Genomic DNA, 60,948 nt, shown 5'->3' with positions numbered 1-60,948 from the left:
TTTTTTTTTTAAAAAATCAAAATCCCTCCTCCCTTTTTTATGAATGTAGGAAAGCTTTGCAGTGTTATGGATTCTGTTCCATAAAAAGTCTTCAAAATCTATGATAGGCAGAATCCCAGTTCTGGTCTCAACCTTTTAAACTAACAATGTCTTTTGCTAGGATCACTCAGCAGCTGTGCAAGGCAGCTGCATGATCTCAGGAAAAGACACGGCTGCTTTAAAGTACTGCAACGAAGCGCTACGTTTGTGCTCCAGTGATAGGGCAGGGGTAGGCAACCTCGGCTCTTTTATGACTCATGGACTTCAACTCCCAGAATTCCTGAGTCAGCATAGTTGACTCAGGAATTCTCAGAGTTGAAGTCCATGAGTCATAAAAGAGCCAAGGTTGCCTACCCCTGTGATAGGGGAACCGCAAAGCAGACATTTTTCAGTAGACTCAGAAGGATTATAAATGATGTAAGATGTTTTCAGTTTAGCTACAAAACTCTAACAACTGTGACAATTTACCCCACAGACTTTGCCCTGAAAAGCACAAGCATAAAGTTCCTTAGCACCAGGGGCCTCTTTCTTCCCACCACTATCATAAAGGTTTGTGATTCACAAAATGCCTGTCATAGCAAATCTGGTCTATCAGAAAGCTTGCATTTAACAGAAGATTAAAGTTTTGATACTCAGACCTCCATATGATTAAGCTCTTGCTTCGTGTACATTCTTTACAGATTTTTCTGCCACAATTATCATTGGGTGAGTACATTCCTTCTTGCCTACCCTGACAAGGTAGTTGAAAAGGAAGGATCTTTCAATTCAGCTTCATAGCTGTAATTAACAGCTTTAAACCATGGTAGGTCTTCCTTTTCTAGTTCTCGTAATGCAAGTTGGAAACGGATGCTACCAGGATAGCAGACTGCAGATTCTAGGTAGTGAGTTTGTGGCTTTCCTGCTACATTTTACTTTAAAGTGCAAGCAGATTCCCCTGAATGATGGATTACACCCCCACCCACCCTAACATATTTCAATGTCTTCACTCACAATTAGATCCATCCTTTTCTTAAAGGTCTTGCTGTAGTCCTGGTAGAAGGAGAGGCACATATAAGGTAACTCAAAATGTTTCTAGGCACCAGATGCTTCCTAAAGAAGTGAAGCCTTCATAGCAGGAGATCTCAGGAACATGTCCATCATCATCACGAAGAGCAATTCTGCAGAATGTCCAACATCTGGAGAGCAATTTTATATCAAGGATGCTTCATCCATCCCTTCAAAGGGGGAAAAAACAAATCTAGAAGATGACCCAAAACAATATAGGCATATTTCTTGCCTAGAGGGTAGACTTCGCCAAGGGACTATCTGGAACCACCGAGTTGCCTATGCCTTCCAAAAGATTATCCCATTGGTCAAAATCTTCTTTGAGTTCTAGATGAAAAAAAAAATGAAAGAGTTATTGCATCAAGCAGCTATGGTGCCAAGTTCTAAAGACTAGTGTCGCATTATCGAGTGAAGTACAATAGGAGATAGAGCACCTTTTTCATTATGTGACCTATTTGGAATTTGAAGGCATCTTGTGATACTTTCATAGAAGAGTTACTGTACCATGCAAAGTAAGCACACCCACTTAGGAGAAAGCAAACTGTTGAAATGGTGATACCTCACTCAAGAGTAGTAACTCAAGAGCCTTGGTGGAGCAGTGGGCTAATGCCTCCTTAAGTAACACCAGCTGCCTGCAATTAGTGCAGGTTCGAGTCCCACCAGGCTCAAGGTTGACTCAGCCTTCCATCCTTCCGAGGTAGGTAAAATGAGGACCCAGATTGTTGGGGGCAATAAGCTGACTTTGTAATAATGCCGCTTGGGGGGGGGAAAGCCCTAATAAGCAGGCATATACATAGAATGAAGGCTATTGCTAAGCACATTGATTTGTGCTTCTTAGATTGTAAGCCGCCCTGAGTCTTCGGAGAAGGGCGGGATATAAATGGGATTAAAAAAAACAAAAACCTGTGAGAGGGATCTTGGAGTCTTAGTGGACAATCACTTAAATATGAGCCAGCAAGGTGCTGCAGCTGCAAAAACAACCAATGCAGTCTTAGGCTGCATTAACAGAGGGATAGAATCAAGATCGTGTGAAGTGTCAGTACCACTTTATAATGCCTTAATAAGACCACACTTGGAATACTGCATCCAGTTTTGGCCATCACAATATAAAAAAATGCTGAAACTTTAGAAAGAGTGCAGAGAAGACAAAGATGATTAGGGGACTGGAGGCTAAACCATATGAAGAATGGTTGCAGGAACTGGGTATGTTTAATTTCTAATTTAATAGAAAGAAGGACAAGGGGTGACATGATAGTAGTGTTCCAATATCTCAGGGGCTGCCACAAAGAAGAGGGAGTCAAACTATTCTCCAAAGCACCTGAAGGCAGGACAAGAAGCAACAGGAGTGAAGCAACCTAGAACTAAGCAGAAATTTCCTGATAGTTAGAACAATTAATCAGTGGAACGACTTGCCTCCAGAGGTTGCAGGTGGTCCAACACGGGAAGTTTTTATGAAGAGATTGGAGGGCTATTTAACTGAAATGGTGTAAGGTTTTGTGCAGAGGGTTGGACTAGAAGACCTCCAAGGTACTGTTATTCTGAAATTGACTCTTCTCAGTCCGCACCCACTAACCTAGTTTGATTTTACCTTTTATCTGATGGGTGTCTTGTTCTTTATAGGATGATATCTCTTTTAGAGGAAGAAACAACTTTCGTGATATTGACTTACGGAGATGCTTTTGTAGGAAAGCAAGAGTAGCCTGGTTGGTGATATTCAGACCTTCGTAGGGATCAGTGGTACCCCTTGTCTTGTAGACCCGATTGACAAGGTTCCCGGCAAAGAAAGTGAAATCTGTCTGACTCTGGTGGACGGTACCGCTAGGGGGGGAAAAAAAGTATATCAACATTAAAAGTGAATCACTGAGAAGAACAGGATCCAAAATAGATACCCTAGTCCAAAGACAGGACATCTCCCAGATTTAGCAATTTAAAAAGGTCATTTCAACGTCTGATGAGAAAGTCTAGGCAATTAAAGAACACACAGTAGGCAATTTAGACTTTCAAAAGATATTGTGAAGTCCTGTGGCTTGAAAGAGGACTTAACCATCTGAAATGCCCAACTTTTCTCTAATCTCAGCATGAAACTTCCAGGTTTGAAGTTAGTGTAGCTTCCAAGAGTTTGCCTTGGAGAGCAATGGAGGGATACTGCCTTATGTTCACTTCTGGGGCTTTGTGAAACGAAAACACCACAGCAGTAACAAACATCCCTTCTGCCATGCTAGGAGGAGAATTCTTTGGGAACGAGGGAGATTAGACAAAACACTGGTCTGATTGAGCAGAGCTTAAAGGGGGGAAAAAGAGAAGCAGTGTGTTTTTCTCGTTTTCACACAACCATCCATTGTCTTCAGATGAAGGAACACTACTGGGGATTTTTGGACAGGATTATTTAGCAAGGTGACAAAGATTTCCCCCCCCCCACTTCCTTCTTCTTCAAAAATCAGCCAAAAAAAGCTTTGCTAGTGCTATTTTAAGAAGCAGACCTGATGCTGCCTTTGCGTTCCTGGCTGAAATGAGCATCAAAACCATTCTACAAGAGTGTCATCTTTCAACACCAGCACGGGGAGGGGAAACTCCCCCTCCCCCCTACAAAAACCATCTGGTAATATCTCCCTTTCAAAGGCTCTCAGTTTTAAGGGGCTAGTTTTGCATTCATTTCACCTCCTGAGACAAATGGATTCTGATGTTGTGCTATGCCAAATCCCAAATTAATTTTATACGACTTATCAAAAAAGAGGCTATCTTACAAGGATGCCACCCTGTTTGCTTTGCTAATCCATGCTGTTCTTTGTTGTTTACCATCTTTTTCTTACAGATTCCCCCCTTTTATTCCCCTAAATGGTCCTTCCCTCTTTTCATTTCAGATCCCACCTCATTTTTAACCTCCCCCTCCCCCCCCAAATTCCTTGTGTTACATCTTCTTAGACTGCAAGCCTGCAGGGAGAGACTGTGTGTCTAATCTGTGAATGACACCTCCTCTGATTGTGCATTCTCCACTACTATGGCAAAGGTGTTGATCACGGTTGGAGACTGTGCAGACTCACAGGATTGTAATAATCTTGCTTTCACTGCTGGTGGTGCTGATTTTTTTCATCTTGGCCACGCTCTCTGCAGTCTGGAATGATTCTGTGTTGATAAACAGCACCGGCTTGGTCACTTTCGGATAAACAGAGTTCTCCAAAGGGAACATCCATGCGTCAAGGGCAACTGCGCACCTACAGGAGGAAAATAAGCGCACGGCACCTAGTGAAGCAGCAGACCAAAACCTTAGCTTCCCACATAGCAATAGCACTTAGACTTATATACTACTCCATAATGTTTTACAGCCCTCTCCTAGCAGTTTACAATGTAGCATATTGCCCCTAACAATCTGGGTCCTCATTTTACCGATCTTGGAAGGATAAGATAAGATAAGATAAGATAAGATAAGATAAGATAAGATAAGATAAGATAAGATAAGATAAGATAAGATAAGATAAGATAACCTTTATTGTCATTTTTTTACTGTGGCCACGTCACACATCAAAAATGAAATTTAGTGGAACACATACATGACAGACACCTAACCATACTAACCATGGACCCACACCCCTACATATACATAACAAATAAATATTAACTATTGTCCATCTTGAATACATAACGGAAGGAAGAAGCCTGAGAGTTCACAAGGTTAATGCTATATGGAATGAAACTATGGCTGAATCTGGATATTCTGCTGCGGATACCACGAAGCCCCCTCCTCCCAGAAGGTAACAAGGAAAATAGGTCGTGAAGAGGATGGCTAGCGTCCCAGATAATCTTACGGACCCTGCTCAAGCAACACTTCTGTGCTATGTCCTGGATGGAGGGAAGGGAACTGCCAATGGTCTTTTCGGCCATGCTCACCACTCTCTGCACCACTGAGTCAACCTGGAGCCAGTCAGGATTGAACTCCTGGCAGTGAGCTAGCCTGCAATACAGCATTCTAACCACTGTGCCACCACGGTGCCTTTGTTTGTCATTTGTTGTTAATAAGCTCTTTGAGGTTGAAATTTTGTTTTAAAAAATGAAGAAGAAATCCCTTTAAAGCAGTTTTGGAAGATACTCACCTAAATTGGGTTTCTTTGACCAGAGATAGCACGGCTGTCGCGCCTCCAAAAGAGTGACCCATAACAACGGCTTTGGTCAGATCCACATTGTCCTGCAAGAGATGGAGTGAGACACTTAAGGAAGCCAGCTGATTAATGCCATGGCTCAAGAATCTCCAAAGTGGGCAATGCTGGAAGACTCCGGGGATGGCGATGAAACGTGCCATTCTGCTACTGGGAACTGCAGCTCACAGGAAGCCCAGCCTGCTGTCCAATACAGGTAGTTCTCAACTTACGATAGGTTGCTTAGCAATTCTATGCCTGAAAAGGGGAATTAAAGCCCAGATCGGACGTTCCAATAGTCCCCCCCGCCCCCCAGTTATGTGACTGTATTCAGTGCTCAGCAACACAGCTGCATTATGGTATTTGCAGCATCCCACAGTTACGTGACTCTTTTACTGTGGTTTTGTCAAAAACCTAAACTTACTTCCTGTTTTCTGCAAATAGCATGCCCACAGTGAATCATTGGCTGACTTAACAACTGCTATGTTTGCTTAATGACTGCCGCAAAAAAGTCTTACAAAAAAACTGTACCTGCTCAATATAAAAAACCTGTTTTGTGACCGTTACGACTTAAGGCTGTAGTGAGCAGCCTCTATAATGGTTGTAACAAAATACTACCTGCAATGAGAAATGTTGGGAACTGTAGTTAGGGAAACCCCAGACTGGGGATCCATTTACAAGAACAAGGGGAGATCTAGCAGTCTATCAATAACAGGATCTCTCATTTTTATGGAAGAGAGAACTAAGGAGAAACTTCCTGACAGTGAAAACAATCAGTGGAACAACCTGCCTCCAGAAGCTGTGAATTCTCCAACACTGGAAGTTTTTAAGAAGAGACAGGACAGCCATTTGTCTGAAATGGTATAGGGTCTCCTGCCTGAGCAGGGGGTTGGATTAGATGACCTCCAAGGTCCCTTCCAACTTCATCATCATCATTATAATTATTGTTATTAGAGAGAACTATTATATTCCCAACTCATTTTAATCTTCCCACGGGAAAAATTCAGAGAATTATACTACAAGAATTCTGGAAGGCATCAGGCTAAAGCACATCTTCCACCTGTCAATATTGCCCTAATAATTATTCCTGATGGTTTATAGTAATGCACAATGTCTTTATGCCCATTTACATGCACACATACATAGGTATATACAGATTCCAAGCCAAGGTTCAAAATCCTGTCTCTAAAATTCTTTTATCTTCACTCTTTCTTTTAGAAATTATAGCTACCGAGGCATTGATAAAATCTCCATCAGTCAATTGCAAAAGGCAGCTTTACTTGGACCAGCTTACATTCTGCGACGATCCCTTTAACACCATCAAACAGCAATATTTGCCTATCCCAGGTCCTTGGGAAGGCTTCAACAGGTGAATAAAAGTGCCAAATCTAGTCTAAACATCTGGCTGACTATGCAAACAACAATAATAACGATACTGTGGAGTCCTTAGTGCTATCTGAGCTTGGTAGTTTCCTTGCAGACGTTTCATAACTAGGTAACAACATTGTTTACCTCATTGGGTAAGGTAACATCTGCAAGCAAACCACCAAACTCAGTTCAACCCTGAGCTACAGATATTCTCTTCTATCATCTTCATCATCATCATCATCATCACCGCCACCATCAATTTTGGTTCTGTTCTCATCTACTTTCCATGTGCACAAAATGGTGTCGCTTTCTATGAGATCATCAGGTCCTGCTCCCCCTGGTGGCTGACTGAAATCACAGGGATTCCTTTGGGAATGAGGCAGTTGCAACCTCTGGTTTGGATTTATAAACTGGGGGACTGTTGGGGAAACGGGAGGTAAGCCCCTAAAAAAAAACTTAAATCCTTCTTTGCCAAAAGCAAGGTGTCTCAAATACTCAGGAAAACACATTTCAGATACAAGACAGAAAAAGCATTGATACGATAGAACAGGAGTCCCCAACTCCTGGTCCGTGGACCAGTACCGGGCAACAGCATGCCAGCAAATGGGCCGCACAAACAAGCAAAGCCCCATCTGCGAGATGCAGGCAGCACACAAAACCATGCAGCCTTCAGTCCGTGGAAAAACCTCTGTCCACGGAACCGGTCTCTGGTGCCCAAAAGGTTGGGGACCTCTGCAATAAAAGATAAAGGCCACTCTTTTCAAGACAGCAAAGTCCATATTTTGGACAGAGAGGACCACTGGTTTGAAAGAGGGCCATCTACGTCAAAACTGAACAGCCTTCTCTCAACAGAGGGGGAGGGATATGATATCATCCATCTCCTGTCTACAACACAGTCCTTTCGGCAGTTCCCAGAAGGCTCCACACCCATTTGCATTATTCAGGTGATCTTGAGGACACAGATAAACCTCCAAATGGCCTCAACGACTCTCTAAAATAATGGAAATGATCAGCTGTCTGCAAGGAATATAAATCCTTCCATTCCCCATCATCCAGTCAGAGTTGAAGGAGCTTCTTGGATGAGAAGCGAAACATCTTCAAAGAAAAACAAGAAAAGTCCAGTTGCCTCTTGAAAAAGCACCTTTGGGACAACCATGACCTGGATGACAGAGAGTCTCCAATTCATTCATACAATCTTGATAGACGGTTTCCAAAATTCTTTCCCCTAAGAAAGACCTCTGCTGGGTTGACGGGGATGGGTGGGTGGGTGGGAGGTCCAACCGGCCCATTTGACAAAAATAGCATTGCACCCTGATGACACGAGTCCCACCTCTTTTCTACATTCATCTCAATACTGTGCCCATGTTCTAAAGGGGCAAAGCCTGTGGAGGGCAGCATATTTACCTTCAGTGCAGAGAGGTCAAAATCAGTGTGAAGGAGGTTTGCAACGGCCTTGCCACTGTTGATACTTTGGATCAGCTTGAGTCCCCGTTTGCACTCGTTTGCTCTTTGGTGGAGCTGCAATGAAAAAAAAATGTAGAATTGAATAGATGAATAGAATACAGCTGGAAGGGACCTTGGAGGTCTTCTATCTAGTCCAGCCCCTGGCTCAAGCAGGAGAACCCACACCATCTCAGACAGGTGATTGTCTAGTCTTTGCTTAAAAATCTCCAGTGATGGAGCGCCCACAATTTCTGGGGGTAAAGCTGTTCCACTGATTGATTGTCCTCACTGTCAGGAAGTTTCTCCTTAATTCCAGGTTGCTTCTCTCCTTGATCAGTTTCCAGCCATTGTTTCTCGTCCTTCCCTCTGGTGCTTTGGTGAAAAACCTGACCCCCTCTGCCTTGTGGCAGCCCCTCAGATACTGGAACACTGCTATCATGTCTCCCCTATTTCTTCTTTTCTTTAAACTAACCCAACCCAAGTCCTGCAGCTGTTCTTTGTGTATGTTTTAATCTCCAGGCCTTTGACCATCTTAGTTGCTCTTGTCTGAATTTTTCCCAACATCTTTTTGGTGATATGGTGACCAAAATTGGCTGCAGTATTCCAGGTGTGGCCTTACTAGGGCTTTGTAAAGCGGTACTAGTGCTTTGCATGATCCTGATTCTATGCCTCTGTTTATACAACCCAGGTTTGTGTTATTAGCTTTTTTGGTTGCATTACCCTTTTGCTCCTCAACGGTCTCTCTCACACACAGGGCTAAGCCCAACATTTCAGCAGGTTGCAGAGAGAGATCAGATTTACTGACCTTTGTGATATTCAAGGCCACCTTAAGGAGCTTATCTGGCTGAGATAATCAAGATGAAATACCTGCGGGTTCCGAAAGTGAAATTCCTTCTGATCTCTGGGTACCCTGCGGTAAGTGAGCCATTCTTCGTTCGTCTGAGCCTCAGATAGATCTGGTGCTTCCGGATCCGGTTTGCAAAAATACGTAGCGGAAGCTGATCGGTCTCTGTAAAGAGCAGATAGCTTGAGCATCAGTGTGGGCCAAAAACAGATGGGAAAGCAAAGAAGAAAAGGAATTCCTTCAGTTCCTCTACTTTTTCAAAACTCCTGCCTGAAGTCAAAACATTTTCAATGTGTGATTAAAATCTCTATTCGGTTTTCCTCCGGCTCTATGTGACAATACTTTCCTGGAAAAGGAGGGATGATCTAATCTTAGCTTCATGACACTGTAATTCTGAAATCAAAGAACAATTCAAGAAAGGATTTCTGGAACTTGCATCCAGGCCTGGTACCCATAGATAGGGTAATTAATTAAGTTACTGAAAATAAATGAGTTGAGCTTCAATACTGATTGCTCCCAACTCCCCTCTTCCTCATTTATTGATTTCATTTGATTTTTATTCTGCCTTTATTACTGTAAAAGTCGCTCAAGGCGGCGAACATACATCCTTCCTATTATGAAACTACAAGAACGATTTCTTGAAAATGATGGCCATTACTATCAAGAAGCAGAATTTTAGGATAGGGGTAGATGCATCAAAGGCATTTTTTTAAAAAAAAGCATGAATCTAATCTTAACATGTCTTCTCTAAACGGATTTAATCTCACCTGTGTTCAAGTGCCATCACCAAAAAGCCTCGAGAAGCCATCTCAATGCAGATGGCTGAGTACACGGTTCTGAAAATTGAAGGAGAAAGCAGATAATTAAAACTGAGGAATGTTACTTTTTAAAAATCATTTGGCTGAAACAAACACATCAGCAAAGATGAAGAAAAAACAACAACAATGGGGTAGTCGTGTCTGCAGCATCCGGTAACAAAAATCAAGATAGTAACTGTGATGGTAGAATTGAAGTACCACGTGGAGTTTAAGAGGGTTATTGTTCATTCAGCTCCAGGGTTCCAGATTTTTCTTGCAGATGTTTCCTGATTAGGTATCCTCCAGCACTGTCCTTCTCAAACTTGGCAGCTTTAAGATATATGTCCCAAAGGTGCTTTTTTTCAGGAGGCAACTAGGACTTTCTTGTTTTTCTTTGAAGACTTTTGACTTCTCATCCAAGAAGCTTCTTCAGGTCTGACTGCATGGTGGCGATGAGAAGCGAAACATCTTCAAAGAAAAACAAGAAAGTCAGAGCTGAAGAAGCTTCTTTGATGTTCTTTGCTGGAAACATCTGAACTGCAGTTCATATGGAATAAATAATAATAATGATGATGATGATGATGATGTGGTCTGAGTGGAAAGGGGGTGGCCGGAATTGAGCCCAGAGCGCCTTTACCTTGCATCAACCTTATTGAGTGGGAAGGCGCCTCTGCCACCGCTTCTGCCCGCCTTCCTCGCGCTCCAGGACGTGAATGAGGCAGGCGCCTCGTGCATAAAAGGCACTCCATGGGGCGCACGTGGCGGCTATAAAGAGCTGACCTTTCCTTCAAGCCGGAGGTATTTATTAAAACTTCTGGAGCACAACCCGGCCGGCGCCTCTTTCCCAGTCGGCAGTTTGGTCTGTGCACCTTTTCTGATTTGCATTGGTCGGTTCCTGCCAGCTGAAGCGACCCATGCTGAAACCAGCCGAAAGCTGGAATGGCTTTCTGCAGCCGACGGTGCTAAGCGGCTTCAAGGCTAGAGAAGAAGGTGTAAAGCAGCCTCGGCTGAAGCTCTTCCAGCTGCAGAGCTTCGGGCGGTTCCTGAGGAAACGCTCTTCTCCTCCTCACTCAAATTGGCTGCTAGCAGCTTGGGTGGCTCTGCTCTGTCCAAATATCTTCCAGTTTCGGTGGCCGAGACTTCCGATTTTGGCAACCGATGAGACAGGTGGAAGAAGCCGGGGCTACGGCTTTCCAGGCTGATTTCACTTTGCCCAGCAACCCTTAAAGGGTCGGAAAGTTGCCCTGGAGGGGCAATGAAGAAGGAGGAACACTTCAGGAGCTCGGATCAGACGGTGGTCGATCGAAGCGGACTGAAGAAATCCTCTGAAAGGACAGAGGAAAGGCTGCCAGGTGAGCCAAGGCAGCCCAAGTTGTCACCAGCCGGAACGAAAGCGAGGAGCCACGGCGCTCCGCCAAACAGCTGATTGTCAACAGCGTGCTGAAGCTGGGTGAGCCAGTGCTCTTTCCTTTTCCTTTTGGATTAAAAGATGTTGAGCCCCTGCTGGGGAAGAGCTAAAAAGTAAAGACCCCAGAAGGATTGAGATCTAAAGGCGGCGAGCAACTACAAAGGGGAAGATATTTAAGGAATATAAAAAAAAACTTTTAAAAATTGAACTCAGATTGATTCAAAGAAGGACTAACCATTTAATCTACAGAGGTGAAAATTTTCTAGATATAATCTCTAGGGTAAATAACCTATAAAGAATTTTAAAAGAAAAACTTTGTAAAAATTTTCTAAAATCTAGACATTGATAAATGAGTGTACGAGGCCATCTAGTGGCAAAAGAAGAAATTACAGTATTATTAAATACTAAAAGAATTTGGAAATATTTGACCTTGAACAACACCTGGTGTAAACAAAGTGCTTTGGCATGAGTCTACAATGGAAAAGATTTCTCATAACTATATTTGTTGACTCTGGATATAACTAAACAGGAACTATTTGGAGACAGTGAATGCTTTACATCTGAGACTCGACTGGAGGAGTGGATTTGGCCTAAAGTAGTTGGCTCCTTTTTACATTTTGGATTTTACTCTAAGACTGTTGGCTGAAAAATGAGTACATCAAACATTACCAGACTTATGAAGACTTCTTCTACATCCTGTTGAAACAGGGATCTATTGAAACAATGTTGCAGCGTGAGAAAATAAGCAGTGCCCAAAATGAAATACAGACTACACTAAAATTGTTTCAAGAGTCAATGCAAAGAAACCATGAAGAGACAAAAGGCAATTTTGAGAAATTAAGCGAAGAAATTCTGGATATAAAGGCACAATTTGAACTTTACAATGAAATGATTGGTAAAAATGAACAAAGAATTCAGAAAATGGAAAATAAATCAGATGATATTGATAAAAAAGTGGAAATACTATTGCAAGAAAATGAAAATTAGAACAAGCAAATCAAATTTTAGAAGGCACGGTCGCGATCTTGGAAATAGAGAAGGTGGAACACTACTTGAGATTTCAAAATATCCCTGAAGACAGAGAAGAAAACATAGCAGTTGTGATCATTGAGCTTCTGGCAGAAGCTTTGAAAGCAGACAAAGCAGTGATGCAAATGGAGATATTCTGAATGAATGCAAGCTATGCAAGGAAAAATAAGCTACCTAGAGAAGTACATGCAGATGATACCACTCTAATGGCAGAAAGTGAAGAAGAACTAAAGAGCCTCTTGTTGCGGGTGAAGAAGGAGAGTGCAAAAGTTGGCTTGAAACTTAACATTAAGAAAACCAAGATCATGGCATCCGGCCCTCTCAATTCCTGGCAAATAGATGGGGAAGAAATGGAGGTAGTGACAGATTTTATTTTCCTGGGCTCCAATTTCACCGCAGACGGGGACTGCAGCCAAGAAATTAAAGACACTTGCTCCTAGGGAGGAAATCCATGGCAAATCTAGACAGCACACTAAAAAGCAGAGACATCACCCTGCCAACAAAAGTGTGTATAGTCAAGGCTATGGTCTTCCCAGTTGCAATGTATGGCAGTGAAAGTTGGACCATAAGAAAGGCTGAGTGCCAAAGAATTGAGGCTTTTGAACTGTGGTGCTGGAGAAGACTCCTGTGAGTCCCTTGGACTGCAAGGCGATCAAACCGGTCAGTCCTAGAGGAGATCAACCCTGACTGCTCTTTAGAAGGCCAGATCCTGAAGTTGAAACTCAAATATTTTGGCCACCTAATGAGAAGGAAGGACTCACTGGAGAAGAGCCTAATGCTGGGAAAGGTTGAGGGCAATAGAAGAAGGGGATGACAGAGAATGAGGTGGTTGGATGGAGTCACTGAAGCAGTAGGCGTGAGCTTAAATGGACTCCAGAAGATGGTAGAGGATAGGAAGGCCTGGAGGAATGTAGTCCATAGGGTCGCGATGAGTCGGACACGACTTTGCAGCTAACAACAACAACAACAAGAGAAGTACATGTGAGGTCCATACAGCAAACAACAAGAGACAAAGAAAAGTGAAATATGAGCCATTACAATACAAAAATAAAGAAATTGTGGTCTTAAAGCAGATACCTAAGAGAGTAAGAGATACTCAAAGACATTACCACTTTTTAACTACAAAGCTGATTGCAAAAGGCATAAATTTTAGATGGTCATCATCATCATCTCAAATTCCATTTCTGTATTGAACAGTGTGTTCTCTAGATATACAAGTATTAGAGTATAAAAATCATTACATTCACAATAATCTTATCAGAATACAATCATATACTAGGTCCTAGGAAATAACAATCATATTATTAAAAATAGTATTTCCCACATTAATTGTATAACAATCAAAGTATTTCCTAATCAGTTATAAATCTTCCTCACATAATCCACATTTTCTCATATTTCCAATTTCCAACTGTTTTTAGCAGCTAAACGCCATTCCTGGCGTTTCTGAACGGGTTGGTTTTCCACCCACTAGTACAAACTCACCGAAAGGCTCCTAGTCCATGGGAGAATATGATCACTGGATACTTGTGGGAACTGGGTCGGAAAGGCGCATCCCAGCTTACAGGGATCTTACATGATCCTGTGAAAATAAAGAGCATATTTATTGATATACATAGGTAGTCCTTGACTTATGACTACAACTGAGCCCCAAATTTACATTGTTAAGTGAGAAACTTGTTAAGTAAGCTTTACCCCCATTTTATGACTTTTCTTGCCACATTTGTTAAGTGAATCACTTCAGTTGCTAAATTAGTAACACGGTTGTTAAGTGAATCTGGCTTCCCCCATTGACTTTGCTTGTCAAAAGGTCAACAAAGGTGATCACATGACCCTGGGGCACCGCAACTGTCATAAATATGAACCACTTGTCAAACATCCAAATGTAGATCACATGACCCTGGTGATGTTGCAACGGTCAAAAGTGTGAAAAATGGTCATAGGTCACTTTTTTCAGTGCCGTTGTAACTTTGAATGGTCACTCAATGAACTGTGGTGAGGACTACCTGTATATGCTATTTCTTCACTACCCATCTCTCTCGGCAAAAAGTTACCAAAGATATTATTCACTCTCATGGGTTGTAAAAGTATGACTTTATAACCCAGGCAGTTACTGAGAAATTTCAAACCCACTTCCCTCTCAAGATGATAAACGTGCTTGATTTTAGGAAGACATTGTTCTTTCAGTTTGAACCAGGCCTGGAAAATTAGAAAAATTAGAAAAAAAAAAGACTGTAGCTCAGTATGAACAAATTGAACCCTACAGTGAAAAGACAAAAGAGTTGTAGAACTTAAAACTGGAAACCAGAAATATTTTCCTATCGGTTACCAAATATACTGCATTAGAGATACGTGAACTACTTTGGCACACGTGTTCAGAAGAGAAACAAGAGGTATATACATATACAGATGCTCTCTAGATTTAAATAGTAAACGTGGTGCAGAATTAAGGTAATCAGACATGGTCCTCGACTTACAGCAGTTCATGTAGTGACCGTTAAAAGCTACAACAGCACTGGAAAAAAGGGACTTATGACCGTTTTTCACACTTATGACCGTTGCAGCATCCCCAGGGTCAGGTGTTGAAAATTCGGACGCTTGGCAACTGACTCATATTTATGACGGTTGCTGTGCCCCGGGGTGATGTGATCCCCTTTTGTGACTTTCTGACAAGCAAAGTCAGTGGGGAAGCTGGATTTACTTAATATCTGTGTTATTAACAACTGCAATGATTCACTTAACAATTGTGGCGAGGAAGGTCGTAAAATGGGGCAAACTCATTTAACAAATGTTTTACTTAGCAACAGAAATTTTGGGCCCAGTTGTGGTCGTAACTCGAGCACTACCTGTATTTAAAGCATTTTTTTTAAAAAAATCATCAAAAATCTGCCTTTGATTGCCTGATGATTTCTAAAAATATGCTTTAAATGGATGAATTGTTATTTGGGGGAAACATTACAATAATCATATATTAGCAATGAAAAGATATAAACGTGATTTATTATAATCTGATCTGATCTTTTGCAATCTGCTGCAGGTTCTACATTACAGGGCAGTGGATCACAGAATGTATTTGTGTTGCTCGAAGAAGTGTCCCAATCTCAGGATTGGTTAGACCAGTGTTCCTCAACCCATGGTGGCTTTAAGACCTGTGGACTTCAACATGCTAGCTGGGGAATTCTGGGAGTTGAAGTCCACAGATCTTAAAGCTGTTGTTGTTGTTAGTTGAGAAGTCGTGTCCGACCCATCGCGACCCTATGGACAATGCTCCTCCAGGCCTTCCCGTCCTCTACCATCTTCTGGAGTCCATTTAAGCTCACGCCTACTGCTTCAGTGACTCCATCCAGCCACCTCATTCTCTGTCGTCCCCTTCTTCTATTGCCCTCAATCTTTCCCTCAATCTTAAAGCTACCATTGTTGAAAACATTATTAGGCATAAGAACAGCTGTGGGGACCACAGACCTTTCACTGAGTAACTCACGAGCAGCAGTTATCTTACCAAATGTGACACTGAGAAGTGGAGCAAACCACTTCCTATTTAAGCACATGTAGTCAGCTAGTCCGGAGTAATATTCATAACGGGGAATCCAGGATGGCTCCTCAGCCTCACAATGAGGGACACAGGGATAGAAGAGGCGGAAGAAGAGGCCCTGTGGAAAAGAAGGGTGAAGTTAGCATAGACCCCCACTGTTGATTACCAAATTGCAGAAGAGTTTATTATTGCTACCTATATATAAGAATCTAGTTAATTAACAGTCACGGGGAGAGGGCTGGATTTGGGTATCTTGTGGCAACACAGTGATTCCAAACTGATGACACGTTTAACTCCACCTTCCAGCTGAGCCTGCTCTGTAGTCCATCTTCGGAAAGACATCAGCCCATCTCCCCTTCGGTCCCTTAGAATTACCTCTCAGAATATGCTTACCCCCTCACCTCCCTTATGCCTCTGAATTCCCCTTTTAAGGCCTCTTTTCTGTGAATTCCTTACCCCTACCCCACTGCAACTCCAATATTTTTGCAGATGAGCCCTGGCAGTATTGCCAGATGCAGTGTTTTCATTGCAGACAACAACACACGATAAATGTAGAAGTAAAATAGGCATACAGTCATGCTGGCCACATGACTATGGAGCAATCTTTGGACACTGCTGCCCCCTAGAGTTGGACATGACTGGACAGGGGAAACCTTTACCTTTAGAATAGGCAGCCATGGGGTAGATTACAGACCCTTGAAGTAATAATTAAAAGAGAAGAATCTGGGCTCAGGTCTAAAGTTTAGCCAGCTCAAGGTTTCTAGGATACTTCATTTGAGGAAATTCCAGTTTTCCAGCAGATAAGTGTCAGTCTCATTCATTGGATGGTTATATATCTTTTCATTCTTTCCATTCTGTTGGCCAGGCTTTACACAAGGAGTGGACTGACACACCTTCCCCCCCCCTCCCCCAGATGGTTCCTTCTGGAAAGCATAAAGAAGCTTTTCCAACTTCCTAGATTTCCTCATTTATATGCCAACGGATTTTTCATTAACTGAAGTGACTCAAATTCTCTCCATGATATCATTCATATTTGGCTTCCTCAGTACAGCGCTGACTGCAATTCCTGGAATTCTTCAGCTTGCAGAGGCACAACATATTTCATGGGTAACATCTAGATCAGGGGTAGGCAACCTCAGCTCTTTTACGACTCATGGACTTCAACTCCCAGAATTCCTGAGTCAGCATGGCTGACTCAGGAATTTTGGGAGTTGAAGTCCATGAGTCGTAAAAGAGGCGAGGTTGCCTACCCCTGATCTAGATTAAGAGGAAGGGATTGGCTCAAAGATCCCAAGGAAGCTTCTCAGGCTGATTGGGAATTAGAACTTGGAACTTCCCATTTCTAGTCCAAAGCCACAGGGCGTTTCTGTGGCTGAGCAGGGATTGGCACTTGGGTTTCTCCATTCCTAGTACAACCTTATTGATCAAAGGGCTGTCATGATGAACCATAATATAAAACATCTTTTCCAAAAAGGGAAACAACTCCTCACTCATACATATTCTTATCTTTCTTTCTGTAGATGTTTGGTGCTTCCCCGCTATTTTTATTTTCTAAGAAAGCCAATGGGCAAGTGTGGAAGCAAGGAAGCAAGGAAGCAAGGAAGCAAGCAAGCAAGCAAGCAAGGAAAGAAAGGAAGGAAGAAAGAAAGAAAGAAAGAAAGAAAGAAAGAAAGAAAGAAAGGAAAGAAAGAAAGAAAGAAAGAAAGAAAGAAAGAAAGAAAGAAAGAAAGAAAGAAAGAAAGGAAGGAGATGCCAACAGATGTTGGACCTTTGTTTTGCAAGGCAATCTCTACAGTACAATTTTAGCTACTTTGCTCATCCCCAATTTCTTATAGACAGACAAAAATCAGGACAAGCAAATGATGCACATATACACACAAAGATTTTAAAAATCTAAAGTTACTAGTGTTAGAAATATTATCTTGTACAATTGTGCAATCACTAAAAAGCAGAAGAAATAAAAGGGAAACACTGAGTCATTTCAGGGTTAGAATGTACCGACAAGCAAAAATTAAAAATAGTAAAAAAAAAAAAAAGAATGCAATTTCCAAAAAGTACAATATCGTTTAAACTGGGGGATTTGCAAACTGAAATAAATCAATATTGCTTGTAAGTGCTAATTAATGCAGGGGTTGAAGTTTGAACTATAAGGGAAGTAGTGGGATCAGGATGAAGCCCACATAGCCTCCGGCTTACAACCATGATTGGCACCATTAAGTTGCACTTAAAAGTTATGATTTTTTGGCCTCAGTTGTTAAGTGAATCACTGCAGTTGCTAAAGTGAGTCCCGCTTCCTGTATTGACTTTGCTTATTGGAAGCTGGTTGGCAAGGTAGCAAACAGAGATCACAGGTCGTAAATGCATGCCAGTTGTCAAGCACAAATTTTGATCACGTGACTGTGGGGATGGTGCAAGGAGGATCAATCCTGTCACTTTTTTCAGTGCCCTTGTAACTTCATATGGTTGCTAAACAAATGATTGTAAGGCAAGGACTTCCTCTATTTAAAAAAAAAGAAAGAAAAATAAACCCAAAGGATGCAATTCAAGAGTTATCCTTGACTCTCTTTATTTTATCTTGCTTTCTGTTTTGGTCGTAGAATATAAAAGAGCCTTGGTGGAGCAGTGGGCTAATGCCTCCTTAAGTAACTCCAGCTGCCTGCAATTAGTGCAGGTTCGCATCCCACCAGGCTCAAGGTAGACTCAGCCTTCCATCCTTCCGAGGTAGGTAAAATGAGGACCCAGATTGTTGGGGGCAATTAAGCTGACTTTGTAATAATGCCGCTTGGGGGGGCGAAAGCCCTAATAAGCAGGCATATACATAGAATGAAGGCTACTGCTAAGCTTGTAAGCCGCCCTGAGTCTTCGGAGAAGGGCGGGATATAAATGGAATTAAAAAAAAATATTTACAACATAAATTGCATTTGTTTCCTTCCCTTTGTTTGTAATTATTATTCACTCATAGCGATCACCCAAAGCCTATTACTGAGCTGAAACAAAATCTCCCTTTCTGACCTCGAGGATCACTAATTTAATTTATTTTGGGCATTAGCCACCAAAGACAAAAGACCAAACTGAGTAAAACACCCAACATGTGAGCACTTTTGGCATTCAGACTTTAGGACAGCCAATGCAATTTTACTGTGGAAGAGTTCTGATCCATAACATAATGCAGGGGGGGGTGTCTTCAAACTTGGCCCTTTTATGACTTTTGGACTTCAACTCCCAGAATTCCTCAGCCAGCAAGTTTGAAGAGACCCCACCCCCTGCTCTAGTACAGTGCTTTTCAATCTCATCTAGGGAATTCTGGGAACTGACGTCCACACCTTATAATGAGATTGAGAAATACTGTTCTAATAGCATTTGTCCTGAGAGTTTGTTCTAAAGACCTCTGAGATCACTTCCAGCTCTTCAATGCCACAAATATACAGCAGAATAGCTAAGTAAATAGTCACACCTAAGTACAGAAACTGGCTCAATCTGTCCTGCGAAGGAAGAGATGCCTGAACAGACATGTCCCTTTATTTAGGCCAGCAATATTTAAATCAAATCATCATTCATCTCTGAAGAACAGGAACACTAACACCCAACAACTGTTCCCAAAGGTGAGAGAGGAAGTGTGGATTTGACATCACGTAAGAAAAGTTTGAGATTTTTGTAGAACTAATGGTAGCAGCTGAAATGTGTAAAATTACACCCAGGTTGACAAAAGTGAGCAACCTCAACCTTGGCAACTTTAAGACCTGTAGAATTCAGCTCCCAGATTTCCCCAGACAGCATGCTGGCTAGCGAATTTTGGGAGTTAAAAGTTCACATATCTGACAGCTGCCATATTTGGGAAACACAGCGTTCAACAATAAATTGTTGCCGCTATGTTCACACAGCACACCAAGGCCTAAAGAAGTCATGACGGAATGGCTTGAGAAGAAGGGTTGCTTCAACAATCAACATTAGCTATTTGGTTTTAGTTTAGCCACCTAGCTGAATTAAATCAGTGTCCGATAAAGTGCATTTACTAAATGCAGTAGAACTGACTGGTTTTTAACTTGGAAAATTTGAACAGGCAATGTCATGTCTACTAATTGTGATGTCTACACATTACTTTGAGGACCAGAAATTCTTCCAGATCTGAATCTGTTAAGGACAATGGCTGAAGGATGCTTCCAAATTTCCACACTGCTTACTAAGAAAAGGGGACTGAGGACACATCACGAAGATAGGAAGCAGAGCGGTTGGGTGGATCTAATCTTAAGTACTAGCAATACCTTGACCTCTTGTCTATGTCAGTTTACACCAGGGGTCTTCAAACTTGGCCCTTTTATGACTTGTGGACTTCAACTTCCAGAATTCCTCAGCCAGGCACCTGGGTGAGGAATTCTGGGAGTTGAAGTCCACAAGTCATAAAAGGGCCAGGTTTGAAGACCCCTGGTTTACACCTTGTGTTTAGCTATGAGTTAACCATGGCTTATGGATAAACCCACACCGTAAGCTAAGATAGACCCCCCCAGGAGCCTGATTCACGCAGTGTTTAAGCCCAAACTAACTTTTTGCCTGGTGTGCAAATCGAAGGAGCGACTTTCCAGCCCGGTGATAATGTAGACCAGGGGTCTTCAAACTTGGCCCTTGGGAGTTGAAATCCACAAGTCATCAAAAGGCCCAGTCTGAAGACCCCTGATGTAGACCTTCGTAGAATTAGCCCTCCTTCCCACGTTCTTGTTGAGACCAGAGCCCGATCCCGCCCAGCGGCGCCCTTGCGCACCTACCTTGGGGGTCTGGCCCACCATCACGTCGGTGCAACCGACCGGATAGGCGCCCCTCCCGTGGGGCAAGCCGAGGGACTGGCTGACTCCCATCCTGGAAGCTTCGTCTCCCGCGGAAGTTCCGAGGCGGCCCGAAAAGGCAGCTTTCAGACGATCTCCCGAGGCTGGAAGCAAACAAAAAGGGCAGCGCGGTTTCGCTTCCTCCCCTCGGCCTCTTCCCGGCCATTGGCTGGCGGCCTAGCGAGGGAGGAGCCCGGAGGCACCGTAAGGAGGAAGTTCGGCAGCCGAGGGAGCTAAGGCGGCGGGACGAACGGGGCTGGTTTGCGGACTTTGGATGGCGTCCAGGGCGCGCAGCCAAAGGTTTTCGCGCTGCTTGCATGGGAGTTAGAATTCAGGACACCTGCACAAAGGCAGCTTGAGAAAAGAGCACCGTTGGGTTAAAGTTTACACTGAAGTTTCTCCTCCTTTCTCTCTTTTCTTTCTCTCTCCTTTCCTTTCTACCCTCTCCTTCCTTCCTTCCTAATTCAAGGCAGCAAACATTCCTAATGCTCGTTTTCCCCGTGTCATCGATCCGCTGAACACAATTCTTACAGTGCTGCCTAATGACTATGCATATTTAGCCCCTGCAGTGTGTAATAATATTATTTATCCTTATTATCTTCTTTAAAAGGTAAAGGTTCCCCTGCACATGCGTGCTAGTCGTTTCCGACTCTAGGGGCCGGTGCTCATCTCCGTTTCAAAGCCGAAGAGCCAGTGCTTGTCCGAGGACGTCTCCGTGGTCATGTGGCCGGCATGACTAGACGCCAAAGGCGCACGGAACGCTGTTACCTTCCCACCGGAGTGGTCCCTATTTTTCTACTTGCATTTTTACGTGCTTTCGAACTGCTAGGTTGGCAGAAGCTGGGACGAGTAACAGGCGCTCACTCTGTTACGCGGCACTTGGGATTCGACCCGCCAAACTGCCAACCATCTGATCGACAAGCTCAGTGTCCTAACCCACTGAGCCACCGCGTCCCTCATTATCTTCTTTACTCCCTTTTATTGGGATGATAATGGTGATGATTTTGTTGCTTTGCATGTACACTGAGTGCTTCTGTACTGGAGACAAATTCCTTGTATTGTCAAATCACACTTGGTCAAATAAAGTTCAATCCAGTTCCCTCCTCCTCCTCCTCTCTTCCCCACAACAACCCTGTGAGATGGTTCGGGTTGAGAGACAGGGACTAGCCAAAAGCTGGCTTCATGCCTAAGGCAGGACTAGTTACTCACAGTATCCTGATGATTGGCCCAAAGTTACTCAGCTGGTTTTGATGTGAAAGGCAGACTAGAACTCACCACCCCCTGGTTTATAGGCCAGCACCTTAAACAACTACACCAAACCCCAGCTTCACTCTACAGGCCCCTGACTACATATTGTGAGCCCTCTTTTACCATTAGGCTGCAGCAGATTCTTTCCCTGCCTTTGTGCATGTGTGCATGAGTCTGTAAACACGCATATCAGAGCCCTGCTATTTCCACTCCCTCTGCAAGGTAAAATGGAAAAAACAGGTTTCCTTTCCTGGTTTTGCTCATTTTAAAAGCATCTTTATGCGAAACAAACCTGTCATACTTTGATGGCTAAGCAAGGTATTTCAAAAGAGTGTAAAAGGCAGGTGAGCATAAATGAGCTGCAAAATTCCAGATGAGCACTAGATGGCAGCAAACCATTAGACAGGCCTTTCACTGCTGCCATCTACCCTTCATCCAGATTTTTTTAGCCCAGAACTGGAAGTCCTAATGAAGACATTTGCACAGGCCACACACAACACGAAGGGACGTTAAAAACATCCAAAATTCACTTCAATGTTGGATATTTTCAGACAGGTTCATACGGTTTCATTCAAGGCAGGAAAACAAGTAGTCTACATATAAATCCTAAATTGTCGTCAGTATTTTGGAATTCTCTGCTTGCCCTTGTTGAAGTGGACGAAAAAAAATAAATTGGTAGAATTAAATTGATGGTAATTCAATGGATCTTCGGGAGTCTTAAAAATGCCCTGTGCAGATCTAAGGCCTCAGTTTCCCAATAAAGCATTCCCTAGGAAAATGTTTTCTCGGGTTTTATTAGAGACAAATCCCCCTTTGTTTATTGCTGCTTTTTGTAAAGTACAAAGGTGATCAAGGGTGTTTCTCTAGATTCCTTCATTTACGATTTTTCCCCCTCCTTTTACCTTCAGTCACTGAGGCCATTTAAAAATAGACAGACCTAAAAGAAAGGTTTTAAAATAAATCAAAGGACCAATGTTTTTATTACTCAGTCAACATTCCAAGGCATTTTTATTCTCCAAGGCTTTTAATGGACTGATTGATGGCTACAGCTCTTATTTCTTCCTTTTTATAGAGATTTATGGCACTTTGGGCATAAAAGAAGCGTGGAACACTTTACATGTACAACATGTTACTAGCTATAATGGTTAACTTCTGAATGTGATCGGGAGTGGTGTCTGATTTAATTATATCCCCCTAAATGGCTTGATAGACTTTTCACACTGATGCTGGTAAACAATTTTCTTTAAAAAAATGGTATGAAAATGCTATAAATCAGGGGTCTGCAACCTTGACAAGATTAAGACTTGTGAACTTCAGCTCCTGCTGGCTGAGGAATTCGGAGAGCTGAAGTCCACAAGTCTTAAAGTTGTCAAGGTTGCAGACCCCTGCTATAAATACACATTAAGGACATTGATTACAATGTCCCTATTGAAAGGGTGAGTGAGAGACAGCTGTAATGCAGTTCTCTTTGTCTCAACCCAGAGTCAACATGTAGGGGAGATGGGCAAGCACAGACATTTAATGAATGAATGAATGAATGAATAAAAACAAGGTAGACTAAATTAAAAAATTGATGCCATATAGATCAGGATTACTTTTAGTATACATGTGACCTTAATGGAGCCTGCCCATTACAGTTGTACAGTGGTACTTTGTTCCTCAATTGTTTTGAAACTCATTGAATTTGGTAGTCAATGCATTTTAATGCAAAAAATATTGTCCCGATACTCATCGTTTGTTGGTACGCAACACACAAGCCAGAACTTGTCAATGTTGGCTTTTTTCCTTATAGGGAAAAAAAACGTTTGGAAAGCATCTGTTTTGGTAGCCATTGCACCTCCTGGAAGCAATTAAAGATCAGTACCAAAGTATCACTATATCTTGTGGCTGTTGTAAAATGTACACAGTGGTCGTTACGCAAACCCATTGTTCACTGTGATGTGGTTTTGCTGAAAACTGGAAGTGCTGGTTTTGGTAAAAGGGCAGTCACATGACCACGGAATGCTGCCAGTGGCTGTAAATGCAGCCATGTTGCCATGTGCTCAAGGTCCAGTCACATGACCACAGAGGGGGGTCCAATGATCGGAACTTGGAATGTGGTTTATAAGACTTTTTCAGATTGGTCGTAAGTCAAGTACCAGTAAGCTTTGCAACCTATACAGCTATAGAAACAGAATTTTGCCGGTCTCAGTCAATGAATCAGAATAAAGGTGGAAGGGACCTTGGAGGTCTTCTAGTCCAGCCCCCTGCTCAAGCAGGAGCCCCTATATCATTTCAGACAAGTGGCTGTCCAGTCTCTTCTTAAAAACACTGAGTGAAGAAGCACCCATAACATCTCAAGGTGTTCCACTGGTTAATTGTCCTCACTGTCAGGAAGCTTCTCCTCAATTCCAGGTTGCTTCTCTCCTTGATTATTTTCCATCCATTGTTTCTTGTCTTGCCTTCTGCGGTTTTGGAAAATAAACTGACCCCCCTCCTCCTCCTTGTGGCAGCCTCTCAAAACTGGAATGCTGCCATCTTGTCCCCCCTGGCCTTTCTTTTCTCTGGACTCACCATTCCCAAATCCTGCAACCGTTCTTCATGTGTTTTAGGCTCCAGACCTTTAATCATCTTAGTTGCTCTTCTCTGCACTTTTCCCAATGTCTCAACATCTTTTCTCAATGTAATTGAGGACCCAGATTGTTGGGGGCAATAAGCTGACTTTGTAATAATGCCGCTTGGGTGTGTGTGTGAAAGCCCTAACAAGCAGGCATATACATAGAATGAAGGCTACTGCTAAGCTTGTAAGCCGCCCTGAGTCTTTGGAGAAGGGCGGGATATAAATGGAATTAAAATAAAATAAAAATAAATAAAATAATTGCCCTTTGGAAGAGGGAGGGGCTTGACTGACACTTCCCCCCCCCCACATTCTTGGCCTGGTCTCAAGCCCCTCTTACCTGATGATTGCTTTAGTAGCGTCTCTTCATCCTGTCCTACAAGGCCATTTCCCTGCCTATGCCCTTTACAGTACACTTTCTGCAACTGGGAGAACTGGATCACTCTTCCCATTGGAGACTTACTGGATCTGTAAGTGATTGGGTTTATTGGTCCACTCAAACTTTAAGCAATCTGGTTCCATTTCAGCTTTTGTAGGAAATATGTGAGCTGGAATTCTGAAGCCTGACACCCCTGAAGGGAAATTTCCTATCTGTCTCTCCTGAGATTTCAGCTGAACTCATTTTGGCTAGCTAGTGTGTTAGAGGTTCAGGAAGGGATCTGAGCTAAATCAAAGGAATTAGTGAGGCCAGTTCAGAGTCTTACACAGAAGTAATTTCATTAAATTTTGATGTCTTTCATTCAAACGAAGGTGATTTAATTAAATTTGCTGCCTTTAAGGCAATAAAAATAATGATTTCACTGTATTAACTTTTCCTTCTAACCTTTTACAAATTACGGTTCGGGTGTAGCTTTTGGACAGTTAGGGCTTTGTATGTCATCCTGGAAATGTTAATTGCCTATCTCTACCTTATGGATTGAGCTATTAAAAAAGGAACAGCAATAATGCAGAAAACCTTAGCTCTCTGCTGCCCTCTGTTGGTCATGTAGAATTTTTTTCTTCTGTCCAGTTCTGATAGCCAATTTACGATTTTCAATGGAAAAGATTATCTGGCAAGGTTGCACTTCACTAAATTAAGCATTCTAGAATGGTCAGACCTAGTTAATACAAGGAGGGAACCAGGAAATCCTCAGGCTGAAGGCTAGACTAGGAAGTAAAAAAAACATGAAAGGTGATAACAGAAAACTGCTTTACTGCCCTAGAAGCAAATGTAAAATCTCGTCTTGGGAGTCACCAGGAATCTAAGAAGACTGTAGTTTGGTGTTTCTCAATCTTCACAACTGAACTAGCTGGAAAATTCTAGGTGTTGAAGTCTACCCATCTTAAAAGTTTTAGAAAATGAGAAACATTTCTGTAGTTAGTCTGTAATGTCTGGTTTTGATGTTTAAGACCAATGAGCTAAATTTGCACAGAACATTGGAAAAATGTACATCACTGTGGTTTGTTAGTGTAAAAAATGAGGTTTTTCTAGTTGGCAGCACAATGCGTTTGCTGGATTTCATGAATCTGACAAAATTTTCACAAACCTATATATTATAATAATTATGATATTAGTTTACCCCCATCTTGGTGGTATTTTTCCCATCTGCTGCATCTTCTGTTGTAGCCATGATGACATCAGCATTCCCTTTAAGGATCAACCAGGCTGTTGAATGCTGAGCAGATCCCATTGTGGTTTGAAATGCAGGAAACCAACGATTGTGGCTAATTTTACAAATAATAGTTCAAACTAAAATGCTAGTATTGTACTGTATTGACTTTCCCTGCCTGGAATTGTAACGAATTGCTGCATCTGAACTCTAGATATCCTTCTCTGCACCACGTTAATTTAGTGAAGTGAAGGCTAAATCCTCCTGCTGATGTGCAATCTGCAAAGATTGTTTTGTTCTCAATCTACAAAGAATAAAATATATAATTTTGTTCTCCTAACTAGTGAGGAACAATATCAGACTTCTGTGAGCAGATCTGAAGGTGATGATGGGACCAGATCAAAGCTGCATGGAAGTTAGGTCAATAACAAAATCATAGGGCTGAAGGGGACCTTGGAGGTCTTCTAGTTCAGCCAGACAAATAGGTGTCCAATCTTTTCTTGAAAACCTCCAGCAATGGAGCACCCACAATAAACAACAACAACAATAATAACAATGTTGGAAGGTCATCTAGTCCAACCCCCTGCTCAGGCAGGAAACCCTATACCATTTCAGACAAATGGCTGTCCAGTCTCTTCTTAAAAACTTCCAGTGTTGGAGCATTCACAGCTTCTGGAGGCAGGTTGTTCCACTGATTAATTGTTCTCACTGTCAGGAAATTCCTCCTTAGTTCTAGGCTGCTTCTCTTTGGCTTCTTGTCCTGCCCTCTGGTGCTGTGGAGAATAAATCACATCCTCTTCCCTGTAACAACCCTTCAAGTATTAGAAGACGGCTATCATGTCTGTCTCCCCTAAGCCTTCTCTTTGTTAGCCTAGACACACCTAGTTCCCTTAGCTGATCATTGTACACTTTAGCCTTTGTTGCTCTTCTCTGAGCTCTTTCTGGGGCCTCAGCATCTTAACAACAGCATTTTGCTAGCGCTCCCAAAAGAAGACCCTCGTTTTACAAGGAGACATGTATTTGGAACATAGAATATGAAAGGCATGAATAAAGAAAAACATGGAGTTGTTAGCGAGGACATATTGAATGGAACAAGTCAACTTAAGGAGACCAATAATGGTTGACTGGAGTGTAAAAGCTGAAAAAAAAATAGAGGAATCTCAAACTGGAACGGGAGTTGGACTGAATTAACAGGAGATCAGTTGATAAAGTTTCACAAAGCGAGTTCTTGGAGTATTGTCAACATCTAATTCAAGTAAAAAGAAACACATTCTACCCTTGGATCTCATTCAACGCACAACAGAATCAGATCTATTATATAATAGGAAACAGGTACAATCTAGTGAGTCAGAGCATTTCCAAGTGCAGATTGTGGAACAGATCATGAATTATTGGTGCCAAATATGCAAAACGTGGCAGCAAGATTTGATCTGAAGAAGATAAAGTAAGTACCTATAAATAATGTAAGGAATAGATTCCGTATGCTTATGCAAAAGCGACTTTGATGTGGCTGGGCGTGCGAGGGGTGTGGGTGGAAAGGAGGAGGCTTAATAGAAATCAAAGCAGAAAAAAATATTACCAACATTTCAAAAAAGAAAAGATCCAAGTGGCTATCAGAATAGCTGTCAGGATATATGAAGGAAGACAAAGCTTTGTACAACAAAAAGGATGAAGAAGTAACTGGATCCAGATTTACAACATCAAACAGGGAAGAACAAGGAAATATAGTCCAAGAATGTCAACAAACAGAAGGACAAGAAATGGAAAATAAGCTAAGAGAAACCACAGCAAAATTTATCATTAAGGAACACATAATTCAATCATAAGAGCTAACTGGGGTTAAAAGAAGATGGGAGAGCTATAATCAATCCTTTTGCAAAATATTATGCAACAATAAAAACACTTTCAAAGAGAGAATATATATTAGGAACTGACCCATAAAAAAGTGAAGTAGGATGGCCAATTGGCCAATGGTCAAATCTGAAACCAGCAGATGCAGATGAAAAGCACTGAAGTCTTTAAAGCTGTAGGAGATGAGGTGGTTAAAATGTTAACTGTTCTGTGTCGACAAATATGGAACAAATCTGTGTTTCCTAAATATTGGAAAAGATTCTTAACCACAATATAGTGATTAAGGCATCAGGCAATGAGTTCTAGGTCCTGCCTTGGGCGCAAGACAGCTGGGTGACCTTGGATCAGTCACTTTCTCCGAGCCCTAGGAAGGAGGCAATGGCAAGCCACTTCTGAAATCTTGCCAAGAAAACTTCAAGGACCCGTACAGGCAATCTCCGAGAATCGGACATGATTAAAAAGGGGGAAAAATGGGTACAACAGGAAACTTTACAAAAGAGGGAAGGAAAACATGCAAAGATTATAGGGAGTGTTTCTATGAGTTTCTGCTTCCCCCTTGTGTTACATTGTGTGTAGGTGTGGAATGTGAAATGCAAGATAGGCAACGTACATTCTACTCTGGGTCATGTAACCGGAGAAGGTGGGTGGGGCTCAAAATGGAGCTTTCAACAGAATTCTGAGAGAGTGATTGGCCTAAAGTCACCCATGCCTAAGGTAGGACTAGAACTCACTGTCTCCTGGTGATTGGCTGAAAGTTACTCAACCGACTTTCACGCCTAAGTCAGGACTAGAGCTCACGGTCTCCTGGTTACTAGCCTAGTGCCTTAACCACTAGATCAGGGGTAGGCAACCTTGGCTCTTTTATGAATCGTGGACTAAAACTCCCAGCATTCCTGAGTCAGCAAGGTTGCCTACCCCTGTACTAGACTAAGATAATCAGCAAGCAGAAGGTCCTATACATTAGGCATGCAGTTGAACAGATGGTGGAATATATAATGTCGATCAGTGTTGTTCTGGCTGGGGAATTTGGGGAGTTGAAATCTGCCCATCTATAGTTGCCAATTTTAAAAAAGATTGAACAGAACAGAACAGAACAGAACAGAAGCTGGAAGGGACCTTGGAGTTCTAGTCCAGCCCTCTGCTCAAGCAGGAGAACCTATACCAGGGGTAGGCAACCTCGGCTGTTTTATGACTCATGGACTACAACTCATTCCGCCGGGGCCTGAAGACCTGGCTCTTCGAGCTCTCGGGCCCAGGCTGAGGAGTAATTTATTTTAATCGGGGTTTTTTAATTGCACAGGGTTAGTTTAATCTTTTTTAAATTGGTTTTTAACTTTTGTATTGCTGGTCTTTTAACTCCCTGTAAACCGCCCTGAGTCCTCAGGGAAAGGGCGGTATATAAATGTAATAAAATAAATAAATAAATAAATAAATAAATAAATAAATAAATAACTAACTAACTCCCAGAATTCCTGAGTCAGCTTCAACTCCCAGAATTCCTGAGTCATAAAAGAGCCGAGGTTGCCTACCCCTGACCTATACTGTCCCAGAGAGGTGAATGTCCAGTCTCTTCTTGAAAATCTCCAGTGACGCAGCTCCCACGATTTCTGGTGGCAAGCTGTTCCACTGGTTGATTTTCCTCACTCTCAGGAAGTTTCTCCTTAATTCCAGGTTGTTTCTCTCTTTGATCAGTTTCCAACCATTGTTTCGTCTTTGCCTCTGGTGCTTTGGTGAACAAAAGCAGCCCCTCAGATACTGAAACGCTGCTATCATGTCTCCCCTATTTCTTCTTTTCTTTAGACTAGCCAAACCCAAGTCCCGCAGCCGTTCTTCGTATGTTTTAGTCTCCAGGCCTCTGATCATCTTAGTTTAAGTTTAAGTTTAAGTTTAAGTTTTATTTAATTTGTATACCGCCCTTCTCCCTAGGGACTCAGGGCGGTTCACAGGGCATATATAAATAACAATACAAAAGTTAAAAAAGATTAAATCAATGCCCAGTTAAAAACAATAATACAATTCTAAAACAGCAATTTAAAACCCAAATCCCCCGTCAGGCCAGAACCAGCTAATTCAAATAAATGGGTCTTCAGGCCATGACGGAAAGTTCGGAGGTCTGATGCCATCCAGAGCTCCACCGGCAGTTGATTCCATAATGCCGGAGCGCCCACAGAAAAGGCTCTCCCCCTGGGGGCCGCCAGTCGGCATTCCCTGACCGGAGGCACCCTGAGGAGGCCCTCTCTGTGGGAACGCACAGGGCGGAGGGGAGTTGACGCCGGCAGCAGGTGGTCCCCGAGGTAACCCGGACCCATGCCATGTAAGGACTTAAAGATCATAACCAAGACCTTGAACCTCACCCGGAAGACAACTGGTAACCAATGCAGCTCGCGGAGCAAAGGTGTAACATGGGAGTACCGGGAAACTCCCAAGACAACTCTCGCGGCCGCATTCTGTACCAGTTGGAGCCTCCGAGTGGTCTTCAAGGGAAGCCCCATGTAGAGAGCATTACAGTAGTCAAGGCGAGAGGTCACGAGCGCATGAGTGACCGTGCACAGGGCATCCCGGTCCAGATAGGGCCGCAACTGGCGCACCAGGCGAACCTGGGCGAAAGCCCCCCTAGTCACGGCCGCTATATGATCTTCCAGGGTGAGCCGTGAATCTAGGAGGACTCCCAAGTTGCGAGCCCTATCCACGGGGGGTAAGAGCTCACCCCCCATAGAAAGAGATGGAACATTTTGAATGTCCCGGGATGCCGGAATGCACAGCCACTCAGTCTTGTCAGGGTTGAGTTGAAGTCTGTTCCTCCCCATCCAGACCCGAACCGCCTCCAGGCAACGGGACATCACAGCGAGGGCATCACTGGGGTGGTTTGGGGTCGAAAAGAAAAGTTGGGTATCATCGGCATATTGATGATACCCAACTCCAAAACCACGAATGATCTCACCCAGCGGTTTCATGTAGATGTTGAACAGGAGAGGCGAGAGAACCGACCCCTGAGGAACTCCACAAACGAGAGACCTAGGGGCCGATCTCTGCCCCCCTGCCAACACCGACTGCGAGCGTCCCAGGAGATAGGAGGAGAACCACTGAAGAACTGTGCCTCCCACTCCCAATCCCCTGAGACGCCGCAGCAAGATACCATGGTCGATGGTATCGAAAGCCGCCGAGAGGTCTAATAGGACTAGGACAGAGGAATATCCCCTGTCCCGAGCCCTCCAGAGATCATTCACCAGAGCGACCAATGCCGTCTCCGTGCTGTACCCGGGCCTGAAACCCGATTGGTAGGGGTCCAGATAATCCGCTTCATCCAGGACCAGAGGGAGCTGATGCGCCACCACACTCTCAACAACCTTCGCAAGAAAGCGAAGGTTGGAGACAGGACGAAAGTTGTTCAAAACAGCTGGGTCCAAGGCAGGCTTCTTGAGGAGAGGTCTCACCACCGCCTCCTTCAAGACGGTGGGGAAATAGCCCTCACTCAAGGAAGCAGATATAACCGCCTGGAGCCAGCCTCGTGTCCTCTCCCTAGCTGCATAGACCAGCCAGGAAGGGCACGGGTCCAACAAACATGTGGAGGAGCTCAGCCTCCCCATAATCCTGTCCACTTCATCAGGGGTCACAGAGTCAAACTCTTCCCAGATAACGTTGACAAGACCGCCCGTGTCCTGATCGCCCGACTCTGCCCAGTTGGAGTCCAAACCGGTCCGAATCCGAGCAATTTTATCCGACAGATGTTGGTTAAATTCCTCGGCACGACCCTGCAAGGGGTCCTCCCTCACCTCCTGATTAAGAAGTGAGCGAGTCACCCTAAACAGGGCGGCCGGGCGATTATCTGCGGACGCAATGAGGGTAGAGAAGTAATTACACCTCGCCACCCTCATCGCTGCGAGATAAGACCTAATATAGGTTCTTAACTGCAACCGGTCGGGTTCGGATCGGCTCGACCTCCAACAGCTCTCTAGGCCCCGTTTCCGACGCTTCATCTCCCGGAGCTCCGCGGAGAACCATGGAGCTCGCTGGGATCTGCGCCGGGTCAGGGGCCGCAAGGGTACAACCCGGTCAAGTGCCTCAGTGGCTGCCCTTTCCCAGGCTTCCACTAAGGCATCCGCCGAGCTGTGAGCAATGGAGGCAGGTGGGGACCCCAGCGCCGCTTGGAATCTATCAGGATCCATTAAGCGTCTGGGGCGGTACCATCTAATTGGCTCCGTGTCCCCACGGCGGGGTGTGGCAAAACGGAAGACCAGCCGCAGGAGATGATGATCGGTCCATGACAGGGGCATAATAAATGGAGAGCCCCCACCAAGATCATCCAACCACCGTCTAGATAAAAAAATCAGGTCAAGGGTGTGGCCTCCCTCATGAGTTGGCTCTGAAATTACTTGCGTCAGGTCCATGGCCGTCATGGAAGCCATGAACTCCCGAGCTAGCTCAGATGAACCTCCCAGGGATGGTAGATTGAAGTCTCCCAAAACTATAAGTTTGGGAAACTCAACCACCAAACCCGAGAGGATATCGAGCAGCTCGGGCAGGGCTGCCGCTGTGTGACTGGGCGAAATGTACACCAGCAGCAAGCCCAACTGCGCCCCAGAACCAAATCTCACAAAGAGAGACTCACACCCGACTATCTGAGCAACGGTGGACTCCCGCGGACATAAGGTCTCCCTAATAGTAACCGCCACTCCCCCACCCCTACCATGAGCTCGTGGCCGGTGTAGCACCCGGAAGCCTGGTGGGCAGAGGTCAACCAAAGGGACCCCACCCTCTGGGCCCAACCAGGTCTCCGTGATGCAAGCCAGGTCCGCATGCTCACCCTCAACTAAATCCCTAACGAGGGGAGCTTTGTTAACCACGGACCTGGCGTTCAGGTACACCAGCCGGAGCTCAGGAGGCTGAACATCCTCGCTCCCGGGATCTCGGGGAAGAAGCAGAGGGTCGGAGCGCCTCACCGCTTGCAAGTAGCGGAGACGGCCCTCCCGGTAGCGATACGGCCCCCTGTCTATCCGCCTGCTGCCATTCCCCGTCGTGGGAATAGATAATCCCACGACCCGCTCATGAGCCCCGGCGACAACGCCACCCCGTTCTCCCCCCGTGCCGTCAGACCCAAGTCTGGCCTGAACCGTGGTTGATTGGCCACCCCCCATAGCCAGACAACCCCAATCTCCCACCCCACTCCCTAGCCCTATAAAAAATTTTGATAAAAAAATAATCAGAGGCTTTCTAGATTTACATTGATAGCCCCTGCCCCTGCCCAGCCATCTCTCAGAGACCCAAAACTCGGGCCCGTCATCAAGGTTAGGAATATTTAAGGAGGCGGGTCGCACCCAGGAGAGGGGGGCACCCCTGAGGGCGTACAAGTCCGTGCTCGTATACTGCCGCATGAGTCTAAAAAAGTCCAGTCAGTCCAGGATAGGCATCCCTTAATTGTCCAGAGAAGTTGCTCTTCTCTGATTTTTTTCCAACTCTCAACATCTTTTTTTGTGACATGGTGACCAAAATTGGCTGCAATATTCCAAGTGTGGTGTTACTAGGGTTTTATAAAGGGGCACGCTGAGCTTGTCGATCAGAAGGTCGGCAGTTTGGCGGGTCGAATCCCGAGTGCCGCGCAACAGAGTGAGCACATGTTACTCATCCCAGCTTCTACCAACCGAGCAGTTCGAAAGCACGTAAAAATGCAAGGGACCACTACGGTGGGAAGGTAACAGCGTTCCGTGCGCCTCTGGCGTCTAGTCATGCCGGCCACATGACCACGGAGACGTCCTCGGACAAGCGCTGGCTCTTCGGCTTTGAAACGGAGATGAGCACCGGCCCCTAGAGTTGGAAACGACTAGCACGCATGTGCGGGGGAACCTTTACCTTTACTTTTAATAGAAGGATGGTACTAGTAGAAGGATGGATTCTCAGAAATGATAGGAATGTACTTAGTCATTACTAGAGAGAGGTTGAAATGGCAAGATGGGAACATGTACTCAGAGCTGAATCCAATTCAGTGGTGACTCACTGAATTAGTCTATTATCTGCCAGCCCTGGTCCTATTTTTTTTTGCCCGCAAAACACTGCCTATCCATTGAAATCCAGAGGGGGGAGCCCTATAACTGTTCAGCCACCAAAGACTTTCCTCCTTTGTAAGCTGATGGGATACTGCACATCCATTATATCCAAGAGTTCGTGGCTCTGTCCATCTGCTTCTGACATCTGTCAGCAGGCTATAACTGGAAACAGATCAGAAACAGGGAGGGGGAGAAACGGTCTGAAGAGTCTGAAAATGGGCTGGGTCTGCAGAGAAAAAGAAATCTAAAAAAAATTCTTACTTGGAGAGACCAAGAGAACTGTCTCATCTGTTCTGGACATATGAACTAGTATTTTTCATTGACGTCTAGAAATGGTACACAAATGCACATTATTTTTTTCTTCAGTTATTAGATTACTCTCTTTCATCAGCTGCCACAAACTGGCATTCCGTTCATTTGTCCCCCTCTTGAGGTTGGGGTGTTGTTGGATACATGTACACAGGCAAAAAAAAAACATATTTAAAGCGCCTCCATCTCTACCGTGATCTTAATGATTCTTGGTGTTTCTCAGCCTTGACAAGTTTAAAACATGTGGACTTCAACTCCTAGAATTCACTAACCAGCATGTAATTAAATTTAATTATTATTAAAAAATAATAAAGGGGGAATATAAGGTAGCCCTCTACTTGAAGCCATTCATTTAGTGACCATTTGAAGTTACAATAACACTGATAAAAATGACCTAGGACCATTTTTCACACTTACAATCACTGCAGCAAACCCATGGTCATGTGTGAACAAAATTAGGGCGCTTGGCAACTGGCATGTATTTATGATGTTTGCTGTGCCCCAGGGTCATGTGATCACTTTTTGCAAACTCCTGACGATGATGATGATGATGATGTTGGAAGGGACCTTGGAAGTCATCTAGTCCAATCCCCTGCTCAGGCAGGAAACCCTATACCATTTTAGTCAAATGGCTGTCCAGTCTCTTCTTAAAAACTTCCAGTGTTGGAGCATTCACTGTTTCTGGAGGCAGGTTGTTCCACTGGTTAGTTGTTGTAACTGTCAGGAAGTTTCTCCTTAGTTCTAGGTTGCTTCTCTCCTTGATTAGTTTCCATCCGTTGCTTCTTGTCCTGCCTTCAGGCGCTTTGGAGAATAGCTTGACTCCCTCTTCTTTGGGGCAGCCCCTGAGATATTGGAACACTGCTATCCTGTCACCCCTCATCCTTCTCTTCATTAGACTAGACAAACCCAATTCCAGCAACCGTTCCTTATATGTTTTAGCCTCCAGTCCCCCAATCATCTTTGTTGCTCTTCTCTGTACCCTTTCTAGAGTCTCGACATCTTTTTTACATCGTGGTAACCAAAACTGGATGCAGTATTCCAAGTGTGGCCTTACCAAGGCAATATAAAGTGGTATTAACACTTCACACGATCTTGATTCTATCCCTCTGTTAGTGCAGCCTAGCACTGTGTTGGCTTTTTTGGCAGCTGCACCACACTGCTGGCTCATATTTAAGTGGTTGTCCACTTAAGATCCCACGCACAGTTGCTACTATTGAGCAACGTACCACCTATACCACTTGGGAAGCCAGATTCACTTAACAGTCATGTTACTAACTTGGCAACTCAGTGCTTTACTTAATCACAGCAAGAAAGGTTAAACAAAGGGGCACAATTCACTTAACTGTCTTGCTTAGCAATGGACATTTTGGGTTCAGCTGTGGTTCTAAGTCAAGGACTACCTGTACATAAATACATACACTGAGCCGAAAACAATATTATCTACAGCTGAAGGGAAGCGCAGCCTTACTTTTCTAGCTTGTTTTGTGCTTAATGCTTTGAGCTCATCTCAAAGCAGCACAATTAAACCTATTAATTGGCAAGAAAAACCGGCTCTCCTCTTCATTTGAAGCTGTACCACCAGAGGCTTCTGATTTTCATTAAATACACAATGGAATTATGATGAAAGAGCCACTATTTAAATAGAACCTCCCTTTTATTTATTTATTACGCGGAGCTTCCGTTTTTGAACTTTGTTGGGGAAAGAACTCACGTGTTTTCTGCAAACAGGCAGAAATCACTCGAGCTGAGCTCAAGAAGAAAATTGTTCCCAGATAGCCAGATCGACTTTTTTGGAGGAAAGCGGTTTATGCCCAACGCCACTGACATCTGCAAACTGCCAACGGTTGGGCAGATTGCTTGCTAGGTGTCCTTTCCTGATGGGTGTGTTTGGCTCACTCTAGCTACGTATCCTGACCTCCTTCCCTTGATCAGATAAATAGACATGAGCATATCCAGGGTGAATTGTGAAGACTCTACTTGGTGGTTTTGCGTTCCCTTTCTCTGGACTAGCTTTCTGCGAGAGAAACTATGGCAACTTCGACCACCGGTGGACTTCAATTCCTGAGAATTCCTGAGCCGTCCACAGGTGGTAAGGTTGCCATAGTTGCCAACCCCTGGTCCAGGAAATACTTTGGAAGATGGAAGAAAAAAAAACCACCAAAGTAATTTGTACCAAATTTTAAAGGCTGACCTATTTCGCTGTTTGGAGCTTTGAATAAGATGGCATTACCCCCATTCCGTACAGACAAGCCAGTTGAGCTGATAATTGAAACCCTTCTTCAGCTCTGGTAATGGGGTAGCAACTTTGACCATTTCTGAAGGCAGGAAGGTCATGAGCAGGATGGGATTATATCCAGTTCTCTCCACTAAGAATGTGCTACCACCCATGTATATCTTAACAGGAAGCAATGACCACAGTAGGGTTAATGATAGGACCAGTATTGAGAATTCTCTTCCCTAACAATTCCTAGGAATTGCCAAGAAGCTGGAGATATTTTAATCCATCTTTCGTAATCTGGATTCTAGTCTTAGATTACTATTCTTATGAACTCCAGTCATCTTGATTACAGGCTGATGTGGGTTGTAGTCTAAGATACATTTTTTTTTACCTATTATAAATATGAAGAGAATGTCCAAACAATCTTAGAAGCACTCTGACAGAAAATCTTTCTTTCTCTTTCTTTCTTTCTTTCTTTCTTTCTTTCTTTCTTTCTTTCTTTCTTTCTTTCTTTCTTTCTTTCTTTCTTTCTTTCTTTTTCTTTCTTTCTTTCTTTTTCTTTCTTTCTTTCTTTCTTTCCTTTCTCTCTCTTCCTTCCTTCTCTCTTCCTTACTTTCTTTCTCTTCCTTCCTTCTTTTCTTTCTTTCTCTTTCTCTTCCTTCCTTTTCTTTCTTTCTCTTCCTTCTTTCTTTCTTACTTTTTTATCTTCCTTCCTTCTTTTCTCTTTCTTTCTTTCTCTTTCTTTTTTCCTCTTTCTTCTATCTATCTGTCTGTCTGTCTAAGCAACCCCATAGGAAGTTTATATATTGCATAAAAAGTATTCTGTTCTTTTCCAAAAGACAAGAGAGAGAGAGAGAGAGAGAGAGAGAGAGAGAGAGAGAGAGAGAGAGAGAGAGAGCAGGGCAGTTACTCTGCTTTCCATAACATTCCCTCAACATCTAACAAATTCAAATGCAGCCACAACCACACTGCTTAGGTTGGACTGGTGGAGGACACCGATTGGGAAAAAATGGACTAAACCTATCTCCAGGGTGATATTACAAGTAGGAAGGATTCATTGGACAATCTAGGGTCAGTCACCGTTCATTCATTTATGCTAAACCAAGAGGTGGATTGTCTATCATGCTGTACAAAACCAGCCATTTTGAATTGTAAAACACAATGCCTGGCTTAGTAAAACTCACCAGTTCTGGCTTTGTTGGCTCTCTAAGTCAAGAGATGGTGAAACCCAGCCACCGTCTCTCAGCCAGTCTTGCTGGCTGGCTGGCTGGGAGGATAAAACAGAGGCTGAGGAGAGAAGCACGTACTTCTTTGCCCTGATACCTGGAGGACATAAATGGAACATGAACATACATGCACACTTAAAAGCGCACATTTCTATAACCCAGATAGCTGCAGCCAAGTCGGCTTGAGGGCTGCCCGGGAGTTTGTATGACTTATCAAGCATTGATCTCTAAAAGAGAACAGGAGCAGAACATAAAGTGGCTCTAATTTCTTATTTGATTTACACCTTTTTTTTAATGAGGTGAAGATATCAAGCACATATTTTGTCCCTTGGAATCTTTTTGTTGTTCTGTCATTCTCCTTTCCCCCACCCCCCACTTGCCTGCTTTTCCTTTTGGGGATGGGTGGGCTCTTGGAACCAGAAAAGGAAAACTGAGGCCTTCTGCACTGTACCTTAATCTTCCCCAAGATAAGACCCTCAAATGGAAACCTACAAGGGTTTTAAAAACAGAAATGCATGGGAACACTTAATGATGAGTCCCCATTCAGTTCTTGGGTTTTTAATTTCTTGCTGTAATCAGGGGAGTCTTTTCTTTCCCCCCCTGAATTACCTGCAGGTACCTCCAGGTCCAAAAAGCCGAGATGGAACCACCGTGGTGCCATCAAAATCCCCCTGTTTTCTAGATGATGCACATAATATACATATATACAGTATATATATAAACCAGGCAGAACTTTGATGGCTCCATCATGGCTGCCACTTGATGTTTTGGATCACACCTTATGGACCGCCCTGCTTACCTGGAAACTCTTTTTGAGAGAAGCCATACTTGGTTCTCTCCCAACTGCTTTGATTCTTGCCTGGAACAAACACAACATGCGGATTCAAACTCTGTAACAGAGCAGAAGGATAAACTGAAATTAATGTTTACTAACGAGAAGGCTAGGCTCTCTGGGGACCAGTTTATGAAAAATAAATCACAGTGTCCTTGCTTTGGAGAACAGGCTGTTAATTACAACCCCCTTCCTTTTGGGACATTTACGGGAGGCAGAGAGAATAATGGCCCCCTCAGTGCAAGCATTTATGGGACTTTTCTGGAGCTTTCAGCTGTTCAGTCTGTTTTGTTGAATGTCAAAACAAAGCTTGGTGCTGGGTCCTTATGCAACCTTTGGGAGAAGCCACAACGCAGCCAGGTGAATTTTGAGATAGCCCTTTCTCTGATCTTGTTCTTTAAGTTCCTCCATCTTCAACAGGATTCATCTTAACAGCTTTTTGGCCTGTCTGTAGTCCCTTGGAGAACATCTCTAGATCTTCATTAGCCACACTTAGTCAATGGCCTAGTGAATGGAGTTGCATGGAAAAAACCCCAAATACCGCTCTCGGGTTTTCTGTTTTAGCCGGTGAGTTTTTAACTTCCTAATGAAACCAAAATGATCCGGGTGATCGTTTCAAAGACATAAAATTCCAGACAATTAATGTGATTACTCACCGTGCATGAAGTCATGTTAAAAATTACAACCCAACAGCAACTTTGAGAAAGGCAGTGGAAACTGCATCCAAGGCTGATGTGAGTAAGAAGGGAGGGGTGACTATTGGGGAGTGAGGACATTTCAGGAAATTAAAAAGATAAGAGAGCTGATCTCCAGGTTGTAAACGGGCATGCAAATGCCGGCTGAAAAACATCGCATGTCCTTATAAGGCAATTCAGTGAGCATCTCTGCTTGTGTGTGCATATGTGTGCGTGTAGAGGATAAATTGTGAGATGTGCACATCTTGTGCTACATTCTGAGGTGTTAAGGGATAATCACAACTGAAAAATATTATACAGGAACTTAAGGCCATGTCAAAAGCAAAGCTAACCCTCCCTCTTGACAGGCTTGGAAAAATAAGGGATCAGTCAACGGAATCTTAAACGTATTCTCATTCCACACTTATAAATATTCCTTGACTTATGACCATTTGTTTAATGATCATTCAGTGTTATGACTGTGCTGAAAAAAGCAACTTATGACTAGTCCTTGTGCTTACAACAGTTGCATGTCTCCGCAGACACACAATCATGATTCAGGCACTTGGGACCTGACACATATTTACAGTGGTTGCGGCATTTGTGACCTTCCCAACCTACTTCCCACTTTCACAGTCAATGGGAAAAGCTGGATTTTCTTAATGGCCCTATGATTCACTTAACAACCTTGCAAAAAAGTCATAAAATTGGGTGTGACTCACTTAATGACCACCCCACTTAGCAATCCAACTTCTAGTCCCAACTGTGGTCCTAATTCGAGGACTATCTGTAATTGTATTTACAGGGTGGGGTGGGGCACTGTCAAAAAGGTCAATTTAAAGTCGGGACCAGGATTTTGAAGCCTTGTCCTATTTTATGTGTGACACTTTTAAAAAAAATGGCTCTGAATAGTCTTGGTCACTGTCTTGAGTTTTTGATACACCCTTCACCCTCCCCCAGATGCCCCTTGTGTTTGTTCTTAAATTGAAAATTCTGGATCAGACAGTAGCACAAAAGGATGTGCACTCTTTTGTTCTCTCTCTCTTTCTATTTTCATGTCATTTTTATGTTATTTGTACCTCTGTAACTGTCTGCTTTGGTGTAGCAGCCAAACAGGACAGATACAGACTTCAACCGATAGTTAGAACTGCAGAAACAACAGTTGCAACCAGCCTGCCTTCCATTGAGGACCAGTATAGTGCATGAACCAGAAAGAGGGCTGAGAAACTATCTACAGACCCCTCACTCCCTGGATATAAACTGTTTCATCTCCTCCCCTCAGGACGTCGCTATTGGGCAGTGGTGGCAAACCTGTGGCATGCGTGCCAGAGGCGGCACTCAGAGCCCTCTCTGTGGGCACTCGTGCCGTCGCCCCCAGCCCCACCTCCCCCTGCAGCCCCTTTCTCACCAGCAGCCCCCCCCGCAGGAGAGTCGCCCCCTGATGTGGCCCGCACAAAGCAGCGCAGCCAAGGCCATGGCAGCCAGGCAGTGGAGACAAGACTCCGCTCTCGCCCTCCGTCGTGCGCAGATGATGCTGCAGGGCGTGAGCAGAGGGTGTGGCCGCCATGGCGCTGCTGGGCCACCTGGGCGATCTGCTGCAGCGGGCCATGGAGGTGGTGGGTGGCCCTGCAGGTGGGGCGGGGGGCAGGGGTGGGGTAGGGAGGTTCTTGGGCACTTGGTCTCTAAAAGGTTCCCCATTACTGCTATAGGCTATTACATGCCAAATCAACTAGATACAAAGGTAGTTTCCCCCCCCATGTCATCACTCTGTTAAACATACGATATTTACCCATGTAGTAGAACTGTATTGCTATTATCCTTCTCATCTTTCCTACAAACTTCTCCTATTAATATCTTATGACTATAACTTGTTTCTATCTGATGATTTATGATTGTATTTTATGATTCCTGACCTATGACTTATCATTTTGCTGTTTGTATCTACACTGAGAGCTTATGCACCGGAGACAAATTCCTTGTGTGTCTAATCACACTTGACCAATAAAGCATATTCTATTCTATTTTAACCGTCCCCTTTGGCATTCTTCTTGCTGAAAATCTGACCTCCTGAAACGGCCATTTGTCAAAAAGCAACTTTTGAGAATTAATGGAGGACCAACAGCAACAGATGCTGTCCTTGCATGACTCACTGAACCGACTACACTACAGCAAGGTTAGCATGTTGTACAAATCTAATCCTGTAGCTGAATTGCAAGGAATCCCAAATATTGGGTAAACAGATCAATTAACAATGCACACACAGATCACTCTAAATATAATATTCCAGGTGTACTTTTAACATGTTCAAAAGGTAGCCCATCTTATCTCAGGGTCCAAGTCTCATCTCTATAACGCTTTCTTTTCTTTTTTTTAATTGCATTAACTTGGAAGCAGCAGAATAATTAACAGAGGAAGAGCCAGCATGGAACACAAATGTAAACTTTTCATTCCCTCTGGCAGTTTTGAGGAAAATCTCTCTTTTGAAGCTGGTGTTGGCTTCAAAGAAAATTAGCACCGATGCCAATGACAGATTCTTCATTGGCATAAGTAGCAAGGAGGGGGGGGGGAAATGTCCTGATTGTGCCTCTGTGGGAGGAAAAGTACAACCATGCTCCTACTTAATGAGTATGCTTCTTGCACATTACTGTACCCGCATTGGGCCAAAGACCATCTAGAGCAGGGGTCTTCAAACTTGGCCCTTTTATGACTTGTGGACTTCAAGTCATAAAAGCAGTTGAAGTTTAAAATATGGAAAAGAATAATGCCAGAATCTCATCTGGTAGCCAGTTCAACGAGTGCAGCTAAAGTCATGACACATGTCAACTAATGATCTGCCTTGGGCCTCCTGCGATGGCAACCATATTTGTAGAAAGTGGTGTTTCATTAAAGATTGTTGATCCTCACAAGAGTTTCTTCTAAGGAGGAATTTGTCCCAATAGACTGCATAATGCTATAGTCCAGGGGGTCTTCAAACTTGGCCCTTTTATGACTTGTGGACTTCAACTCCCAGAATTCCTCAGCCAGGCACGCTGGCTGAGGAATTTTGGGAGTTGAAGTCCACAAGTCATAAAAGGGCCAAGTTTGAAGTCCCCTGATCTAGAGATTGGGTTTACCTACCAGGCTGAGCTGTGATTTGCTTAACCATAATTTGTTCAATAAATCATAATGGGCTGGCATAAGATGCTAAACCATGGACATTCATGTATAAATCACAGTGACTGGGTTAACATAGCATTAAATCAAATGAGTCACATTATGACCTCAGCATAATGCATGAACACAGCAGTGAATATATAGCAGAGAAAAGTGATGCCTGAGGGATCCTTCGTGCTCTCTGAGCTTGGTTCTTTTCTTGCAGACATTACATTACCCAAACTAGGTTAATTTCATCACTGATGATGTTACCTGATTTGGGCAATGAAACATCTGCAAGAAAACAACCAAGCACCAAGGACCCCTCATTTCCACCCTGAGCTACAAATATTCTCCCTTTATTGGGAAAAAAGTGATGTAATCTTTCTAGATACCCAAATAGTACACACTTAGGTTCAGATCCCAGTTTCAGCCTAGGAACAGCAACAGGATCACTACAGCGACAGGATCATTTCCCCACTCACTTGCACTCAATTCTCATTCAAGTTTTGAAACATCTTTCTAAGGAAAAGACAATTTTAAAGAAAATTATATGGCTGAAGTGGTCAAACAACATGTTTCTCTCATGACACAATTATTGCTCCAGCAACTTACAACCTACCCAGATTTCCAGTCTATTGCACAAAATAGGTTGGAATGGGAAAAAAATTTTCACACTATGATTTGAACGCAGGTAAGGAGCAAAATGTGTGTTTTAAAGTTCACCCAAGAAACATCACCCAAATTTGTGGTGAAGGTACAGTACTTAAAAAAAAAGCTTGCCCTAAAATTCCCACTACAGTAATATTACATCAATAATAATACTAATAATAATAATGATGATGATGATGGAGGAGGAAGGGACCTTAGAGGTCATCTAGTCCAACCCCCTGCTCAGGTAGGAAACCCTATACCATTTCAGACAAATGGCTGTCCAGTCTCTTCTTTAAAATTTCCAGTGTTGGAGCATTCACTGCTTCTGGAGGCAGGTTGTTCCACTGGTTAATTGTTCTAACTGTCAGGAAGTTTATCCTTAGTTCTAGGTTCCTTCTCTCTTTGGTTAGTTTCCATCCGTTGCTTCTTGTCCTGCCTTCAGGTGCTTTGGAGAACAGCTTGACTCCCTCATCTTTGTGGCAGCCCCTTAGATATTGGAAGACTGCTATTATGTCACCCCTCATCCTTTTCTTCACTAAACTAGACATACCCAATTCCAGCAACTGTTCCTTATATGTTTTAGCCTCCAGCCTCCTAATCATCTTTGTTGCTCTTCTCTGTACTCTTTCTTGAGTCTAATCATGTCCCAGATGCACCTTTGCAGCCCAGAAAATGTTATTCATCCTTTAAGTAGCCTGAGTATAAGAAATTGTGAACTTTTCTCCATGAATTCTTTTTTTCCAGCCCTTACTGCTTAAAATCTGGGGTATACCTGAGAAGATATCAGATTGAGAACTCTGGCAATTTGGATCTTTCAGTCACAATGCGCCACAAGCCTTTGATGGAGCTACTTGAAGCCTCTTTGGCAGCTCCATCTGGAAGGAACAAAACAGATCTCGGAATAGGGACCTACTAACTGTCCTTTTAGGTGCTTCCTTGACTAAGAGTGGTGCAGTGACAAGTTCTGGCAGCTGCTTAATTTTTCACAGCTCCTCCAAGCACCAGCCTGAGGTTCTCCAGAGCATTGCAGCGAGATGACACGGCAGATGAGAGATATTAGTTCTAGCTGATGATGCCTGACAAAATTGTAGCTGGGGTGAATGGGGGATGGATTGGGCCAAATGTACTTTAAGACTCTTTCCATAACATTTTTTTTCCAAGCACTACTCAAGACTTTTTTTTTTGAACAGCTTTGGCAATGATCTCTTTGAATAATCTCTTACCGCATGAACTGTACCTTGCTTTGCTTTAGGTGGATAAGTATGGAGAAGAAGGAACAATCTGGCATTTTGACACAAAAGAAATTATCTCCTGGAGGACAGAAATGAAGCCAAAGACTTACGCGCCTATGGAGAATTTAAGAGTTGGGGCATGGAACCTCATCCAATAGGAGAACCACACTTCATGAAGGAAGGAACCCGTGGAGATACCTGGCCTGTTGGAAGAATCCTGCAAATGAGTTGCTTTGGTGAAGAACAATGGGACCTTTTAAAATATCGGAGAAAACTTTAATCATCTGTAAAACTTGCCTTGAGGACTTGCTGCATGAGAGGGCTGGAAACCTGGAGTGAGCGAAGCATTCTGGTGCCTCGTGTCACGGTCCTAAGAGTTCGGACCCCTTCTGCCTCTTTCTTGTTAATATATTTTATTTGTTGCTACGCAGGTAGTCCTCAGCTCACAACCACAACTGAGCCCCAAATTTCTGTTGCTAAGCAAGACAGTTAAGTGCAGGGCTTTATTTCTCATAGAACGCTCAGAACGGAGTTCCGGCACCTTTTTTGGATGAAACCTTGTAGGGTAGGCAAGGCATGTGTGAGTTCCGGCACCTTTTTCTTTTACAAAAAAAGCACTGGTTAAGTGGATTTTGCCCCATTTTATGACTTTTTGCCACAGTTGTTAAGTGAATCACGGCAGTTGTCAAGTTAGTAACATGGTTGTTAAGTGAATCAGGCTTCCCCATTGACTTTGCCTGTCAGAGGATCTCAAAAGAGGATCACATGTCCTCGGAATATGGCAACCGTTATAAATACATGCCAGTTGCCAAGCGTCCGAATTTTGATCACGTGACCACAGGGATGCTGCAACGGTCGTGTGTGAAGAACGATTGTCAGTCAATTTCTTCAGTGCCATTGTAATTTCAAATGGTCACCATTGTAAATCAGGGACTATCTGTATTGATGTCCCACATTTCATACAAGAACTGAAAGCAGCATCTTTCTTCCTCAATCCTTCCGGTTTTATCTCCACAACAACAACAACCACCACCTTGTAAATTAGATTAGACTAATTCCAGGTTTCCCTAACCTCGTCCAGAACCTTCACCACTACATCCCAGTGGCTCTTGGGCTCAGAAAGAGGGCCCATTGTAGCCCAAAAGCTTGCCGGAAGCTTCCATACATTTATACTGGGACTCCCTGCTCATAGTCCTTCCCCGCCCTGACTCCAAGCTCTACAGCTAGTGATTGAAGCAACCCCCTCCCCACAGATGCCCTCCAGCTATGCTAGGTCTGGGATTCCCAGAATTCCCCACCAGCTGGTGGACCACCCAAAGCAATCTTGAAGGGCAGCTCAGAGCAACAGACTGGAGTCTGCAAGACGGCTTCCTTCTTCTCGCCTCGTTTCTGTTGGCGAGAGCCTGCGGTCCCTGGGGTCCTCCTCGCCTTTTGCCTGGGGCTTCCAGATCACAAATGATAGCCTTTGCGGTGGTGAAATGCAAAAGGGTGGAATCTCAGATGCGGTTGAAAGGGAGGACAAGCCGTAAATGTGGGGCTGAGGGAAAGGAAAGTGGGCAGGGAAAATAGATGCTGAGCTGGAATACGACCCTTGGAAACAGATTTTTGGGGAAGGATAATCTGGCAAGGCAATTCCACCAGAACTACAGACTCCATTCTAAAAATAATAATAGTAAAAAATCCTATTTACACCATGGATTTAAACCAGCCTCTCTTCAATTTTTTGCTCTCGGGACCCCTCCCCACTTTTAAAAAATTATGGAGGATCCCCAAAAAGCTTTTGTTGCACGGGTTACATTTATCAATATTTACCATATAAAAGAGGGATGCGGTGGCTCAGTGGGTTAGGACGCTGAGCTTGTCAATCGGTTGAATCCCGAGTGCCGCGTAACAGAGTGAGCGCCTGTTACTCGTCCCAGCTTCTGCCAACCTAGCAGTTCAAAAGCACATAAAAATGCAAGTAGAAAAATAGGGACCACTACGGTGGGAAGGTAACAGCGTTCCGTGCGCCTTTGGCGTCTAGTCACGCCGGCCACATGACCACGGAGACGTCCTCGGACAAGCGCTGGCTCTTTGGCTTTGAAACGGAGATGAGCACCAGCCCCTAGAGTTGGAAATGACTAGCACGCATGTGCGGGGGAACCTTTACCTTTTTGTACCATATAAAAGCCTTGGTGGAGCAGTGGGCTAATGCCTCCTTAAGTAACACCAGCTGCCTGCAATTAGCGCAGGTTCGAGTCCCACCAGGCTCAAGGTTGACTCAGCCTTCCATCCTTCCGAGGTAGGTAAAATGAGGACCCAGATTGTTGGGGGCAATAAGCTGACTTTGTAAAAATGCCGCTTGGGGTGTGTGTGAAAGCCCTAATAAGCAGGCATATACATAGAATGAAGGCTACTGCTAAGCTTGTAAGCCGCCCTGAATCTTCGGAGAAGGGCGGGATATAAATGGAATTAAAATAAAAAATAAAAATAAAAAGTTACAATCAATGCACTCATGGAATGTTTATCAAAGTGTAAAAAGAACAGTATTAATAACAATCATTTTTCATGAAGAAGCCTTTTATTTTTTAACAAACAGAAAACAATACTGAGAAGAGTGGCCTTGTTTTAAGTGTTTGCAGATATGTTCAATATTGGGCAAATAATTTTGATTTTGCAAACCCCTGAGAGGGTCTTTGGGGAATCTCAGGGATCTTTGGACCACATTTATTTAAAAACACTGATGGTTTGACTTTGAAAACAGATTCCTTGCCATTTTCTTTCCCCATGGTACTGGTGGGGAGGCCATGAGCATTTAATAGTGTTTTTCAACCTTTTGAGGCTAAAGGAAACCCCTGAAGTATTTTTCAGGCCTTGGGGAACCCCTAAACATTCAGGCTCAAATATAGGCCAGAAGTAACAAAATTCTATTTGTTTCATGTGTATGCCTATATGTATGCATTAACAGGGTTCTTGTCAGGCACAAGCAACCAGATTCACTCGTGAAAGTTTTAAAGCAGCTACTTTACTGCAATCTTCCTCTATTACAAGAATCTCCCCAGTCTGCCTGCCTTCCCTTGGGAATAAACAGATAAGGTCCCATAAAACTTTGTGTGTGTGTGTGTGTGTGTGTGTGTGTGTGTGTGTGTGTGATCAGGCTTCTATCTCTTGTGGCTGTGTAAGGACTCAAGGCTACTTCCCTGTTTGACCCCTCCTCCTTGCCTAGCTGGGAGTTTCCCAATAGTTCTTAAATTTAAAAACAATGATGCCTCATCCTCCTCTCTTTCATAGGTGGCTCCTGATACCCTTGGAAGGGGGCCTCCAGTCTGCTGCACCTGCAGAAAAGTAGGCACATGCCACCCAAAAGAATCCTGGCACGGAGGCCCCAACCGCATTTCCTTCTCATCACCTGCTGCTCCTCCCTCTTCTCCCTCATTCCTCCCTCCTCAGCTCAGCTTACTCTTCACTCAGCTCATGCTTCAGTCACCTCTGTGCTTGCGCACACAAGCACAATCCTCCATGTTCCGGTGAGCCAACCTATTGTTGAGGTTGGAGGGGTTTTGTTCAGACCTGGCTTTAAAAAAAATATCTTGGCCTTCCAGGGAGCCCCTACTGACCTCTTACAGAACCCCAGTTGAAAAACCCTGTTTTAACAGAAACCAGGATACAGGTAGTCCTCAACTTATAACCTTTCATTTACTGACCGTCTGAATTTACAACGGCGCTGAAAAAAGTGACTTAGCACCATTTTTTTTCGTTGCCACATCCCCATAGTAACGTGATCAAAATTCAGACACTTGGCAACTGGCATGCATTTACGACGGCTGCAGTGTCCCAGGGTCACGTGATCACTTTTGGTGACCTTATGTCAAGCAAAGTCAATGGGGAAGCCAGATTCATTTAACAACCACGTTGCTATCTTAACAACTGCAGTGATTTGCTTAACAAGTGTGGCAAGAAAGGTTGTAAAAATGGGGGAAGACACACTTAACCGTCTTGCTTAGCAACAGAAATTTGGGGCTCAAATGTGGTCGTAAGTAGAGGACTACCTGCATTCTGCAGCTCCTTGTTCTGTACGAGAAGCCCTGGCATGGGTTGGTTCTCCCAAGGCCTACTATTGAGTTATTGACTGGGTGAAAGGCTTCCTGTTCGGTGACCAAAATCTTGTACTGCTCACCCTCCTGGCCCTGTTTTCTGGTATTAAAGAAGAGGAAGGAAACGCTCCCCTTGTTTATTTACAAAATGTATGTCGTGCGAAGATACAATTTTTAAGGCAATATCAAAAGTGCCTGGACGTTTTCCTGTCCAGGGGTAGGCAATCTTGGCTCTTTTATGACTTGTGAACTTCAACTCCCAGAATTCCTGAGCCAGCTATGCTGAGGGGAAAGGGAGAGGTTTCCAAGCTGAGCCATGCTGGCTCAGGAATTCTGGGAGTTGAAGTCCACAAGTCATAAAAGAGCCAAGATTGCCTACCCCTTTGCACAAAAGGCTTCTGTGTTTTGTTTTTTTCTTTTGTCACTTCTTCCATCACCACCCCCTCTCCCCCTTAGTGTGTTTTATCATTTCTTTCCAAGTTCTGCTTTGGCCCTTGGTGGCTTATTTTATGATTAGAGATGACAGATGCTGCTACTGCTGGTTATTGTTAGTTTGCTGTTACTGTTATTGAGCGTTCCATCAGTCGGAAAAATCCCTGGCTGTCCACACTTGCAAAGTGAAATAGCTCCATGGCAGAAACTCGATTTGGGTTTAATTAAAGCACAGATTTAATACAATCTATTAGAAACTTCAGTTGCATAATGCAAAACGAGACATTCACATTTGCTCTCAGCCGCCCTGCCACTAAATACGGGTGAAAATATCATATTTGTCCTTGGAAATCTTACTAAAATTATCTTCTTTTTAAAAACATTTTCTGTCAAATTGAAGAAGATAAATTGGGACTACACATAACACTAATTATTTTTCACATCTCCCATGCCCCTATTAACCTGCCTCTTTTTCCTAAATGGAAAAAAAATCTACATGGGGAGGTCTATGAACCTTGGTCTCTGTGGCTCATTTGATAAACTATAGGTTTTGTCTTACTGCATTGAAATATACATGGCAGTACACACGGCAAATTCATGAGAAATTTGGCACAACCAAGCATAATTTTATTGCCTATATAGGCAGTCCTCAAGTTATGACTGTAATAAAGTCTGCCCATAATGGTCGTAAGTTGTAACAACTGTAAAATTTTACATTATTTTTGGAGTGGCTATTAAGTGAATGCCAGAGTTGTTAAATGAACCCATTGGTCACAATGCCATGGTTTTTCCAAAACCCAAAAGTGCCAGGGTTTGGCCAAACCATCATAAAACATGCTCATGTGACTGCAGGACAATGCAAATGGCGGAAGATGGTGCTCTGTTGCCCAGAGCGTTTAGAGCAGTCACATGATCACGGAGGGGCGGGCAACTATCAGAACTTCTAATCTGGATTGGAAGTTCCCTTTTTCAGGAGGTTGTAACTTCGAACAGTCACTAAGTGGCCAGTCATTAAGTCAAGGATTACTTGTATAGTGGGAAGGCCTTCTGACCTGAGTATTATCACCGTCTTTTCTGTTGACTAGATAGTACAGGTAGTCCTTGAATTACGACCACAACAGAGCCCAACATTTCTGCTGTTGAGACATTTGTTAAGTGAGCTTCGCCCCATTTTATGACCTTTCTTGCCACAGTTGTTTAGTGAATCATTGCAGTTGATAAGTTAGTAACCCGGTTATTAAGTAAATCTAGTTTCCCCACTGACTTTGCTTGTCAGAAGGTCGCAAAAGGTGGCTCAGGTGATCTTGGGACACAGCAATGATCATGAATATGAGCCAGTTGCCAAGCATCTGAATTTTGATCATGTGATCGTAGGGATACGGCAAAGGTCCTAACTGTGAAGAACAGTCACAAGTTACATTTCTCAGTGCCATTGGTAACTTTGAATGGTCACTAACGGGACTGTTCTAAGTGGAGGACTACCAAGCAGGTAGTCTATTGCCTCTATTGCCAAGCAGGTCTCCCAATTTCCATACCTGTAGGTTATTTCCCACATCCATGTCATGAGAATGTATAAAACTTACAATACTCTTGTGGATTTCCGCTCTGATTTATTTTGACCAGTGGTAGTCACTGGCTGTTGGAAAATAAACTCTGACAGGAATTGCTAAAGGTCTTGTGGCTAAACCAAGTTGCTTGGTGGGCTGTGTCATGCAAATGTGGGTTTTTCCCTTTACCACACGTTCCCCAGAGTACGATTTTTGTGTGGGTGTGCACAAAAACAAGACCATTAAATAAATAAGTGAAATGAAAGACTTTAGGAATGTGTAGTAGTTAAAGAAAAGCTTGAACTAAACATGCAACACTGTGAAATACAAAGAGATTTCACACTTCCGTAGACACTTTCCCTGGACTCTGACAAACTACCTTGTGCAGTTTGTTTTATAAGAATAAAAACAGTATAATTACCATATGGGGCTGCCCTTGAGGACCACTCGGAGGCTTCAACTGGTGCAGAATGCAGCCGCGCGAGTTGTAATGGGGGTCTCCCGATACTCCCATGTAACACCTCTACTCCGCGAGCTGCATTGGCTTCCGGTTGCCCTCCGGGTGAAATTCAAGGTGCTGGTCATTACCTATAAAGCCCTACATGGCTTGGGTCCAGGGTATTTGAGGGAACACTTGCTGCCAGCATCAAGTGCCCTTCGTCCAGTGCGCTCCCACAGGGAGGGTCTGCTCAGGGTCCCACCGGTAAGAGATTGCCGGCGGGTAACGCCCAGGGATAGGGCCTTCTCAGTGGGGGCGCCTGCCCTCTGGAACCAGCTGCCAGTGGAGCTGAGGACTGCCCCCGACCTCCGTTCATTCCGCCGGGGCCTGAAGACCTGGCTCTTCGAGCACTCTGGCCCAGGCTGAGGATTAATTTATTTTAACTGGGGTTTTATTTGCACAGGGTTAAGTTTAATCTTTTTTAAACTGGTTTTAACTTTTGTATTGTGGTTTTTAATTCCCTGTAAACCGCCCTGAGTCCTCAGGGAAAGGGCGGTATATAAATGTAATAAAATAAATAAATAAATAAATAAATATTTTCAGCACGTTTCTGCACCAGTGTCTTCCACAGTGGCCATGCAAAGCACATATTGCCAATGCAGGACTGAATTGGATTAAAATGTAGTTCTAAGTAGACTAGATTGGTAGAAAGGACTTGAGACTCATGATTAATTTTCCCTGTTGATTTCAAAGAATCAGATCTTTGAAATCAAGGAGAGAGAAAGGAAAACAAAGGCCTGGTGAGGACAGAGAATTCCCTTCCCAGCATGATTATGTGCCATTAAATCAATGTCAGCTCTTAGTAACCACAAAGATATGTTTTATCTGTGACAATCTCTCTCTACTCTGGTCCTTCAGGTCTTCCAATGTTGTACCCATCACTGATGAAACCAAGTCAATCCAGTTTGCTGTTGATAATCCTCTTCTCTTTCCTTCCATCTTTCCCAGCATTAGAGCCTTCACCAGGAATCTAGGCCCTTGCATAATGTGTCTAAAGTAGCATAATTTGGGCCTGGTCATTTGTGCCCCGAGTGAGAACTCTGGGTTGATGAGTTTGATGATCCATTAGTTTGTTTGCTACTATCCCAGCATAATAAATGTAAAAGAAGCTAATTGGAAAATACCATCCATCATTATATCTGTTCTCTGATCAACAGCATAAAACAAAGCAGGGGTCTTCAAACTTGGCTCTTTTATGACTTGTGGACTTCAACTCCCAGAATTCCTCAGCCAGGCACACACTAATTTTGGGAGTTGAAGTCTACAAGTCATAAAAGGGCCAAGTTTGAAGACCGCCTGGACTACAGCATTATGGAGTCTATTGGGACAAATTATTCCTTAGAAGAAACCCTTGTAAGGATCAACAATCTTTACTGTAACACCACTTTCTACAAATATGGTTGCCACTGCAGGAGGCCCAAGGCAGATCATCAGTTGACATGTGTCATGACTTTAGCTGCACTCGTTGAACTGGCTACCAGATGAGATTCTGGCATTATTCTTTTCCATATTTTAAAAGATTAATATTTACATTTACTAAACTCATCCTGATACAGAAATGTTAGGATGAAATTTGATCTTCCAAATATATTGTTACCATTAGAGTGAAGGTCAGACTATGAAAGGATCTGTGTAGCTTCCCAAGTCAAGGGGGTTCTACAGGAGGATAAAAGAAAGTCAAGATGGCAGCCATGCTTGGACAATCATAGTCCTCTTCTTCTCTATGTCCCATAAAAGAGGTCACTTAAACAGAATTGGAAGGAACCTTGGAGGTCTTCTAGTCCAAGCAGAAGACACTACACCATTTCAGACAAATGGCTATCAAGTCTCTATTTAAAAGCTTCTGGTGATGGAGCACCCACAATTTCTGAAGGCAAGCCTTTCCGCTGGTTTATTGTTCTAATTGTCAGGAAATTTCTCCTTAGTTTTAGGTTGCTTCTCTCCTTCTTTAGTTTCCATCCATGGCTTCAATTGCAACACTGTGGCTGCCATCTTCTGCAAACCTCTCTTGTAGATGCCCCTATCTCAAGATGAACCTCCAATATCAATCCTTGAGGGAGATGGGCGGGCTAGAAACACGAAATATAAATAAATAAATAAATAAATCCAGGTCTCACATCTCTTCTTTGTTCCTATTGCAACTGCTCTGCTTTCTGATGTCCTCTAATCACTCTCCTAAGCTGGTGTGTGAGGTTATCAACTCCCCTCAGGCTTTCTGAAAAGTATCTCAATCCAAACCAGAGATAGAGAAGACCCCAGGCGCCCAGAGAAGAAACATCAAGAAACATTATTATTCTGAACTATCAACTCATAATGTATTCACTGGGGTACACAATGGTCCTCAAAGGCCATTTTGCCCCAGATCCTTTCCATCTGAAGTTGATTTGTTTTCAGTCATCCTAGAGAACCATAAGGAACCTTTTGGGGTTAGGGGGTCTAGGAGCAATACGAGGCAAATAAATGGAGTCTTAGGTTTCATTGCCCACCCCTTCCATCCCTGTCTCTTTTCCTGTTATTCTTTCTTTCCCAAAGTAGAGCTTTCCCTCCTTTTTATGCCTTGGTTGGGAGTATTTATGTGGCTGGCGCAGACCGAAGGGATGGCCATCCCTTCATAGATCATCCCCACAGCCGTAAAACCTGGCAGAATGAAATGAGCTTAGTGCATGGAAAAGGGGAATAGGGGGCAGGGGGGGAGGGGAAAGAAAAAGAAATGATTGAAAATGTTGCAGATTGGGTCCAAGGCCTCATCTTTTTCTTTTGCACGGAAGAAATGACTTCTCTTTCTCATCAGCCAATCCCAGGGCAGCCCTGTCTGCATTTTGCTCCTGATTAAATTGGCCTCGGTAGCTTTTCACATATTTATTAGGCTCCCCCAGTTGAGCTGGGTGGGGGGAAAAGGAGTCTATGATGTACTCGCATGACAGCCTCTATACATCATCAGGACAATTTGTCCTGCAGAAGGAAAGACTTGTGAAGGTCTTTTTACCAGGACATGGTGCAAGCAAGCAAGCCTAGTTAGTAGGACATCACCTGAAGTGTCCGCGGCTTCTGAATGCAGCTTCTGGAGACCATCATCGTGACCAGTTCATTCTCCTTTGAATCAAAATCAACTCCATGCAACTTCATGAGTAATTCCCACAGCACCGTCTTACGTCTAAGGATAATTTACCCATGTAATAGAGCTGTATTAGTATTATCCTTCTCAACTTTCCTACTACCTTTTCCTATTGGTACCTTATACTGTAAATTATATTGCTTTGTTTTGTTGTTTGTAGGTACACTGAGAGCTTCTGCACCAGAGACAAATTCTTTGTGTGTCCAATCACACTTGGCCAATAAAGAATATTCTGTTCTGTTCCATTCTGCACTATTCTGTTCAATTAACTTTTCACATACTGGCTAGGGAAATTCTGGGAGCTGAAGTTCACGCATCTTAAAGCTGATAAGGTTGAGAAACGCTGCTGCAATCATATGCCACACCAATACAGTAGCTTGCAAAGTAGTGAGGGATGAGCCAAAGACTCAGTGAGGAATACGCCGAGATTGAAATGAAGCAGAATTTCATGAAGATAGATGCCGAAGTTGCTTCTAGCAATGGGAGGCAGTCTCTGAGCAGTGTAAATCCTCTCCCCACTGAGAATGCACAGCTGAGGCTTTCCCTGCTCAGCAATTGCCAGTAAGGAGGCACTAAGTTTGCCTGAAGAATCAGCATCTTACTGCTTGTTCACAATGCTCTTACTCTGATGGGGTGCAAGATACTCAGGCCAGCAGAGAATTGCTCTGCTTCTTGGCACTTGTGTTGGCTAAAATTGGCTGAGAAGGGACCTGAGAGATATCACTGCTGGATTCAGTGGCTGTTGAATCAGTAGCCACAAAGCCCAGAGGGATCTGATTCACCAGCATCTTGGAGCGTGGTTCTGGGATCATATACTAGCCAACAAGTTAGCTGGGGAATTCTGAAATGAACCTTTATTGTCAAAGTACAACTATGTGTACATTGAGATTAGCTGAGCCTCGCTTTGTGCTCCCACCCCCCAACACACAGTGACAACAAACCCTCATCTTACTACACCATGTGAACCAACTACACCACACACCGGCCTCCCAAGTCAATTCTGCATAAGTTCACAGAGATTATATCCCATTTAAAAGCCTAACAGCCCACGGATAAAAGCTGTTTTTCAGCCTGTTGGTGCAGCTGGCTATACTCCTATATCTCCTACCCGATGGTAGGAGAGTAAAGAGATACCGTCCAGGGTGTGAGTCATCCCTGAGAATCTTCCTCACTCTTCCAAGGCAACGAGCCCTGGCGATGTCATCCAGTGGTGTCAGGGGACAGCCCACAATGGCACACCTTCTGGGAATTGAAATCCATACATCTTAAAGTTGGAATACATTTTCCCTCCTCTGCTTTGTCTATTACAGGTAGTCCTTGATTTCTGACCATAATGGAGCTTACCCATTACAGTTATAAGTCACAATAGTCATAAAGCAGGTTACTCACATGACCAATCTGATCTTACAACATTTTTCCTTGCTGGGGAATTCTGGGAGTTGAGTCTACAGATTTTAAAGTTGCCGAGGTTGGACACCGCTGGAATAGCAGCTGGCTTGACTCAGGAATCATCTGTAAGTCTCTTCTTCTGTACAGGTAGTCCTCAACTTACGACCACAATTGAGCCCAGCATTTCTGTTGCTAAGTGAAACATTTGTTAAGCAAGGTTTGTTCCATTTTACGGCTTTTCTTGCCACAGTGGTTAAGTAAATCACTGCAGTTGGTAAATTTGTAACATGGTTGTTAAGCGAAACTGGCTTCCCCATTGACTTTGCTTGTCAGAAGGTCGTAAAAGGGGATCCCCTGGACACTGCAACCGTCATAAATGTGAGTCAATCGCCAAGCATCTGAATTTTGATCACGTGACTATGGAGATGCTACAACGATCGTAAGTGTGAAAAACGGTCATAAGTCACTTTTTTCAGCGCTGTTGTAACTTTAAATGGTCACTAAATGAACTGTCATAAATCGAGGCCTACCTGTATCCCTGCTTTCACCAGTGACTGGCAACAGCATCCCACAGCTGACTTTTTAAAAACAGCTTAGAACAAGAGCCGATTGTGGAGAGGCTGTTGTGGGTAGCCTAGCTGGAAGGACTGCACTCGGGGACGCCTGCTCCTGGGTCCCGGTCCTTAAAAGAGGATCAAACTGCTGTAGTACAACTGGTTTCTGTGGGCTTAAATTACAGTAGACGCACTCCAAATCTGAGCCTCACCTTTAAACAAAGAAAAGCTTTATTGGGGCCGGACTAGAAAAGAGCTACAAATCTGTCATGCACAAAAATAAACACTGCAACGGCAGGTTAACTAACACAAGTACTCCTTGACTAGAAGCAGTTCAGGCTGCTCCTCGTTTGCTCCTAGCCAGACCACAAGCAGCAAGTACCACACCCAACCGGGGCATGTTGGAAGCTTAGGTTTCTGCCGATGGAAAGGAGAGAGAAGGTGAGCAGATACACCTCGTCTTCCAAGCACTGCTCTTGGAGTTACAGGTGTTGCTCGACTTACAACAGTTCATTTAGTGGCTGTTCAAAGTTACGACAGCACTGGAAAAAGGGACTTATGACTATTTTTCACACTTACGGCCACTGCAGCATCCCCGTGGTCATGTGATGAAAATTCAGACGCTTGGCAACTGACTCATATTTATGACAACTGCAGTGTTCTGGGGTCACCTTTTGTGACCGTCTGGAAAGCGAAGTCAATGGGGAAGCCAGATTCATTTATTAACTGTGCTATTAAACGCAGTGATTCACTTAACAGCTGTGGTTAAAAAAGGTCGTAAAATGGAGCAAAATTCACTTCACAAATGTCTCATTTAGCAACAGAAATTTGGGGGTCATCTGTGGTCATAAGTCAAGGATTAACTATATTAAAGTGTGACTAGAAATCAATCTGAAGGTGCTTTTCCGAAAGGCAACTGGACTTTCTTGGGGTTTTTTTCCCCTTGAAAATGTTTTGCTTCTCATCCAAGAAGCTTCTTCAATTCTTCAGTTTCTCAGATGAACTGAAGAAGCTTCTTGGATGAGAAGCAAAATGTTTTCAAGGGAAAAAACCCCAAGGAAGTCCAGTTGCCTTATAGACAGTTGAATCCCTGCTCCTAGAAGACATTGTAGAAGGAGAATCATATCAGTTGGGGGTAGCCAAAAACCCAGGAGAATTGTGGTAGCCCCTTTTCGGACTCATGCATTTTATTAAAAGGCAAAAGCTTTTATGAGCTGCAGCTGCCTTTTAATAAAATTTCTTAGTCAGAAAAGGGGCTGCCAAATTCCTCTTGATTTTTTTTGGCTCCTGTTTCTACACACCCACCTTTAATGGGTGTGCAGTCATGCCAGTTGCCGTGGCCTTTAGCGATGGCATGTGCCTCGTTTTCTGAAAAATGATCAAAAGGGTTGTGAGGCACTGCTCAGAAGAAATGAAGCTTTTGTGCCTCTGAGATTCCAAGGTCCTCGTAGAGAGCGAGCTGGGAACCTCCTAGGGCACTCCCAGAGTTTGGTCATGATTGTGGAAGAGATATGGAACACAAGTAGAATTTTAAAAATGGATGCATATTGAATTAGCTAAGTTAAAAAGTGAGGATTTCATATCAGAGAAGCTCTAAGCCAGGGGTCTTCAAACTAGGCCCTTTTATGACTTGTGGACTTCAACTCCCAGAATTCCTCAGCCAGCATGCCTGCTCTAAGCAACTGAACTGCAGAGAAAAGAGGGAATGGCCTTGAAGGACAGGAAAAATAGCCACTAACAAGACAATGGTCAGATAAGAGAGGACTGGGGCAGGAATACAGGTAGTCCTTGACTTACAACTGGATGCTTAGTGACTGTTCAGCATTATAATGGACTGTCTATAAGCTACTAATGACCCAGTTTCAGAGTGCTAATGTCCATCTCTCCTGCAGTCACATGACTGCATTTTAGATGCTCTGCAACCAGCCTGTATTTACAGCGCCCATGGTCACATGACTATGATGGTCACATGACTGTGATTTACAATATTTTTACTGGAAACCGAAGTTTATGTCTGATTTCCTGCAAAAAGACCCCATAGCAATCAATGGGCAGTTGATTTATGACTGCATGTTCATTTAACAAGCACTGCAAAAAAAGGCTGTAAGATCTGGTCTGGTCACATGATGACCTGCTTTACAACCGTCATGACTTACAATTGTAATTATGGGGTCCTTTTATTTTCACTTTGGCATTTTGTGAGAACCCAACCATTATGGCTCATCAATCCCTATGTGAATTCAGTGTTTGAATCCCTTCCTAATATCAGAAATATCACAGGTCATACAGATTACCGTAAGTCTTCAGCGGATACTAGAACCTTGCTATTCAATATTCAGTATTCTAATGTAGTACTACAGGCAGAAATACAGTATATTCAAAATTCTGGAATAAAATTGTAGATTTGATTGGGGAAATAATAAAATGTTCAGGTTCTGAAAATCCTCAGATTAAAAATCTCACACTTCTTAAAAAATCTTAACACGGAGATTAAAAATATGTGTTTCATAGAAGTAGAGATGTAATTCAGTTTTGGACTGTGTTTAAGATCTGTGGATCAAGTCACCGGAAACATAGAAAGGAAGAAGATATCCCTTTGATTTTGGGTATGTGTGGACATTAGATGACTGTTATTTAATAAATCTATTTAATAAGGATGTGAGTTTTTTGTGTGTGTTCCAAGACAGTTTTGAGTGCCAGAGATTGCCTGGCCAAATCCTTCCAGTAAAAATATATAGAAAAGAAATTGTGCTTTGGACTTTTTTAATCTATGTGAACAAACTGAACATTTGAGAAAATGTTCAACTCTGATTATTAAGAGTATTACTACTTTTGAAGTATTATCTTTAGAATCTGGGGTAGAGATCTTATTTATTTCATATACATTTCTCTCCTCTACATTTTAACTCACCTTCCATTTTAAAATTATCATATTTCACTTTTTTTTCATCTAAGTGGAATTTTAGGATGTATATGCATGTGAATTTGACCGCAAGAATTTTTAGCAGTGACTCTTGTCTGATTCTATACATCCCTATTTTTCTGGAAGACAGTCTTTGTTGAATTAAGGAAATCAAAGATGCTTTTAAAAAACAACAAAATAAACCAATTGCCAATGGTTTAAAAATTATTTTTATATATAATGTTATTCTAATATTTTTATTCATTCTGATTTTGTATTTCTATTGTACACTGCTGTGATATTTGGTAGGGTAGATTAAAAAGTGTACAATCAATGTGTTTGTTGTTTCTTCTTCTCTATACCAGGAATGGGCAACAAGTGGACACCCAGCCCCATTGCCACTTTTCATCTCCTCCCCAAAGTTCTATGGGGTCTTCCTCTGACAGTGCTGCCAACTAATAGGTGATTTCAGCTGTGTGTTTGGTGATACCAACTTAGATGTTTTAAAAGGGGATTAAAAAGCTAAGATTCCTAGTAGTTGGAGTGGATTACAGGAGGAACCTTCTCTTTACTGCTCACTGGGGAATGAAATCTTTCTACATCAATGGCAGCTTCATTCTAGAAGATTGGAGGCTTCGATTCTCAACGTCTCTTCTTCCAATCTAGTGATCAATCAATCACTCCAGAGCAAATAAAAACTCTAATGCTAGATGGAAAACTCAGTGGAACAAACCCACTGAGTGGAACAAACCCAACAGCCTTAGCATCAATTCTTGACGATTAAAATGTCATTTTGAGCCCGAGGCTCAAGATGAGCATTTGAGAAGCCTGGGGGATGTGATACAACACCACTTTTTATACTAAACATCTTGCCAAAGATAGAAAGCGAAGAATGAAAAAGCTGTCCAAATTCCAAGAGCTCAGTGGTCTGAAGTAGTAGAAGAAATTTCTTCTTCATAAAAGTCAATGGTATCTTTTGAGCATCTTTGCTGACAAGGTGTGAAATATAGTGGTGTGCTAGAACTGGTTTTTAAAAGCATGAAATAGCTTGAAAATTTGTTACCAACTTTACAGGAACAAAGCAAAGCACTCCATCCCCAGGAAAGAGGGGGAAAGGAAGATGTCAGTTTTGACAGTGCAACTGCTATCTTGACTTTAAAAAAAATAAAAATCTTATAGGTACATCTAAGTCTGGCACTTGAATGTTACTTCAACCACAAAGACACACATGGTTTCTGAGTGTTGCAGAGGTGGCCTCAGAATTCTTCTTCAGTGCATCCAATTATAATTTTTAACCTGCTGGTGGGTTAAAATATTTTTAAGGACTTGAGGAGCAATTGAGTTCATTGCACTGAAGGAAAAGGTTAATGCAGGCTAACCTTAGCAACTTCAGGATGTGGGAACTTCAATTCTCAGAATTCTGGGAATTGAAGTCCACACACCTTGAAGTTGCCAAAGTCGAGAAGCCACTGGTTTAAATGCAGACCTCAGGAGTCAGCTGAGAAAACCACAGTCTTTAGCATGCTGATTGGACGTCTCTCCTGCATGAAAGGTGATATCAGATTAAACCTCCACAATAGGATTCTCAATGGAACGATAAAGTTTAGCAAATCCTCTCCTTGCCTTAGTATTCAAGTGGAGAAGAAAAATGCACTGACTCCAATTCTTATTTTATTTGCACAATTAATGGCACAGGACCCTTCTATTTTAATGAACGTAGTCTAGAATCTGCTCATCAATTATTTCCATTTGGGGGACACTCACTCAAATCCTTTTCTCTCCCATCCTTCCTTCCTTGTCAATTATAGCTTTATGTCAGTGGTTTTGATAGCAGCAGGCTGCGAATTGGCAGGGATGTGCCAGGCAACTTTCCTACAAATCAGGTCAATTGTGTTGCCATGGTGAAAGGCTGTGATCTCATAAAGAATGGAATTATCAGATTATGAGCAGAACCAAGAGATTCCAATGAACAAAAGTGGAAATGGGAGGTGGCCAGGGGGATCAGTCGGGGATCCCATTATGAAGATATGCATGGAGAGAAAATTATCCCTCTGGCCTAATTCAGTTTGGTCTAGTGGTGAATGCACCAGGCTAATAACTGGGAGGTTATGAGTTGTAGTTCTGCCTTAGGCATGAAAGTCAGCTGGGTGTCTTTGGGCCAGTCATTCTCTCTCAGCCAAACCTACCTCACAAGGTTGTGGGAAAAATAGGAGAAAGGAGGAGGATTAGGTATGTTTGCCTCCTTGAGTTATTTATGTATAAAAAAATAAAAGTGAGATATAATATAAATAAAATGCTGAGCCATCCTGAGTTCCCTTACTGTTGTTTGAGCATGCTGTGTACCTTCAGTCATTACAGTTTGCCACCCAGGGTTTACAGCTAAA

The 60,948-nt window shown here is 43.3% G+C and overlaps 1 protein-coding gene across 1 annotated transcript; it reads right to left on the bottom strand.

The window, feature by feature from the left end:
- Positions 1-270: 270 nt before the first annotated feature.
- PAFAH2 (platelet activating factor acetylhydrolase 2) lies at positions 271-20,594 on the bottom strand. The gene is made up of 10 exons (XM_081334919.1): positions 20,395-20,594; positions 15,602-15,752; positions 13,588-13,684; positions 9,636-9,704; positions 8,892-9,033; positions 7,986-8,099; positions 5,172-5,263; positions 4,125-4,295; positions 2,753-2,901; positions 271-1,410 (listed from the first exon to the last, which is right to left on the bottom strand). Exons 1-10 carry the CDS (start codon positions 20,482-20,484, stop codon positions 1,316-1,318), a joined length of 1,170 nt encoding a protein of 389 aa, XP_081191045.1. The 5' UTR covers positions 20,485-20,594; the 3' UTR covers positions 271-1,315.
- Positions 20,595-60,948: the final 40,354 nt, after the last annotated feature.

This window comes from Vipera berus (genome assembly GCF_964194415.1).
Source record: "Vipera berus genome assembly, chromosome: 9".
NCBI lineage: Eukaryota > Metazoa > Chordata > Lepidosauria > Squamata > Viperidae > Vipera > Vipera berus.
The sequence above is the reverse complement of the archived record's forward strand: the minus strand, read 5'-3'. Positions and strand labels throughout refer to the sequence as shown.

Bases quoted from the DNA above. Each gene is read 5' to 3' on its own strand.
- PAFAH2 (XM_081334919.1), bottom strand. From the start codon at position 20,484: ATGGGAGTCAGCCAGTCCCTCGGCTTGCCCCACGGGAGGGGCGCCTAT. The intron at 15,753-20,394 runs GTAGGTGCGCAA...TCTTTTCCACAG, and splicing joins TGGTGGGCCAGACCCCCAAG to GGCCTCTTCTTCCGCCTCTT. The intron at 8,100-8,891 runs GTATTTCATCTT...TTTTCATTGCAG, and splicing joins TTCACTTTCGGAACCCGCAG to CTCCACCAAAGAGCAAACGA.